Source organism: Rhinolophus ferrumequinum, chromosome 13 (assembly GCF_004115265.2).
Source record: "Rhinolophus ferrumequinum isolate MPI-CBG mRhiFer1 chromosome 13, mRhiFer1_v1.p, whole genome shotgun sequence".
In the NCBI taxonomy this organism is placed as follows: domain Eukaryota; kingdom Metazoa; phylum Chordata; class Mammalia; order Chiroptera; family Rhinolophidae; genus Rhinolophus; species Rhinolophus ferrumequinum.
In genome coordinates this window covers 21,808,200-21,859,202 of record NC_046296.1, presented here as the reverse complement: position 1 = coordinate 21,859,202, position 51,003 = coordinate 21,808,200, and the positions used below count along the sequence as shown (strand labels likewise).

The 51,003-nt window shown below is 41.4% G+C and overlaps 1 protein-coding gene and 1 pseudogene across 1 annotated transcript; both read right to left on the bottom strand.

Moving 5' to 3' along the window:
- Positions 1 to 3,021: 3,021 nt before the first annotated feature.
- On the bottom strand, positions 3,022 to 3,120 carry LOC117033502 (uncharacterized; annotated as a pseudogene).
- A 10,317-nt stretch (positions 3,121 to 13,437) lies between these two features.
- Positions 13,438 to 19,451, bottom strand: BMP10 (bone morphogenetic protein 10). Its single transcript, XM_033125133.1, has 2 exons — positions 18,959 to 19,451; positions 13,438 to 15,309 (listed from the first exon to the last, which is right to left on the bottom strand). The coding sequence occupies exons 1-2, from the start codon at positions 19,290 to 19,292 to the stop codon at positions 14,369 to 14,371; spliced, it is 1,275 nt and encodes a 424-aa protein (XP_032981024.1). The 5' UTR covers positions 19,293 to 19,451; the 3' UTR covers positions 13,438 to 14,368.
- Positions 19,452 to 51,003: the final 31,552 nt, after the last annotated feature.

The window sequence follows — 51,003 nt, the reverse complement described above, 5'->3', positions numbered from 1 at the left end:
ATTGAATCCCATAAGTCTAGGCTGTAGGCAATATCGCCTTCCAAAGGAGTCTCTTGAGGGTCCGGGTGTGTCATAATGACTGAGGGTGGGGTTGCGCTATTTGTATTTAGTGAAGAGCCACGGATATTAAATGTCCTATAGTATGAGGGATAGTCCCTCACAGCAACAATTCTTTCTGCCTTGAACATCAGTGGTGCCCCAGTGATAAACACTAACGAGTTTCAAACTTCCATGTTACAGTTGAGAAACTGAGCAATAGAAAGGTGAGGAAACTTTCTTTCTTTCTTTCTTTCTTTCTTTCTTCCTTCCTTCCTTCCTTCCTTCCTTCCTTCCTTCCTTCCTTCCTTCCTTCCTTCCTTTCTTTCTTTCTTTCTTTCTTTCTTTCTTTCTTTCTTCTTTCTTCTTCTCTCTTCTCTCTTCTCTCTTCTCTCTTCTCTCTTCTCTCTTCTCTCTTCTCTCTCTCTCTCTCTCTCTCTCTCTCTCTCTTTCTTTCTTTTTTTCATGGTTTAAGACAATGAAGATTTATTCTGTCACTGTTCCGGGGACCACAAGTACAAGGTGTTGACAGGGCAATGCCCTCTCCAAAGACTCTGGAGAAGAGTCCATTCAATGTTTCTCTCCTAGCTTCAGGCATTTGCCAGCAATTCCTGGTGTTCCTTGGCTTGGCGATATATCAGTCTAATCTCTGCCTCCATCTTCACATGGCATCCTCCTCTTCATATGGCATTCTCCTCCCTCAAGAAAAATTTCTTAAGGTCACTGAGCTAGTTAGTAGTGCAGCCTGAGGTAGAATCCAGGTCTATGTACCGCGGTTGCCAAAAAAATGTACCCAAGTGGACACTTTGGTCAACGTTGCTCAAGCAGTAGTTCGCCGTAATCAGAAGTGTCTGAATGCTGATGGTAACCACTTTGAGCACCTCTTGTAATTGCAGAAGTCAAACATGACTTGTATTCATCTTTTGTTATCGGTATATATTGAGTATTACAATTTTAATGCGGTTTTCCTTTCTTAAAATGTGTACACATTTTTTGGCACCCTCTGTATTTCTAGGAAAGGACTCTTTCTGCTACACCAGAGGGTCCATTGAGATCAAAGCTATTTTCATAATGATACTACAACATTTGCTTTTATCACTCTCATTCTCTCACAAAGTAGGCAGTGGAGTACTCCAGAAGCTATGTGATATGTGATACTCTATAATGAAGTGTGTCAACATTCAGAAGATCTGTGAACAAATATTTTCTAAATGGCAAATGCATGATATTATAGAATCATTCTTGGATAAAAGATCCATTAAAAGTGCAAGAAGACCAATGGATTTTAACTAAGTACAAAGATTTCATTGATTTGATTTAATATTTCACCATGCACCTAACATTTAAGAAACTATCATTCATTGAGTTTTAGTGTACTAGCTGAGAATATCTACAATGAACAAGCTATTAAAATAGGTCTCCCCTTTCCAATTATAAATTTGAAGGTCACATTTTCTTCATCTAGTATTTCAATCAAAAAAAATTACTGCAGAGGACTGAATGCGGAAGCAGAGAGGAGAATACAGCTGTCTTACATTAAGTCAGACATTGAAGAAATTTGCAAAATTGTAAAGCGATACCAATCTTCTCATGACACCAGTTTTGTTTGGGGAAATATATTTATTATTGACAAAAATATATTATTTATATTAATGTGAAATGAGTTTAATTTTTAAAATAATTGATATATATATGTATTTTTTCAGTTTAAATTTCTAATATAGTAAATGCAAACACATATAACCCATAAAACACAAGCTCTTTGGGGTCTTTAGTAATTTTTAAGGATGCAGAAGGGCCCTGAGACTAAAACATTTGAGAACTGCTACCTGCCATCATACCCTTTTGATTACATCTGATTTTCCTGGGTAAGATCAGGGGCTCTGTTATAAAAATTATTCCTCAGATGATTCTGATGCTCAGACTAGCTTGAGATCATTGACACAGAGTCCTTTTTGATTGAAGAATGTCCCATTCTAATGTTGAACTGGAGGAACAATGCCAGCATCAAGGACAGGCCTGAATCGGCCTGTTGGGCACTTCAAAGATGCTCTTGGCCCTGCATCACCAAGGAGCAGAGGCAAATTCCCCAGAACTGGGGGTGGAGTGAGGAAACACCGAACGCCATTCCTGATCCATCTTGACCAAGAGAAGCAGCTGGGAATCAAACAGAGAGAATGAGCCTCAGGAGGAACACTTCCGGTTCTAGACATAATGGACAGAACTACGGTCCCAATGGGAAAAGTCACAGTACCAGTGAGGAGAAATGTGATTCTCCCAGTGTCCCAACTAACTGCAAGGCCGGAGAAGGCAAAGAAGTAGCTTATAGGCCAAATTGGGGTCCCAGATGTGCATTATTTATATTTTCCAGAATGTAGACACTTTCTGGAATCAGATGGAAAACTTTTTTTTAAGTTTTAAATTCCATAGCCCTAGTTTATCTTAAAAATTGGAAAATCTGATAGAGTGGGCCTAAACTCGACTGTGGCAACAATTCTCTGGAACTGCACAGCTGCTGCTGCCAGCAGTTGGAGCCTGAGCCCACTAGTGATCCAGCCTCCAGGGCGCTTCACTTGTCTATGGCACTTGTCTGGGCTCTGGGTGGTGGGGCAGGGGGATTGCTATCCTGTTCCATCTAGACTGCTCAAAGAGAATGGTGGGATCCTTTGATGCTCTCAGAAGAAGACAGGGACTAGAGCTGTACCCGTAGACAAGATGGCCATCAGAGATGCCACTCAGAGTGGCATGGCAGAGCCTGCAGTCTCTGGGACTCCAGGTTTGTCTAATTTGCCTGAGCAAAAGGGTTAGAGGCCAATAGTTTGATCTTTCTATTATTGATTTTCAGTTGTTGTGTTAGTAATAGCACTAATTTTAGCTCCAAAGGGCTCAAGTTAGCTTTGGGTGATTGATTAACTACATCTTATTGGTGAATATCAGATCTCAGAGGAACCGGTATCCTCCGTGCAGTGTCTTATTTTTGTTAACAGAAATGTGGAATGCTTTATGAATTTGTGTGTCACCTTTGTGCAGGGGATCTTTTCTATATTGTTCCACTTTTAAGATGTGTGCTGCCAAAGTAAGCACCATTTAGTGTCTTTTTGACATTTCTTGTGTGATCATAAAAGGAGTAGTTATAATAAACCCCCTAATACCCTCCATATGGAAATTTCTTGCTGTGTTGCTGAATTTTCATATTCGGTCCTTGTCAAGCCAATTAAGAAAAGCTACTTCCTCAGGTGTCAGCTGTGGATCCTAAAGCATCTACCAAAGATAAGCAGTTGTCATGGCAAAAAACAACAAACCTAAAGGTGATGGATCATGGGACTTGGTTACTGTACTTGCCTTGTGAATCTACACAGCCTTCACTCTTTACTTAACTCCACACGTAGCTTTTCAACACCATGGCCTGGGTTGTCTCAAAAGCACTTTGCTTCTCGCTTTGCAGCTCCTAAAGCCAATGGCATTCAGCCATGTTATGTAGATTCCCTACTTACTAAATAATATTTCTTGGCAGTATTTATTGTTGCAATTTGGCTTTTGTTAAAATGCATTCACGTATGCTTGGAAAATAAAATACATACTCAAGTTGGATCTGAATTTTTTTGTTTTCTGATCATTAAAACAAACAAGTATTGAGGCAAATCTTAGGATGTAACTTCACTAAAAGCATCTCAGTTGCATGAAGTTGAATCCTGTTACAGGACGTTGTGATATCTAGGTAATGTGATTAATTCTTCCACTGACGGATTAGATGATTTTAGTTAAGTTACTTAATTTTTCTCTGATTCCTTTGTCCAAAGAGCATGAATTACGAATAGAACTTTAAATCTAATAAACAAAAAGACTGGGAAGAAGCCCATAGCTCTAGCTTAAACATATTGCTTAATTTGGAGTCACCAAGTTTTAAAATCTTATCATGATTTGACTTAATTAAAAAAGTATTTTCCTATTAAGGAAATATTTTCCATACTTACAATTATTCTTTAAAACTTGACTTAATTTATTTTGAATGTATCCTCATTTACTTCAACTAGCTTTTGTTGTTGGAGTTAAGAGTTGCGGGGAAGGATGCGTGCTCTTCACTTCATGTATAGTAGAATTGCTTCAAATTGTACCCATCAGAGAGTTTGATATGTGTCTCCTGTGTTTGTGGTGAAGGGCATCAAGGACTCAAGTCTGAGCACAACCCAGGAAATCCAAGTTCAAGAGACAAGCTGGTGACCTGATCTGGCGGAGGAGTGAAAAACAGTTACTATTGAGCAGGGATGGGCTTGTTCTCTCAATACCTGTATGATAGGCTTGTTCTCTCAATAGCTGTATGTTCTCTCAATAACCTGTATGTTTCCTGTGGACCTGGAATGGGCCATGAACAGAAGGGGCAGAGAATCAGCTGAGAGATTTTTTAGGTGCTCTCTATGAGGGTTTTAAAAGATGTCTGAAAAATGATCAAACATGGCCTCCCCTTCAGAAGATGGAGTCTAATTCCCATCCTGTCGATTATGAGCTGACTTTAGAGACTCACTCCTGCCAAGCAGAATGTGGCAGAAGTGACGTTGCATGTCTTTCAAGGATAGACAATAAGAGACAGTCAGCTTCTGCCTCACTGTCACTCTTGGGGCACACACTCTGGAAAACATCTGCCACCATTTAAGAAGTCCGATTACCATTCGGTAGCCATGTGGAGAGAAAGCATGAAGAAAGACTCAAGGAGCCCCTGGCCAGATGCCACATGTGTAAATGAGGAAGACTTCAAAATAAGGAAACCACAGCCACCATTTTGTTTTTGTTCCAAGAGCTGTTTGGATATAGTTTGTTACACAGTGATAGATAACAGGGACACCTGTGTCCATTAAGACTGCCTGAAGACATGAAGGAACATTAGTACCGAAGAAACTGAGGTGGACTCTTGGGTCTTTGGGCAGTACAGAAGGAGTAAGCAACCTGCTCTCTGGTCACAGGAACTACAGATTGGGAGACAATTGCAAAATTGGAGGGTTTTGAAGAACTTATAAAATAAAGTGAAGCTTTAAACTTTTTCCGTGCCCAGTGTGAAATTGGCTTATGATGGTCCTAGTCAGGAAAAAAATTTTCCTATTCCCTCTATCTCTTCTCCTTCCTTAGAGTTTTTGATTAGGCCAAGCCAAACATTGCCAAAAAACATTTTAATAATTTTGAGATAGAGAAACGATTTCTAAGCATGACCCACAAAACCAAGAAGCCACAAAGGAAAAGACTGACAGATTTAAGTAAGTAAAAGTGTAAAACTTTTGAACAGCAAAATACCATATTTTTTGAAAAGTTAAAAGGTGAGCAACAAATGGGAAAATTACTGATAGTATGTAACAAAGGATTAATTGCACATAATGTATAGAATTCCAACAAATCAGTTAGAAGAACATAAACAACAAGTAAAAGACAAGAAAAGTCTTGATGGAATAAGGAGAATTAGTCAAGAACTATATGAACATATATTCAAACTCACCAATTATTAATGAAATAAATTTAAATTTATTTAATTAAATTTACTATACTTAGCATTTGTATTAGTTTCCTGGGGCTGCTGTAACAAAGTACCACAAACTGGGTGGCTGAAACAATAGAAATAGATTGACTCACAGTTCTGGAAGCTAGAAGTCCGAGATCAAGGTGTCAGCAGGGTTGGTTCCTCTGAGGGCTGTGAGGGAGAGTCTGTTCCAGGCCTCTCCCCTAGCTTCTGGTGGTGTGCTGGCAATCTTTGGCTGTCTTGGTTTGGAGATGCATCTCCCTGACATCTACCTTCATCTTCACCTGGTGTTCTCCCTGTGTTCATGTTGGTCTCTGTGTCCAAATTTGCTCTTTTTATAAGGACACCAGTCAAACTGGGTTAGGGCCCACCCTGATGACTTCATTTTAACCTGATCATCTCTTTAAAGACCCTGTTTCCAAATAAGGTCACACTCTGAGGTCCTGGGAGTTAAGACTTCAACATATCATTTTTAGGGGACACTTTTCAAGCATAGTAGCCTTTCACTAAGAAAAGTAGTAGTATTGAATATTGGAAGCTGTGTGGAACCAGCACTCCTATATACGGCTGATGGAATGTAATTTTGGTATACATTTTGGAGAAAAACTTGCTAGTATCTCTCAGGATGATATATTCTAAATGTACATATCCTTTACTCCCGTAATTTCACTTTTATGAATATAGCAAAATCTAAACTAGGCAAAGTCAACATGAAAAAGAGAACTTTTGAAGGTACCATGACCAGAGAAATGGGAAAGATGGTGTGTTAGATATGGCTGCTGGTTTAGTATTAGCCGGTATTATGGTCAAGTGGACTTCAACCTCAAATCTCAAAGTTGTTCTTCAACAATGAACACTGACAGACTCGATTTGTAATCCTCTGAATAGCTCATTTGGGAATGGAGGGGATAACTACTTCATTTTTCTCTGGCTCTTTCCATTCACATAACCTTCTGAGCAATATCTGACTAACACTGCCAGATTTAGAAAATCAAAACACAGAACGCCCAATTAAATTTGAATTTCAGATAAACAATAAATTTGTTTTTAGTATAAGTATTTCCCATGCAATATTTGAGACCTACCATACTTTATACTAAACAAATTGTTCATTGTTTATCTTAAATCCAAATTTAACCGGACATCCTGCATTTTATCTGGCAACCTGATACCTGACCCCAAACTCCACACAGCAGGTGGGCGTGGCCCTTGGTGACATGATGTTATGGTGTGATTTCACTGTGTATACTTCATTCAGGCATCTTCTCAATTGTGCTTTTTCAGGAACTTTTAAAACAGCAAAAACAAAAACAGCGAGCAAAACATGTGACAATTGCAGCAAAAGATGTAACAGGAGCTGGTCTCATGTAAATATTATGTTAATTAAAACAGATGAGTCTGGAACATAAACAAAATAACTGCAGGGGGGCTGGTTTTTGTTCTGGCTGACTTTCTTAATATAGTAACTCAGTTCCCATCCTGTTAGCACTCTTCCCTTATCAAACATTGAACTGGGGTATAAGGAAGTTTAACTTACCAGTGATTGGAGATCTGTTTTCTAAACACTTGAAACAGATGGTTTATTGCCTGAAAAGCATGCTTCTTTTCAGGGACTGTAGTGTTGAGCTTGGTTATTTCAGGAAAAGTGTTTTGTTGCAGCTCGTGTATTGACATTAGGTTTGCCACACTGATGAGCAGTTTCCCCTCTCTCTGTTTCTTCCATCGAGTTTGCCTACAGGGCAGAGGTCTTAGTTTTAATGCTGCACGCTTGCTTCTGAGACATTGTATTGGGCAAAAGCCCAATTACTCCTCCCATGCAGCTTCTCACAGCTTCAGAAAAAGAGCAATAACTATGCAGAAGATTTTAAAAAATGCATGTCAGTTCAGAGTTGACAGAGTTAGACACTACCAGCTGAGCAGCAGCGAACTTAAAAAAAAAAAAAAAAAATAGTGTCCTTTTTGCCCATTTTGGGAGGGTCGGGGATCCAAGCCAGGATCACGTGTTACATTTAGTTGTCATGTCTCTTTAGTCTTTTTAAATCTATAACAGTTCCTCAGTCTTTCTTTGCCTTTCATTGATGTTTTTAAAGAGTGCAGTCTGGTTATTTTGTAGAATGTTCTTCAAGTGGGTTCATGTGATATTTCCTCATAATTGGCCAGGACATATTATACGTTTTAGGCAGGAATACTTATAAGGGGTTACAACTGAATTTTCTAACACCATTCTCGTGCTGTGCAAAAAACTTGGCTGTATCCCATGAGTGAAATTTTTCTGCTGAAGCCATGGTATTTCATGCCTCCCACAAAAAAAAAAAAAAAAAAAAAAAAAAAATCTCCATTTTAACTGAGTGGCCTAAATCTTTTATAAGATTCTCAGAATCACATTTAAGTGTAAAAACAAATTTGGATGTCTGTGTGTTTCTGGGCTTTATTCTCAGGACAAGATGAGCACTTTGGATCTGTGTGAATGGTCTGAGGGAGGTTAAGAGAGAACAGGGACTGGTTCCTGTAAACTGACAGTTCGGGAGAGTGAGTCGGAGATAATCGCATAATCCATTTATAACCATCCAAGTTAACAAGCTCTCACCTTCTCCAAATAGGACCCTTCTTCACAAATAGTCACTTCTGCGCAAAAGTGGGCTCTCATCCATGTGACTGCAGTCACATGCAGCCAGTCTCCTGGCATTATTTTCCTGCAACACCACAAACATCAACTCACAGTAGGAGCACTATTAGGAACTGTGACATATTATTCCATGTATAATCTGAGCGTTGAAAATAATTTCCGCTCCCCCCCACCCTCACACCAAAGAACTGGCAGCTGTGTGTGTGCCCAATGCAATCCCAGACGATATCGGTAGACTAGAAACTCCTAGAACAACTGTGGCTGGTTCTGTGCTGCCATGCTCAGGTCAGACCACATATGGAGAATGAGTCCAGGCACCACACTGTGAGAAACATCCATAAATGGGATTATTTACAGAAGAGAATGAATGCATTGCAAAAGAATTCAACATTGAGACTAAGAATGGCTTTTCAGGCCTTTTTAGTTCCGTCTTGGCCTAAACCCCAACTTGGGTTCAGCTCCCTTTCCTCCATGACTAGAATACTTGTCTTGCTCATCTTATCAGTTGTCCTGATAATGAGGGACAAGGGCTGTGCTCCTTGCTGACGCATTTGCCAGATATAGCCTGTCAGCCAGGACATCAGAGGATTCCCCCAAAAGAGGTACAAGATGATTGTCTGATGGAAGGAATTTGAGTCCACCTGGGACTGTATTTATGCCCTTCCATTCCCACATTCTGCCATAAGAATGGACTTCCTTCCAGAACAGGTAGCAGGCTCTGTCTGTCATCCATCAGGCCTGTTACCCAGTCAGGGGCAGGTCTACACCCAGTGCAGGCTTTCCATGTATTTCCCTCTGGCTGACGGAGCTCACTGTGTCTGGCCATGTGTTCAGGCACACACTGTTGCAGGAAATGACTAACAGTGGATCCAGAAGGACAAGAGAGCTATTTGCAAACTGAGACGCTGTCATGAAGATGGATTAGATGTGTATGTGCAGCCTTAAGAGTGATGAACTGGGACATTATGAGGGACACAAAGAGAGACTTCAGTTCCATATAAGGAGAAACTCTCTAACAACTTTCTGCCTACCTCCATCTCTCCTGCAGTGACTTTTGAGCATAAGGAGCTACACTATTTATTAAACTGAGTACAATTGATGCAGAGCCCTTTGAAAATGGAATAGGTGCCCTTAAGAAGGTAGTACGCTCCCTTCTCTTTACTAATATTTACTAATTATTTACAAGAAATGAGAAAGGTTTCGGTGGGCTGCTGGAGAGAGTGGGGCCTGCCACATAACTTTTAAAAATCCCTTCTAAGTCTGAGATTCTATGAGGTTCAATAATCAAATTTCAGTGAAGTTTAGCATGAATATTTTCCCCAAAGTAATTGTTCTTTAACTGCCTCATTCTAAACTCAAAGAAGAAATATTTCCCAGTCATTGAGACAAAAGAACCAATTTCATTTTTGATGTGTGTCTCTGGCATTCATGGGATTTACAGAAAGTTGTGTAGAATGGGAGACCCAAATAACAGAATCTCACTCCGGTGAGATCACTTAGAAGCTAAAACCAACTGATTGTTCCTTAAGGCCATATTCTACTAATATAGCAGGAAGCTTGACTCCATCTGCATATACTGTGAAACGGAAAGAAACAAACATAAAAGCAAAGGAGAAAAGCAAAAAAGATTTCATCTCAAGGAAAAATAAGTTGCAAATGATTATCATCAAAATAATTTTTCCATTTTATTTAACAAGATAACTCTGAATGTACACATTTGATTTATGAACACAGTGTAAAATATTTATTCCCACCTTCCTTTTCATCTGTTCATCCCTACATAAATTTGGACATAGATAACGAACAAGTTTTACACACAAAAATGAATGTCCTTCAGCTGCTTGGTGTGACTGTGGTATTAGATGATTTTCCATGTTTGTGGAGGTTGGTTAGGTGGGCACGAGCATGTCCATATCCTCACTGCAATCAGGCCAGACACTCACAGAACCAGTGCTCGTGTGTGACAGAAGCATGCTGATCACAACAAACCTCATCAGGTCATTCCCTGATGCGGTTATACACTTATGGACATGTTTCCACACCCAGAAACACCCTTTTCTGTGGCGAGGGTACAGCATTATCTACTATCCTTCTATCTAATGTGTGAAATCAAATGTGTTTGTTGAGGGCAAGAAGTCACAGCAGTGTTCCTTTTTCATGACAAAGAATCAAGTACAATCCAGGGTGACTCTTTGAAAAGATCCACAATCCTTAAAAAGGGCAACGTCCTTTCTGTGTTACAGATGAATTATACATGGTTTTGCCACAACACTGCGGGGCTGAACAGGCTGCCGTGAATCCAGTAAGAAGTAATATGTGAAATCCCTTGCTATGAAAATATCTTTTACTTAAAGAATATGGATTCGAAAGAATACCAAAACAATTATTGACAGTTCTGGGAAAAGTATTTACCATTAATGTCCCAGGTCAAAAATTACACACAGGGAAAGAATTGGGCACTTGGACATGGACATTTTTGGGAATGACTATGTGAACAATTTTTTACACTTAGAGAGTCATTGGTCCAATTACAAATGGATTTGTCCAATCAGGTCTCTGAATTGGTGGGCCGGTGAAGGCAATGGATACACTGAGAGGGGCAGCGCCTCGTTTGGAAGTGAAAACCCCCATTAAATGCCAAACAGCAATCACCGTCCCTCACAGCCTGACAACATTTGCCTCTTACGGGAAAATGACAGTGTCAACTCATGAAACCACATGACAAATTATTAGTTAAATATTTTCTGGAACACCTACACTTCAGTTAAAACTGTCCATATTTACAAATTAAAAACTCGCCATATTTACAAATCAGTAAATATGGCAAGGGGCTCACAGCATACTTACAAGATGCAAATATACAAGGTGGTGGTAAGTTTATGGCAAGGCTCCCTAAAAATAACAGGAAATTCTGATGCAGAAAGAGAGAGTGAAAATGCAGGCCATGTATTGTAAAGGAGTCATACGCTGAGGAAGGTACTATTTGAAAAGCACAGAAAACTACTATAGTCAAGAGGGAATCACAAACATAAAAATAAAATATTTGGTATTCTACACTATATTACAAAAATAAATATATCCATCAATAAATAGCAGGACACCTGGAAACTTTTACATGAATATTTTGGTTGTTGGTGGCCCAAATCCCTCTGCTCCAATTTTCTTTGAGAGCCATCTGGGTTTATCAACTTCAGTGATGATAATTAAGCCATAAACGTGTAAAAAAGACTGGTGTGGGATGTAACCAAGGCCTGTGACTAGAGAAGATATTAGTGAGCTCTATTTTTCCAAGGATCTGATAATTTCATGGCTTCGCATTAATGCAGCAATGTTGCAGAGCTGCAGTCATGCTGCAAGAGGCCTGATGGGAGCTGGAAGGACTCTGTTTATAGTTTATGTCTTTTCATTTTTTGATGAGAAGGAAGTAAAAAAAAATGCCACTAGCAATATTTGAATAACCAATATGTGTCTTTCTGCACCCTCTTTCCATAGGGAGGAAGAAATCATAGACATGCATGTTTATACCTGGACTGTGGTAAAAGGAGAAGCATCTGTGGTATGCAGCCAAATCTCAGGCAACCTAGATTTTTACGTCTCCTTAACAAGGAGAGTGATTATAAGTGCCCGAGACAAGGTTTCTCCAAGAACCTGGCCAAGTCGGTAGAGGGCATGAGGAAAACAGGGCCTGTACATCTTATGTTCTAGCATGAGGGTGCTAAGAGCAGCAGGGTGCCAGCACCCGCAAGCATGGCTCCCCGAGAGCTGACTGTCAATTTTCAGGAATTTTGCAAGCCACTTGACGTCACATTGGTAGCTTGAAATAGGCCACGTTGGGAGTATTTATACCACTGAGATGCACACATCAGAGCTTATTTGCTGGCTGTGAAGCATTTACCCGCATACCATATATTTTAGACATAAAGAAAATGTTACTTGATCTTTTTCTAACCAACACTATCTTGTTCAGCCAAGATTTTAATGTATGTCTATTACAGTGTCCTTTAGAAAGGATAAGAAGTACCATAGAGTATATGAGTATACAGTGTGTACCGTGCCTGTAGAAGGTGCACCAATCCCACTGAGGGCTCTAAGCGTGTCCATCCAAAGCCACTTACACACACACACACACACACACACTCACCCCATTATATGTGGAGGCTACTCCATAAATGAATGATTCTGAGTTGCATGGCCAACTCAAATTGTCTCTCACTGTATACTCGCTGATGGTGAGAATATCACTTTTTCGGGACAATGAATTCCCCAGCATCTGCCCTCTGTTTGCTCTCAGAATCTGTATATCCAGATGTATAGAGGTGAGGTCCAAATTGGGCAAAATGTCCTTCAAAATAGCTTCCTTGGCTCTATTTACTAGTACAATATGAGTTTATAACCCCAAGAGTTTTGTGAAGGGGATGCCGATGGTTTCCCAGGGCAAAAAAAAAATTTTTTTAAAAATGCCAGACTTCTTAAGGAAGCATTCAACGGGGTGAGTGGGGGACAATGTACTGGAACTCACATTCCTGATTGTAGCGTGAACCATCTGTGTCATCTGCCTGGAGGTGTCAGAACTGTTGGAGAACTGCTCTGCTCTGGCTCTTCCTGCAGAAAGCCCGTGATCTTGCATGAGTGGGGTACTGGGAGGTTGGGGGGGGCAGCCAAGACCACATCAGAGTCTCAGTGTCCTTCCTACTGGCCAACGACTGGGGACCTACCAGACCGTCCCTATCAGGAACACTTCCCAGGCCCTTAGTTCTGGCTAGTTCCAAAACAGGAAGAGTGCAGAATGGGAAGGCTACAGGGTTTCTACCATGGGGCAAACCTGCTTTCAAACTGCAGGCTTAGCTTTCAAGTCATTTGCTTGTGTGCCTATTTATTAGTTTATTTAGATGGATCCATTTGGATTCTCATTTCCTTTTCCTTAAGTATTCTTCATGAACAAAACTTTATATAAAGGATATTACTAAAAGAAAATCAAATTAAATATCAGGGCTTTAAAAATCTAGAAATGAGAGCACTAACTCCATTCATTTAGAAAGAAATGCTTTCAGGTATCCCCTTCCAGCTCACAGGAGGAACAATGAAGGCCAGTGAAGAGAAGGGACACGGAAATGGGATAAAGAGGAAAGAGGGAAGAGGGAAGGTGGGAAAAGCAAGAGGAGAGGTGCAGAGGCAATGGAGAAATATTAAGAATTGATGAAAAATATTAAGAAGCGAAGATCCAACAGACAGATCCCTTCTGATTTTCCTCCTCTTTGTCTTTGATAATTTTATTTTGTCCAAAAGATTTCATTCTCCAATTAGAATTGCTTATAATTTTACAAAACACATCCTAGGATAGTATTTAGGTCATTTTCCTCTCCTCCCCTATGAGCCGCCTTCCACCTCCTCAACCCTCTGCAGCAATAAAGGTCAACACGCATGGCCTTGCTTTCCTATTTTCTCCGGAACAGATGTCACCCTGAAGTTTTTCTTTCTTGACCAGGCACTGCCCTGTCGAGTACACTGTTGCCCCATGGGTTCATTCTTTGCTATCATACCTGAAGACCACTGCCTCTCAAAGCCATTTGGTTTGTATCAATAACCCATCTCCTCAAACCTGCAGCATCCTTTACCAAGCCCTGCTACTCTGAGCAATGGCAGGAACTCAACTGACAAAAGTCACGCCTACATTCCTAAAATTATTTAGGAAATGTAATACTTCCTAGGATGGTTAAATTCCTGGTGCATATGATCTTGACATGAATCCTACCCAGAGAGGAGGTGACTGAGAACATACCAGTGGCGTTTAATGCACATTTGATTGAGTCATACACGTGTGTGAGTCTAATCCATTTCTATGGAACCAAAAGAGTTTTATAAGTTTATCTATGTACACATATACATACACAAATACCTTATCTTTCTACACCATATTTCTGCATAGGGGTTGTCGTTTTCAAATTGATATAGATGAAAAGTAGTAGGGGCTTGCCACTTGCTGTTGGAGATGGCACTGCCAGGAAATGACAAGTCCAAAGAAAAACAGATTGGAAGGAATGAGACTGTGTAGCAAAATATGCATTTCCTTCTCCAAACTGACCTATCCCTTTCCCTAAGGTAGCAACTGCTATGATCTGTACACCCTTATTAAATAATCTTATTAAATAAGAACACAAAATATACACATTTACAGTTATTAAATAAGCTACACGACTCCTTTTCTATCTACAGCCACACTCAGAGACAGCCATGCCTTCATATTTAAACTTGTAGGTGACAACACCTTTGTCTAAATAGAGGATAGAGATGGGCTCTAGCTTGGTGGGGACGCAGCAAGCTTTGGAAGCCTTCTGGGAATTCTTGAGATGAACCAACGCCTGGATAATTGCATGTTTTGTGGGTGTGAGATGCTCTGCCAGGGGGTAGTTGCAAACACCACGGCATTCATAGGCTTCATATCCAGGTGGGGCGATGATCCAAGAGTCCCAGCCAATCTCCTTGAAATCGATGTAGAGCGGGGTCTTCTTGCAGTAATTTCCTTTGGCATTCCTTCTGATGCGGGCAGTGGAGTCATAGATGATGTTTGACCTCATCTGCAGCAAAGCCTCTTCCCCAGGTCCATTGGAATAACCGTCCAGACCCAGGTTGTCCAGCTCCAGAAGTTGCTCATGGATGATCATTTCACTCAGTTCCTCCTTCCGTTCCTTCTCACTGCTTTGGTCATCAGAAAACACAACAAGCAAAGGGTCATGCTTATTCCGGGCACTGGTGTCTATTTCCAGTTGTCCCCTGGCAGTGTCCTCGGTTCTGTCATGTCTGCTCTCAATGTGGACTTCCAGCTGGTGGGTGGATGAATCTGACTTTTGCCAGCGTCTGATGGCATTGGTGACATCAAAAGTCTCCCACTCGCTGTTGGTTCCATAGATCTCCTCTGACACCAAGACCAGCATGTTTCTTTCACCTTCAATGTCCCTGTTGTCCTCTAGGACTTCAAAAATGGTAATTTTTCGGTCTACTCCTTCATACATCATGCGATCTCTTTGCACCAGTGTGTACAACCTGAGTTCAGCCATGATGACCTCTTCATGGTGAGGGATGGATACATTGAAGAGGAGAGGGTATTTTCGGAGCCCGTGGAAACTGGCTGGTTGGGAAAACAGATCTGGAAAAACACAAGACCAAAATCAGATTTGCAGTATGTCGCAGAGAAAAGCAGATGCTTATTTATGTCGTCAGAGGGCCTGTCCATGAAGGGGGCTTGAGACAACGAGAATGAGGAGATATTGGTGAAAACAAACACAATGTTAGCATTCTTTGAAAATACTGAGAGGTCAATGGTAGAATGCTAAACTGCGTTAAACTGCCATGACTAAAATGGAAAATGGCAGCCTAATGAACAGCAGAAAACTCACCCAGCCTTGCTTGCATAGCCTATCAGCCACAGAATTATAGAACTGGGCAGGGCCTTGGAGACTGTGTGGGCAAGCCCTCAATTTTTCTACCCAGGGAAGAGCTAGCAAATGAAATGTGTGGTGGTTGTTCTTTTCTTGAAGTTTTTCAAGGATGAGGCCTTCATGGCTGGTCATATTTCCATTTGTAACTGGTGGAGATCCCCACATAGTTGTCTGGGCACTGGTCTTCCTGAAGACCTCCATCTAGACCAGGGGATGGTAAACTATAGCCCACGGGCCAACAGCTTTTGGAAATAAAGCATTATTGGAACACAGCCTCACCCATTCGTTTCTGTATTGTCTGTGATGACTGTTGCACTATGATGGCAGAGTTAAATAGTCATAACAGAGAACATATGGCCCATAAAAGCTGGAATATGTACTGTCTGGTCCTTTATAGGAAAAGTTTGCTGACCCCTGATCTAGACACTAAAGCCTGACAAGGTCAAGAAGACAGCCATAAGCCAAGGGGGTCACAGCAGTTGATTTTGAGTGTGCATTATATTGGTCAATGGAATGAGTTTAAACTTTCTAGCATGGCTCCCAGAACCAACTATAACCAGGTCTTAACCTCTTGATCCAGTCATGACTCCCATTCATCATCTTCAGTGCATGGAACATTGCAATTGCTCAATTGGTATTTGTTGAAAGATTAAATACATTGCAAATCCTCCTGTTTAAAGTAGACTGATATCTTTACCACTTGCCAAAACACTCCTTTGCTTTACTGTATATTGCACCTTTGGCTGGGTTCTTCTGATCCTTGGAAAGCCCTATTTCCTCACCTCCACCTACCTAGGTGTGACCCCTCCCTGGGGAACCTTCCCTTCCTCACCTCCCTGGAAGTTCACTTCCCTCTCAGTCACTTGAGTGCTTACTCTCTATCTCTCCTTTGACCTTTGCCTTTTACATCCTTGTATTTCAGTTGTCTTTTCGTGAATGGATGTTCCCAACTAGACTGTCATCCTGCTGGCAGGTACCACAGCTTAAAGTTCCTTGTATGCCTTCAATCTGCCACGATGCCCTAAACAGAGACAGAGCTTTAAACATATTGATTAGTTGTTGATTCTGGGCACCAGACCAAATTGATTGATGGGTACAACGTATGTCTTCATTACATCAAGTCACTTGGGAGTTATGCCCACCCCATTAGAAGAATGGAGGGGACTTGACTCCCCATGGACAAGGAACATTTGAAGACCAAACATAGGGGGGTAGACTGGTTGCTTGACTCATGAGAAAAGTGCAGAATAAAAGCTCACTGTAGTGAGAAGAAGGGATCCCAAAGGAGTATAAGGCAACTTTTGGTGGTGATGAATATGGTCGCCATCCTGATTCTAGTATGGTTTCAGTGGCTGTTTACATATGTCAAAACCTAAATCGCACACTATAAATATGTGCAATTCATTGTATGTCAATTATACTTTGATAAAGCTGTTTAAAATAAGTTCACTGTGCATGTTCAAATGTGGTAGCTAATAGACAGAGGAGATGCATTTCTGAACAACTTTCATGTGCCAGGTGCTCTGCAAACGTTGTTTTATTTAGCTCTTACAATGTCCCTACAATGCAGGTATTGCTACTCTGTTCATTTTACCCCAGAAGAAATTGAACCTCAACGCATAAAATTGACTTCCCCCAGATGACAGCAGAGCAGTGGTAGGAATAGAAGTCATGCTTTTTCCACCTTGGAAGTGGCAAGTGTTTTCCTCTGATTAGCTAGGTTTGGAGGGCTTGGGGGTTTGTTTTGTTTTATTGGTCTGACTCCTAGGAGGCTGCACTGAGCAAACCTAAGAGAGACAATAGTAGCCAACAGTGCAGGATTTGTGTCCTGAGGGGCTGAGCATTTTCACCCATGGGGGAGAGGGGGGCTTGGATTGTCCACAGACAGATGTTACTGCCCTTGCTGATCTCTAGTAACTCTGTAAACCCCACTTTCTGACCTGGAGCATCCAAATCCTCCCAGGGAGAAGTAGGAACTGAAAAACTCCTCTTTTCCAGGGAATGTGAGAATTTTCCCACTCACCTTGAGCCAGGCACTAGGGCTCAGCTCAGCGCTCAGAGTGTTAGGAAGGAAGGGTTCCCACACGGAGGAGGCTGTTCATTTTCTATTCAGACCCACCTCCAAAGGACTCTGTAATGCCAGCTTCCCATTTCCATTATGTTACTAAAGCACATAGCCAATATGTTACTAAATATTAGATATTTTGATTGTCAACTAAATTTTTAAGGCGAATGGTATCTGTAGGACTGAGCGATACCTACTCACCATTTTCTCTAATGCCTACAATGTAGGCAATTCATTAGTAATAACTGATGTTTGTTCCACTTTTCATAGCAAATGGAACGTTTCTTACTCATAACCTCTTTTAAATTGCTCAATTGTGTGTACAGTATATTATCCCCAGTTTACAGATGAGGAAATTGAGGTTCAGAGAAATTACCTGCAACTGCTAAGTCAACCTGCTCTCAAAATTCCAAACCCTGAGCTATTTCTTTGCCACTACCTTACTCGTTTAAGAATATCTGGCCAATATCGATCGAAATCCTTTTTTGTACCTGGTTAATGATTATAAAAGCATAATTGGGAAATAGTTTTTCTGAACCCAAAGCTTTTACCATAGATATTAGATGGGTTTTTGTTGTTGTTTTTAGCCACTGAATAAAGATCTGAGAGGAAAAAAAAACACACTTTTCCCGCTGATATTTAAAGCTTGTGCATTACTCTTCATAAGACACAGAAACAAGCTGGATAATTAACTGGGCCATGTACACTTCCTGGAAACTATAAACAGTGTTTCAAGTCATATCAAATGCAGCAAAACTTTAGGAAGAATCTCTAAAATACAAGTTTCCTTCCTGTTTGAACAGTTCTTAAATAAGGTCACAAAATGGAAACTCATCCAAAGTTTCAGCAGAACACAAATCACAACTTTCTTTTTGTGTGTGTGTGTATTTTCATTTTAAGTAAAAGTTGAAAATTTTTTGTCAATCAAAAGCCACGTGGAAACTGAAAAATATAAAGGTATAGTAGTAGACCAACATTAAGTTTTTTGTATTACTTGCTGTCCAAATTTTAAAAATTTAAAGACTCAGTTACAATGTCAAAATGGTACACACTTCATCATGGCTTTGGATTAAAAGATATCCTTTAATACCTCTTAATACAATTTGGAAAATAAGCATAAAAATGATATAGACCCTAATGTGCATTGTTTTGTGTATCTGTCTACACACACCCTCATATAAATGTATTTACCTTGATGGTCTACATTACTCCCATACATTGTAAATTTACTTATCCCTTCTTGGAAAAAAAAAAAATCCCAGCCAAATTTCACCAGTAAAATGTAAACTTACCTTCATTCTTGAAACTCCTAATGATGTTGGCAGATGGCATAGAGGTCCGGTCTGTTGCAAATTTGTTGTAGAGTTCCAGCATGTACTCTGGTGGGTCCACCTTGGCTGAATCCTGCATAGGGATGTCAGACAGGTTCAATGTCTTGAGAAACTCATCCTTCATGCTCTGCAGCAGTGTGTCAAAGTCAACACCGTCTTGCTCTGAGAAGACATCATCGAAGAGGGGCATATCTTCTTCCAGAGGCGACTGCTCCAGGCTCATGATGGGGCTACCAGAAACAGAGTGAGCCACCAGGCAGAGGAGAGCACACAGCTGCAGGGCCAGAGAACCCATGACTCTGCTCCAGCCCCCAGGCCAACCCAGGAAGGTTTAGCTCTCCAAGGCTCTAAGTGGCAGTTTTATCTTGCAGAGCGTAAATGTCTCCTGTCACTGGAGACAAGTTTGGAAACCCTTCCCCTCTCTCTCCCGCCCCCTACCATTCTTCCTCTTCCCCCAAAAGTCAGGTTGCAGTAATTGGATAACAAAATCCCCTATAGGGGCCTAGCCTTTCTTATCTCTCTAGTGTAAACTTGTGCACTAGATTTTGTTGCTATCTCCGAATCCCTTTTTCTTTTAATGAGCATTTTGTAAACATTTCCACATTCTGACACTGGCTGAGAGATAGGACAATTTTCTCCTTGCAAAGGCTCTGCTTTTCTTCCTTTCAATTCACTTCCTTTTGGCAGGAATGCCTAAATTCTGCTTTTACGCTACTCGGTTTCACACATGCCTATAACAGATATTAAGAATCAACACAATACACATCAATGGCGACACGTATTCATTTGAGTGATGGGGTTCCTTCCTCCCGTACAATTTCTGAAGAAAGATCAAATATCCAACATCTCCAAGTTAAGTTAATGGATATAAATGAATTTACATATTTTTTTACAATCTTACATTTTGTAGCAATAGGAAAGTGTAAACTTCGTGGTCAATAGCCTTTTTTGTAGAGATTTGATTAGGCCGAAATAGCTTTTGAAAAATACGGAGAGTGCTTCATTACAAAAGCAACTAAAATTTATTGGGTGTTTTCCTACAAACAGGCATCGTGCTAAGTGCTTGATATATACTACCTAACGTGTTCCATGTAATAACCTTACTATTAGCCCCACTGCCTATACGGATCACTAAGGTTCAACAGCTTGTCAGAGGTCACAAAGCTACAAAGCGATAGAGCCATCATTTGAACCTAAGCAGTCTGACTTTCATGAACAAGAAAACAATCAGCCTTCTTAACTAGTATTCCCCTAAACTGGGACATGAGCAGTGACGCTGAAAGGCTAACTAAGCCCCAGCCCAGCCTTTCCCCAGGGAGTCCACAGTCAGGAGGCAAGCAACAATTTGCAAGTTCTTCACCCAGGCAATGAATTATTAAGATGATCAAATTCTCTGCCAAATCTATCTTCATAGCTAAATCGAATTGATCATTTCATGGCTCCAGTAAAAGCTTGGAGTACAACATTATGAGGCAAACAAAAAATGCCAGAGGCCTTAGTCTGAAAAACAATGGTAGAATTAACTGTGTGTCTGGTTTAGGAAAAACCATCAAGTTCATCTCACTTTCCACCCCAATTAGTGGTAGTAGCAGCGTGATGCAGTCAGGATGGTCCTGTGGACAACTGGGTTGGGAGAGGGGGGCGGTGCTCTTGCCACTGAGGCAGTGGGACTGGTGTCTCCCTGATGTGCTCAGAGCAGTCCCTGTGTGATGACTCAGGGCCCCCGACACTGTGTGCAGAAGGCTTTACACTTGTACACGAGAATACTCTCTTAGTTTCTGAGTTAAATTTTCTGCATTTACCCCAATACATTAGCTACAGTATCTCCACTTTTTTCTCTAGGCTCCCTAAGGTTTATAGTCGTCTTTGGATTCTTTTTTCTCCCAAAGTGCAAAATTTTACAGCAACATTTTGAATTGCCATAGAAAGATAAAGACTTTGAGGGGGAAAAAATCTGTCCTCGAAATTGTCCATTTGTTTAGTAGTTGTTGGTTTTGATTCAGTGCTCTATTTCGGTTGAAGTTGCTGTTCCTACATTAAAAAGGCAACTATAGACTGAAAATAGATTATACCCAAACAGATCCACAAGTGATTGAGTCCAGGGGCCAGACCGCATCCTGCGGGTGGTACACTTTAACATGAGGTTTCTGACAGCATGCCAGCAGGGCTCCTGTATCACATCCTGCATCAAAACAAGCCCCCATTTATCTTCACACACACACAGATGTCAACGCACACTCCAAATCTGTACATGGCAGGCATGTGCGTGTAACTGCCACAGGACAGCAGAGTAAGTGGCAGCACTTATGACCCAGGCGCACCGGTTTCAAAGGTCAGGAGAGATGGGCATCCCACTTTGCAGAGTTCCAGTTCTTTGCATTTTCAGCGGTAAGACATGCAACTGAGATGTCACTGGCTGCCCTGTACTTGTGTCATAGTAACTATGGGTTAAATATTTGGGTTAGTTTCTCATCAAAAAATGTTTATATTTTTAATTGATTTAAAGATAGAATAGAAAAATGTCTACAACCACATCTCAATGCTTATGGCTTCTTGAAATGCAAGGAGTGTAAGCCCCACACCTCTGCTGGGGTGGATGAGGAAGGACTTTGTGCATGGAAGAAGGGGACATAATCTTCTTCCCTCTTTTAGGCCTGGGATACCTTACATTTTAGCTGTAGCTTCTCTTTGTCCCTGTGATTTTCTTTAGAAGCTTTCCCTGATGACTCTAAAAGGTCTGAACATCTCTACATTCCTTTCTCTATCTTGATTTTTCTGGACACTACCTATTCTATTACTGTGCACTGATCTCATTATTTTGGATGCCACTCATTTGGAATGTGTTACAGTCTGTTTAGACTGGCGATCACTATTTTGCTGAGCTCAAGATATGAAATGTATATCTTGATGTTAAGAGAACCTCCTCATGTGTTCCCGTAAATAGTGCACAGATCCTGGATAAATGTAATCGATAAAGTTCTCCTGACTGACAAGAGGTCACTGAAGTAAGGAAGTCTCTGAACATGACTCCTTCCACTTTAGACCCCACTTCAGAAGCATTACACTACTCTTGCTACCTACTCAGAAATTTTCAGAACTTTGGGGTATACTTTCTCAAACAAAGTGTGATAATAAAAATATTTAGCAAGCTATATAACAGGTCCCAGCCAATCAAAACAGATCCTAGCTGCAGTGCCAGCGCAGCATCCCAGAGAACCAAACTTCACCTCTTGAGCTCTGGATCTTGAGGAGAAATGAGATGCTTGGGGAGGCGCTCAGGCAGCAGCTAGTTACCAACCCATACAGCAATATGTTGATATTTTGGCACTATGTAGTGCTGTTGTACTATGTATAACAGGTGACTATAAGTTCTGCCTAAAATACCTAAGCTGGAGCTCTGCAAACTACATGCTGATGGAATTTGCAAATTCAACGTGAGGACAGATAGCCTGCATTGATTATTTCCTAACCTGTTACTGTGTTTCCCTGAAAATAAGACCTAGCTGGACAATCAGCTTTAATGCGTCTTTTGGAGCAAAAATTAATGTAAGACCCAGTATTATATTATATTATATTATATTATATTATATTATATTATATTATATTATATTATATTATATTGATCCAGTCTTATGTTATAGTAAAATAAGACCGAGTGTTATACTAAATTTTGCTCTAAAAGAAAAGATGCATTAGAGCTGATTGTCCGGCTAGGCCATAGTTTCGGGGAAACACGGTACTAGAATCTGCTCTCTGGCTGCCCTCTCATTCTCCAGTCCAGATCTTGCCCACTTTACCCAAACCTAGGAAAACATTTGGGGTGCCTCTGTCCATAGGATGGATCAAGGACCTCCTCCTTCCCTGCTCTTCTCGGATACCATCTGCCCCAGCACCTTCCTCCAGGATTAGACGTTGCCTTGACAGTTGCATTTCTCATTAACTCCATATTCCAGAGTCCACATTTTTAGTCAGAGAAGTGTTCCCTTGCCTCTAGTGACCCTTCAGCCTTTAGGTTGCTGCTTACTTATCAGTCTGCCAAGTGGTTCTCACACACCAACACACAGAGGCCATCTCCTCATCACCGCTCCTCCAATGACATGGTATAAATAGTCCCTGAGCTCCCTCCTTAAGCAACCTTCCACATGGTCCCTTCAATGTTCACTAAGGCCTGTGATGTGAATTATCATCAATAATTAGGTTAGCAATAAAAAAATGCAGGTCTTTGTAAGAGTCTTTCATTCAACAAGATTTCTTGTGTGTGCTGACTGTGTGTCAGGTACTGTTAAATAAATAAATTAAAAAGCCTGAAGAAAATCGACCAAACCCCTGACCTTTTGGAGTTTACTTTCCCGTTGGAGGAAGAGAGACAATAAACAAATACACAAATAAAATGAAGTATTTGTTGGGTGAAAATGAGTACAGTGGAGAGAACAAAACAAAAAGAGAAGATAGGAAGTGCCAAGTGGAGAGGTTGCTATTTCACTCTCAAGTCCAGAGAAGCCTCCCTGGTGGAGGTGAGGAAGGCCCATGGAGGCCTATGCAGGAAAAGCATCGCAGACAGGGGGAACAGCCTGTGTGAAGACTGAAAATGACCGCATGATTAGGAGGCTTTAAGCATCAGCCAGGCCAGGACGGTTACAGAAAACTGAGCAAGAGGGAGAGTTACAGGAAATGAGGTTCAAGAGTAAGTGGGGGCTGGACCAATTAGGAGGTCATGGATCTTTTTTCTATTTAGTTGTGCTATACAAATACACAACTTTGCCTCTTTCTTCTTTTCCACTGAACAGTCCATGTTAAGGGTATTTTATGTTGCCACATAGTCTTCACAATGGTTAATTATAGTAATTGTCTAATTCCATTGGGTGGATGTCCCATAACCTTGAAAGATAATTTTTAAAGTAGCAAAGAAAAACTTATATTTCTATTGACATGTAAAGACTTTAGATTTTTAGATCTGAAATACAATTGAAAACATATTCTAAGATTGATAGCACTTAATATATTTTCTTATTTGAAATGTGAGTCAGAGAAGAAGAAAATGTGAAATGGCCAAATAATGTTTATTCTTCATAGAATACCACCAGTCTCATAAATAAATGGAAACTAGTCGTCTGTGTCATATCACCTCTTGCCTAGATTGAGGTAACAGGTTACTAACTCGGCCTCCTGCCTCTGCCCCCACCTCCTGACGGTCTATTCCCAACATGGCAGCCAAATCCTGATACAACATCAGATCATTACTCCTTTCCATTCAGAGAAAAAGTCTTGCAGAAGCTTTCATGGCCCTCCGTTACCTCTCTGATGTCATTGCCACTTCTTAACTGCACTCCAGCCCCATGGTCTCCTTACTATTCCTTAAACACCCACCTTAGGCCTTTGCATCAACTGTTCCCTCCACCTGAAACAACATTCTCCCTATAATCCACATGGTCACTCTCTCACCCTCTTCAAGTCTTTGCTCAGAATTAACCTCCTCAATGAAACCTGCCCTGACCACCCTATTCAAACTGACAGTCCATCAAGCAACCCTGAACCCACCTACCCTGCTGTAGTATTTACTTATCACCTCCCAACGTCAGATACAACTTATTAATATAGTATGATCCTTGTTTTCTGTCTGTCTCTCTCCATCACTCCCCTCGCTCCATAACTAGGATATGTATTCCATAAGGCAAGGATTCTAGATTTGTTCACTGCTATATCGTAAGTGCCTAAAGCTTTACTTGGCACAGAGTAGTTAATAAATAGTCATATTATTGAAGGAATAAATGATAACAGACAATCAAAGATTTTCATCCTTAGATTTCTTTTTTTTTATGCTTAGATTTCTTACAGTAATAGCATAAAAGCATAAATGCCACTTAAAATTAAAATATCCATTATTAAAGGATTCAGGTATTTCCTTGAGACCAACTCTATATGTAGATTGGTTAATATATGATTGTACACTATTCATCTAAAAATTTGCAAATAATAAACTTATCATCCTTCTAAAAGTTTATTATTCAATGTACTATATATGCAAAATGCTTATATAAAGTACCTAAAAATGTTTGAAGACAATAATGAAACAGACAAAACCGTGTACCCACTACTCAGTTTAAAAAGTAGAAAAGACATGTATGTAGCCTCTAATGTAACCCTTCCCAGCACATCTCCATCTCCCCAACAGAGATAGCTACTAGAAGGGCTCCTTTCATCCTAAGAACTAATACCGCATATGCCATCTCTAACCTGAGAAGAGAACAATGAGATAAATGATTATCCTATCCCTCTTTGCTCAGAAAAAGGGGAAAGACAGCCCACGTTTAGGAAAAGTATATAAAGTGATATTATCTATCAAATTCCTTAGTAGTAAATTATTATTATTATTATTATTATTATTATTATTATTATTATTATTAGCTTTAGAAAAAGCTTCACCAAGAGTTCCTTGGATTAGTGAGTTCCTAAATTACATTTTAAATGGAGTTTGTTACATTTAGCCTCCTTGTAGAAACACATTTGTTCACAGAGTGCGGTAAGCTTCACGGAAGATTACATTATCAGTATCTTACGTAACATTTTCACAGTTCTTTAAATCTAACACATTATTATTATTCTTTTTTGGCATGTGCTTCTGAAGTAGTAAATGCTAAAACTTAAAGTGCCCTCTGACCTAGGATATCCTAGCAGTGGAATGGACTGTCCATCAACCTGCTCTTAGAATCACAAGAGGTGTTTGACAGCTGTGCTAAGCAACCGTACAGAGTGCAAAGACAAAGACGTAAACCCAGCCAGGGCGCTCTGCCACCACACGCTGAGATAAGTCAAGCCCTTTAACACCAGAGGCTGCTAAGGGTTTATTCCACACTCTCAGCCAGATAAGCTGCCATTCACGCCTCACAAGACACTCAGATCTGGAAAGCAGCTCAGAGGAAAAACTGAGACGTGAATAAGTACAATTATTGCAGTGAAGGGAATTAGTCGATTTAAAGTTGTTTTGACTCTAGTTTCATGAGGAGCCATGAAGAACATGTCTCCTGGGCTTTCCAAGCTTGTTTATGTGGAAAGGGGAGGAACCCCAGGGTCCTACACTGAGTTCCTCGCAGTGTCAGCCATTTTGCACGTAGCCCCCCTCTGTAAGGTGGCATTCTGTTTCCTCATTTTACAGATGAAACTGAGGTTCAAAAGGTGAAATGAATCACCTTGAGGTCACATGCTGGGGAAACTGGATTCAAACTCACCCTCTTGCCGCCGCGCCCTCTGATTTGCCTAAATAGCCTTCATTAGGCAAATAGTCCATATAGTTGGACTCTGAGAAGGTGGACAGGGCATGACATAAAACCTTGACTGTGTGATTATATGCATACTCGTAAATCAGGAGTAGAACTGTGGGCTTCTTTCTACTAGCTGTTAATGTGTTTTCCCTGAAAGCTGAATGAATCATCGAATATTTTTAAATTTCCTAGGATGGTTCCAATTTCAAATGTTCTATCCTATTTCCGCAGAAGGACAGGCAAAACATAAGTGTCCCTTTCTTTTTTTAAGAAAATATGGTCACCTTGTCTGTAGAATTCAGTGCCCATACACTTTGAAGGAGCACACATTCCCTCACTGAGTTATCACCACCAGGACCTTTTCTAGAGCTGCAAGGTCAAGACAAAGCACCTCCATGATATTGTGAAACTTGGAAAGTGACTACTATAAGATGATGAATACCTGGAAGTAAAAGAAACATTGTTTTATTTTAAAAAAAAAAAGAATCATTTCAGCCAAATCAGTCTGTAAATGTCAGTGTCACAGTTTGAGAATATATAACCATATAGAATTTTACAAAAGTAACCCCTTGCTTCCCAGTTTCACAATCCACTGGGGCAAATCCCATCACTTAGAATCGTCGACTCTCAAAGTTGGAAGGAACACCAGAGGTTAGCCCTGCTGGCCTCAGACCATCTGCAAGAAGAGAGAAGGAAAGAGAGAGAAAGAATTGAACCCTGTCTTATCAGTGGGCAGCCAGTTTTCTGACTACTTTCACTTGACAAGTTCAGAAGGTTGCATGTCAGAAGGGCTTCTTGGAGAAGGTCTTCCATATCAGCGCGATAGCCAAAGTGTGTTGTGACAGAATTGTTGCTGAACATCATAGATTTCTTTGTGAAATCAGCGTCTACATGTAACCCATCTTGATTAAATGCCATGCATAGAACAAAGAGAAAAGGAAACCTGAAGCCATGGAAAATCTTTGGTTTTAGATAATATGGGAATGGCAGGTGTATTTACAGAATCAATCTTCTGGCTCCTAAACAGAAAGTGGTGGCCACTTCTGTCTTAAAGGCTCAGTTACTCCAACAAAATCTTTGTTTTTCTTCCCTTCAATGGAAAAAGGTCTGGTTAAAGTCAAGTTTCAATCTCATCATATGATGTCATAAGACAGCAATTCTGCTTATGCAATCCTTACAAAGCAATGTGAATATGTGACTGGAAAATGACACAGTGAATTTTAGATCAGTGCCGTCAGTTAATCTTGTTCTGATGCAATTTACCTTGTGTGGAAGTCCAGGAGACCAAAGCCATTTATATGGTCCGTCACATACCCTCCAAAATTATTGTTAGTGAATTATCTATCAAGGTTTTGTGTTTAGGACTCATTGGTTAATTATCTCTGGGAATTTTGTGCAATTGGGATTGATAACAGAACCCAAAAGGAATTCTAGTGGAGGATAACATTCGAATTCTTTAAATAGCCAACCAGGCAACCAAATAGAGTTTGGATAGCTGAATAATAGAAAAAATGTAAGGCTTGTTTTAAGGAGCTTTCTGCAGTCACCTGATTCTGCCACTCACACCACTCAGCAATCATTAGCTTAGCTAAGATGATATACCCAAGTGAACTCTGTAATAAAGCCAAATGATCAAATTTGTGATTAAAAGAATTCCCAAATATGCATCGCCAAGCTGTTATTCCAGGCACGGGAATGGCCATTCTCTGTTGCATGGTTGACATACTTGTGAGTTGTATCAGCTTCTGTGAGATAAGGTTAGCATGCCTGTGTTCTTCAATACCGTGGACAACTTGAGAGCAGAGGCTGTATACCATTCATTTATCCCTGGAACCTAGGATGAAACTTGGCACATAGTTTATGCTCAATGAATCAAGAAACAAAGGAGCATATTTGTGACAGATGTTATTACATATTTATCTGCTTTGGGTTTTATATAGTACTACACAGAGAATTAAGCATAAAGAATTTACATTTAAATTAAGGATACTGACCTTCCTAAATGTTCCAGTCTTCCTCAGAACTGCTGGTGAATTTTAATACCTAAAAGCACTTACATCTATTGCCTCTTGCCATCTATCCTCTGTACCACTTCACAGCCACCTACTTGCCTTCCTTGGGATTTTCTCTATTTCTCTATGGATTAAGTATTTTGGGAATACTGTCCAGGGCTTATCTCATGAGAACCCTGGTCCTCTAAGTGGTTGATGAGACAAGAAGGGTCTGGGTATCCTTCAATTAGGAGGGCATATCCTTCCTAACCCACCACCCCCGTCCTTAGGCCTTCCAGATGAGGGTCTCTGGACCCATTCTTTTTTTACTTTGTGTCTATAGGGTTGGGGTTGTTTTTCTTCTCAAATGGGTTGAAATGTGGTCCTCAGGAAAAGAGACAAAAAGACTGCTCCTGCTCTTGTGTTCTAAGTTTTGGAACTGCTTATGTCCAGAGGAAAAATATTCTTCTGGTGGGTCCAGTCCATCTCATTAGGTTTGGGGCAAAATCCTCATAGAAACAAAATGATTCTGCCTGGAGCATCCCCCTGCTAGTAAATGTTGCTTTCTGGAACTTGTGGTAGTGATATCAGGCAGCTCTTTGAGGAGTCAGGAATCTTGAGCCCCAGCCAGAGGCAACTTATCATGGCTAGTAATTCATCATTCACCACCACCACTAGAACAAATGTTTATTAAGCACCTACACTGTGTAATGCACAGTGGCACTAGGCTGGCAAAGAAAGGCACGGCTCTGGAAATACTAGCAGACATAACAATAACATAAAAAGCTACTATTTATTCGCGTCTTACTCTGTGCCAGGCCCTGAGCCCCATGATTTCTGGTTATTATCTCACGTAATTGTCCCCCAAACCCTAGGACCTAGATGCTGTCATCATCTCCATTCTACAGATAAGGATGCTGGGCAGAGATACAGGAAGAGGAAGATCCCCTGTTGACACCAGCTCTGTTCAATTCCAAAGTCCAGTCATTCACTTCGACATTACTACATGTTTCCAAGGGGAGTCGATTTAATGGAGTCAGGGGCTGGCAGAGAATCCACAGCTGGGTGGAGAAGGATAAGGCATAGAAAGGGGAAAGCCTTGTCTATAATGGAGGGAGAGAGGAAAAGATGGGTGGAGATACAGCCATATTTAAGGTGGTTGGAGAAGTTGAGGAACTTCATACCTAATATCCTCAATTTCCTCTGGAAGTTAGAGGCAAAATCATCTGACGAGTAAAGTACGTGCAAGGATGGAGCAGGGTAATAATTAATAATAATAATAATGCAGTACTTTATTTAAATGAGTGATCCCTTTTAATTCTCACAATTCCATGAAGTAGGCACTGTTTCGCACTCCAGGAAACTGAAGCTCAAAGAAATGAAATAATATGCCTATTGCAGAACATGTACGAAGTGCCATAGTAGAACCAAAACTTTAATCCAGGAAGTCTGACTCCAGAGCCCAAGCAGCTGAAGAGAAAATGAGAAGACTGCTCAGGGACATAGAAAAAGTGTCTTCTAACTTAGTTTTTCTTTAAAAGATCAAAAATGGGAAATTGGTGGTCTTAGAGGTGGTTTGTGGGGGACATTTTTAGCTTAGCACACTTGAATGGACCAGCAAGGTCAACATGTCAAGGAAGTAGTTGGATACACTTAAACTGATGTTCAAGAGAGAAATTAGGTGTAGGGTTTTAATAGTAGAAATATATCATGTAGGTATGACACATTGTAGGTTCCCAAATTTTGGCTTAGTGAACCATACAACTCAACACATATATAAATCCTGGCATGTATTAATGTCACTAAGACATATTATTTTCCCTCCATCAAATTCAGTGAAATATAACATAATTTTAAGGAATCTCTAAAGAATCTTAACCAGTCAATACACATAGGACTAGAGCCATTTCCATAGTTATAAAAGTCAATTCTACTTTGAATTTCAGCAATATTAAAGCACTATTGTAAACTACAGTACAGAGTCAACTGGGTCTCCAGAACCACGGGGATGACAAACATTGTGGGCTGATCTGAGAGCGTGTATGAGCTGAGCATCCAGGGAAGGGAAATGAATAAATGCTCTGCAGCACCAGGAGCACCCACGATACAGCATGACAAGGTCATGTGTGGTCATAGTGCATTTAACAGTGAGAAGAGGAAGACAGCTGTGAAAGAAGCCGCCAAAGACCAGAGGGAGAGGTCATGGAGAAATAGGGGGTTTTCCAGAGAGAAAATAACGATTGGCTTCTGCTTCATTTCCTTTGTTACTTTGTTACTCTTTTCTTGGTACAGAGGCAAAGAGAAGTTAATTTTTCCATACAAAGAAGTTCCTCTTTCCTTGCTGAATTGCTGTTGAAGATATCAGGTTCCAGTGTCACTCACTGAAGTGCTTTACTAAATGAATGAATGTCCCAAGTAACTTGGTGAAATTCTTTACCACAATCTCAACCCTTTTTTTTTTTTTTAAACCAGTATCACCGACGTTTCTCAAACTTTTTCCATCCGTTCCTTCCCACGACTCTCGGTCAAGTCTTTTCCATTACCCTCAGCCAATCCCACCAACTCTCTTGCTCTATGCACACAGTCCACACTCATTTCCATGCTCCACCGAAGGAAAACTTCTGCAGGAACTTCATCTACAGGGCTTTCAACAAGCAGTCAACCCTTTGGCGTTCTCCTGTACAGCGTCTTCAGTGTTCATCACCCTGCAGCAAAGTGCTACTTCAGTGCTTGTTCCCACTTCAGCTGTGGAATGAACCTGTAGATAAATTCCTATTCTTTTTATTCTAAGGAAATTAAAAGAAAAAACTCTGAATGTTTTATTTTCACTCTCATAGCTTGAAAATATAACTCAAAATGTATTGCCCAGAATCAGACACAGTCTAGACTAGGGTTTCCTGCTGTGTAGAGTGTGACCTGTGGTCAGAGGACTTTGGTCCTTGCTCTGATTAGGCAGCTTTCTTAACCTCTCAAAGCCTTCCTTTTACCATCTACAAAGCAAGGATAATCGTGCTTGACGTAATCAGGGTTTGTTCTAAAAATCGTTATCGTGAATGTAGACATCTATTCAGCTCCAGGCTTTGAAACTATTTATTTTCCCTTTCAAGTAAAGTCTTCACATGAATCGTCAACTTCAGTGTCATCACTTGAGCCATTTTTGAATCATTGAGCTCAGCTTCTAGACCTTATCATCTTCACTTCTAAGACACCTGCAACATCAGCCTTTCACTGGAAAACTGATCCCAAGCAAAAACATGCATTTGGATAACATTAGCTGTTAGTTTTTCAATTGTCCTGAGGTCTATATTTATGACCTGTCCAAAGTAATCATTTATTCTATTGCTTTTAAGCTGATCTTTAAAAGGCTTGTTTTTTTCCTTGTAAAATTCAGTGGTTGCTATTGGGAAGTGTACTTCCAGGAATAATTCCAAAATATTGGTCAAGTTTCTTTGCTTCTTTTTTATTTTGACCTCAGTAGATATTCAACTAAGGTTATTAGGTTGATGTTTTTCCTAAGCAGTACTTCATGAGTCGAAAGAAAGTAATTGAGACAGTAATTCTAGGATGAGACTTTGTAAGGCCTCAACTAAAAGGTGACCTCTTCTCTGAAAGAGAACTTTGGGGCACGTCCTTGCCTTTCCCTTGGGCCTATATAACAACTGGTCTTTGAAGGGCTCTGTGCTGAGACTCTGGGAGATGGTTTTTTCATTTGCTTGTTGATAGTCCAACTTGTGACTTCCCAGGGGCATGGGGCTACCTACAGGCAGCACGGGGAAGGCTGAAGAAGTACAGGTCAAGCTGGAGATCTGTTCTTAGGATGAGGTACCAACCTGCAACTATAGTCTACAGTGTATTTGAGATATCACTTTACAAGGCCAGAAACAAGGCCTTTTGTCAATATATGACCATGGTTCTCTCCCTGGCTGCTTTTCTGGCAGGGTGATGAGAGCCCACAGGGTATCTGTTGGAAATGTTATACATTCATTCATCATCAGAATTTCCGTAGCTTTCTCAGAGCAGTTGACATTTAGACCTCTGAATGGTGATTATTTCAGAATGGACCATGTATGGTGAAAAATGTGGATAATGACAGCCATTCCAGAGAAGGCAGAAATAAGGATCTCAGATTGGAAACTAATTTTAGTTATCCTGCACATGCTCACCCCCTGTCACACTCCTCTATATCTCTTCTCTCACTGAATGGTTCTCTCATGTGGCAGGCTGTGCCTGATAGCATTTATGACCACCGTCGTGATGCTCTTCCCAGAATGCTTTGGAAGAATTTAGCATTGCCCTTTGCTACCAATGACTTATGAGAAGGACTGGTATCATTCCACTGCCCCAAATCATCTATAGATGTCAAGGATTCTGAAATAGCTGCAGAAGCAGTTGCCAGCCTACAGTCTGCAAACAAAACTTATAGAGTGGTGGATTACAACGACGGAATTTTGGGAAAGCATATTCATCACAAGATGGAGTCAAGTGGTTCACACATTGGTGTTTTATCTGTTGTTGATTGTTGTTAGTAAACTCAGAGGTATCCTACCACGCAGCTTGCTTCTTCCCAAAGATTGACTGAATCATAGCGGCAATAGAATTCTGCTAGAATGTATTAGTCGAGACAGGACTCATTTATAGTTCATATACCTCTTCTACCGATGTTTTGCATAACTACTCAATTTTCATATACTGATGAAAATTGAGTAGTTATGTAAAACATCAGTAGAAGAGGTATATGAACTATATACATCAGTGTGTATATATATATATATACACATATATATATACACACACATATATACACATATATATACACACACATATACACACATATACACACACACACACATACACACACACACACACACATATATATATATATATATATATATCTTATCTCTTAACTAGTTTATGGTTGGATAATGGGAGTGTTTGAGGCTTCGCTAGAAAGAGAAGAGCTTAATGTGAAAATGAGATTTTTGTCCAACCTTCTTGGTAGTGATCAGATTACTGACTAAAGGGAAATTGACTGAAGCCTCCATTTTTCAGAACCTCTGGACACAAGACCAGATGGATACGAAACTCAATGGGGCTCTTGTTATAGCTTGAAGGGAGATCGTTCTGTACCCTTTGGAATATAAGAGAAAGATATGAAAATTATCCCACAATTTAGCTTTTTTATTAGCATTAATCATTCCCTTCTCTGGCCTCTAATTTTATTAAGCATGCTCTATATGCTTGGATAAGAACCTTGTCATGGCCATTATTTTATCTCCAACTCCTTTAATGTTTCCTTAATAAAATATTTAAGAGCATCATCTTTTTTGTGTCAAACAGACCTCTTTGTGTATCATACAATAAGACTGCTTATTGACCATATAGAACTTGAGCTGATTACTGAATCTTTCTGATACTGTTTTCTCATCTATTAAATGGTGATCAAAGTACTACCGACATCACGGCGTTTTTGTGAGACTAAATGAGATAATACCTATAAAATATTTTAAACCTAATGCAGGTAAATTTTAAGCATTCAATGTCATTATTTAGTGCAAGTTTGTCTTTCTATTAGATTGAGCCATTTGAAATTGCCATTTTTGTACATCAAAAATGGAAGAAATTGGTAACTTCATATGGTTCAACATCATGTATGCTGTTTTCTAGGCAGGCTTATATTGGTTGCCATCCAACTTATGGAGACTGATCTCCTTAATAGTATAAATAATGAGAGGAACACGGTGTTCAAAGACTGGAGGTGCAGGCTTATAAATTGTAAGTTTATTTAAGTCACGATTATACTTCTCTGTGTAACTGAGCACTTTATTGGGGGCCTCTTCATAGATGATTTTAAAAAAGTAATGAATTCATATATATGAAATATCTGAACTTTAGGAAACAGGCAACTACGTTTTTAAAAATATCATCTTATTTCCCTTGGTTATAAAATTTTATTTCTTATACCTGAGATCAAGTTGACACAATCATTTCAAAAACATGAATAGCAAGTATGTATGACTTGAGTTGGCCTGGTCGAGTTTGGGAACTAGATCTGTCGTATGGAAACAATTTCACATCAAATCAGTAATTCTTGATGAAAAACAAGGCTGTGCAAACCATAGGATGGAAATGGGTGTTAAGGGTAAGGGATTTAGTCATATCTCTGCCCCTTTCCAAAAATGAAGAGACCCCAGATCGGGAATTAAAGGAGCTAGAAGTGAGAAAGCTCTCTCTTTGTCCAGGGATGAGAGCACCATGAAAAGTCAAAGGAAGCGTGGGAACTTCACACCTCACCCCACGTACTCAGCAGCCTTACCGTCCCGTCTACATTCACCCATAGTAATAGATGCAACTTTGGTCCCTGGTTGTGGTCCAGTGGAAACAGTTAAATGATGGTTGTGAAAGTGAAACAAAATTCACTTTTTTCCACTGCTAACTACAGTTAGGGATTAGGAGAACATTATCTGCTAATACAAATAACACTAAGAAGTGAATCGCAGTAGGTTTAATCCTCCCAGGGACATGTATGTTTTAAGAGAAGTCACCAATAATAATACTTTTTGCCTATTTGCAGCCCTAGGCCTTTTATACAGCACTTTCATATTGGTGCTGCCCGATAGCCGGATATTTACTGTACAGATGGAGAATATGAGGCTCAGGGGTGCATCTTCTTTTCTCTGGACAGAAACAGTAGGTGGCAAAGCTGGGCAGACAGGTTGCTCACTTAATCCACTAACAAATGATCCTAATGAATGGATGGGATACCTGTCCAGGTGTTTTGAACAATGTAGGCTTTCCCTTCCTCCTCCAGGAATGTGTCAACCACCTGGCTCTTTGCTTCTGCAAATTTGCTCCCCACCCCATTCCATCCCCACTCGAAACGGAAAAATCTGGGATCTTTTGACAGCTGTCTCAGACTAGATGATAGACTATTTCCTCATTTCCAAAGGGAGGTTGTTCTCCATAAAGTTCATGAATGAGCACAAGAGACGCTGCTAACTTTAAGCGCGTTTAAAGCTCAGTTTTAGGGGAGGCCAGGTGGAAAGATGAAAGGGAAACAGGTATGAAATGTTAAAGAGTTAGATTTTCTATTTCCTTTGAACATTAGGCACAGGGAAGCAAGACCTCCTAATCCTCTCCACATTCTTCCCCTGCGAACCCGTCCTCACTTGCTGCCCACATGAGGATCACGCCCTTTCTATCAGTTCTCATCCACCCTGACACGTCCTGGGCTCTGCTTCTCCTTCCAGCCTTTCAGCGCCAAGTTTTGGACACACATTCCTCCAGAGGCTGCGGCGGCTGCTGCCTCGTGCGACAAGCGGCCGCACATTACAGAGGCACACCACCGGCCACCGAGAGTGGCGGAACGGGTTATCACAGATCAAATTCCTGCGGCAGTCACTTCCTCTCCTTATCGGGGAATCGGAGCTTTTTTCAAGGGCCGGGGTGGAGTGGATGTAGGTCCCCGCAGGGCACCAGCTGTCCTAATAAGCATGACTTCTCGGCAATGCAATCTGGGAGTGAGCACTCAGCTGTGCTAATAGTGGGTGCTTCTAAAGAGGGCCCGGGGCTAACCTGGGGCTATTCGGTCAGGCACGCACTCTCCCAAAAAGGCTGGGCACGGAGGAGATGATGAGTAAAGCCTGGTGCTTGCCCTCGAGGGAGGTGGGAGGACAGTATTACAAATATACAGAAAGCTGTGGGGAGTACTGTGCTGTCTGAGTATAAGACCTGGGGAGCATATCAGGTTTTACCAACAGGAAGACTGACAACTCAGTGGGTTAAGAATCTGTCTCGCAGTCCTCCTCGAATGAGTTGTGCAGCCAAGTTTAGAACCCAGAGCTGACTCTCTGAGCAATACACCCCTCACCGCGCCCCTCACTCTGAAGGACAAACCACAAAGAAATTTCCAAAGGGTCTTTAGTCACCAATTGCTTTTGTCATTTCTGGGTTAGGTCATCACAGCTCATTGAGGCTGTCTTTGAGCAAAGATTATTTACTTGGGAACACCTTTTGTTGTACAACTTTCAGGATCTTAGTTCCAGATTTGTTCCCTTGAAATCTAAGCCAGTTCAAATACTCACCATTAAAACATTCAAGTAATGCGGTGCTATGGTGGAGCAACGTTCCTCTCCCACCTTGCAAAAAAAAATAAATAAAGAAATCGTGCTCTTTCTAGTTTTTTTCCTTCTCTTCCTAAACAATTTAATAACAATTTCTTCCTAAACCCACTAGGTGGGCACAAGAAAGTAGGCATCCGTGCCAGGGAGGATGGGGTGACGGTGGGAAGCATGGTAGCCCAGAGTTTGAGTAAGGTAAGGAAGGTGTCCACGCGGTGGGAGGGGCAGTAGTCAGAGGGGGCAACCCGCATCTAGTAGGGTAAGAAGGGTGTCCACATGAGGGAAGGGGCGCTGGTGGCTCTGGGGGGTTGGACCCTTGCAGGTTTATTGATTAGATAAATAAATATATTGAGGGTAAATATATGAAGGATGATATCTCTGTCAGAGAAGAAGTGTGTACACTCCCTAACTCTGACCCTCAGAGGGCCTGGGAGCAGAGATGCCGCAATAGTTAGGAGCAGCTCATCTCAAGACCAGATCCTGGCTTCTGAGGACCATTCTTCAGTAAAAGCAACCAGAGCTTCTGAAAGAGGTGGCTGATTCCAGGACTGGAGCTGGGAAATTACAAGACGAGCCTGGCACATCTGTTTTGCTCAGTAACACAATAAGGAAGTGCTCAAAGAATAATGGAGCAATCACAAGGAAACAGAAGACAGTGGGAAGCCCTTCCCCTGGCCAAATTGGGGACAATTTGAGCAGCAAATAAATATGATAGTAATGGATGGCAACCCACTAAATAAAATAGGAAAACAAGAGTCATGTGATAAATAAATAAATAGAAAGAAATGGAATATTTACACAGTTCCTAAGTATCTCCCAACAAAATCCTTACCAAGTATAAAGGGAAAAAGAGTAACTACAGTGAAAAGCTCGGCAGAAGCCAACTCAATCAAATGCTCCAAGCCAGCATTATGTTTCCATAAGGAAACATCACACGAACGTAAAATTGAGAGACGTTCTACAAAATAACTGGCCCATAACCTTCAAACGTGTCAAGGTCATTAAAGGGAAGGAAAGACTGAGGAGTGAATGCTCCAAACTGCAGGGAAGTAAAGAGGCAAGACAGGTAAATGGGACTCACGATTCTGAATTGTGTCATTTTTCTATAAAGGACCTTAGTGGGACAGTTAGCAAAACGTGATTGGGGTTTAAGGATTAGAGGATAACAGTGTTCGTTTCCTGATTTTGTTCGTTGTATTGTGGTTAGATAGAAGAATTTTCTGGTTTGTAGGAAAGACAGCTAAGAATTCACAGATAATGGACATCAGGATGGCAATTTACACTCAAATGGGTCAGAAAAATAAAGTTATTTTCTCTTTAATTGCAAGTTTTGTATAACTTTGTAACTGCGTCAAAATAAAAATAAATGATAAATAAATATCATGGAATTGGTGCTCATCTGTTGACAAAATATAGGAGGCGTTCTGCTTTGCCTATTCTTTCTTACTTAGATTGGTATGTGAACACATTGTTCCTACCACAAATGAGACCATCAAAATGGGATGTTAATTTATTTGATCTGTCTTGTGGTGTTACTTTGAACAATAATAGCCCCTAAGTGGTGAGCATTACAGAGTTCACCTTCTTAACAAAGGCGTGAGAGGTAAGGATATTCAGTTGATCAGTATACAGTTTGAGTTTTAAAATTAGATATCCCAACCAAAGCTAACTAGTTTTTGTCTCAAGGCAATGAGTAAATTGGAACAGACCTCTTGGTCTGGATATAATGATGAGAGTAGCATGGCTACAGGCTGAAGCTGTAGCTAGTCTTCTGAAAATCTTTTTCTCTGTGGTAGCTGACATTGAATATCTGTGGGGTGTGTGTGTGTGTGTGTGTGTGTGTGTGTGTGTGTGTGTGTGTAGCATACTGAAAGAGGAGGAAGAGGTGGTGAAGGCCCAACAAAAGGCAGGCACTTGGTAATGCCTTCCAGTTCTCATAGTCTAACATTATCAAATCTATTTCGGATGTGTAGGGTCTAAATTCCCACACACAAGATACAGAGTAGCCATCAGACTCAATTTCTGAGTTTTATTATACAGTGTTATAATTCTGTAATGCTAACGTTTATAATACAACTGCATAGAATGCAATTATGGAATACATGTCAAGCAAGTTATAAAAACTTCTTGAGTCTCAGTTTCCTCATCCATAAATTAATAAATAATAAGACTCATTTCACATGGCTGAGGTGAGAATTAAATGAAAATTAAATGCAAGGTGTTAGTGTAGGGTTGGGCCCATAGGAAACATTGTGAATTGTCACTGTTCGGATTATTATTTGGTTTAAAAGGAGGTACAAAACCAATAGCTGTGTGATCTTCAACATATCATATAACCTGTCTAATTCTTATTTTTCAACATGAAATACATTTTTAAGGTTCTGTGGAAAGCCATTATCCTCTCCTGATGGAGCAAGCTAAACCGAAATCTTTGGTAGCCTGGGGTTGAGGGTGCCATGGCCTGGTCTATTCCCATCATCAGTCTTCTTGGGTTAGTTCCTCAGATGGAGGGAAGTGTTAGAGCCACATGAGACAGGTTACTCAAGTAGATTTGATTAAGTGAATGGACCTGGGCAAAGAGGTATGGATCAGAAGTGCAGTTCAGGTCCTCTTCGATCCTATATTGAGTCTGTGTTTTGGATCACTGCAGCAGTTTGCTGAAGAATGGCATGAAAATTTGGACAAATTATGACCTCTGAGTTTTAATGCATCACAAAGAGCATCCCTCTCACCTGCTACCTGGGCAGGTTCTTCTCTCCTGTGGTCAGAGTCGTAACACTCTCCTTATATCATTTTTGGTTTGCCAGGCTGTGCCAGCTAGTCTTTCTGGAGGAGTCACAGATCCCCTGGGAACACCTTGGTGGATGCATTGATGTTATACGATAAGCTAGGGGAATGGAATCGGACCACATAGCCGCTGTGTTTTGGAGTCTTGAGGGGCGAATAAATAATTCTGAGTCATGAGAGTTAGACACAGAAGCAAAAATATGGAGTCCAAAATTTCATCTTTATCACTAATAAAAGCTGGATTGGTTTAGGTGTTTGCCCACAGGGACTTCTTAATATTTTACCAACTCACTGGCACCACCTCCCTCACACCCCCACAAGGCCTGCCCCTGGGAGCTTTCCCCACAGCCACTTGCAGAAGATGACAGCTTTCTGCAGACAGACAGATCCTGATGGGAGACTAGAAGGAGGGACTGCCATGTGCCACCTCCCTCTCCCACACCAGCAATCAGACAAGGCACATCTCTTTTAGGAAGAGCAGAAGAGGGATAAGTAACAGCTGGAAGTATTTCTACCATATTGTTTCCTTCCTGAAGGATGGAGACATGCCCTCCCTTTTCTGGAAACACAAGGAGTGAGGGTGTAGTGCTTCCACCTGCATGTCATGCTACAGTAATAACCCCGAGAGCTGACGAGAACAAAACTATTTCTTGCTCATAGCACATGTTCATTACATGTTGGCTGCAGATTTACTCCTTGGCATCTTCACTCTGGAACTCAAGGAGACAGAGTAGCCTCTGTTTAGAACACTGTTGTTGCTTTGGGCAGAAGGAAAGGGAATATAATGGAACAAATACTGCTCCTTAAACTTCTACCCAGAATTGACACATCCCACTTTTGTTCACATTTATTGGCCAAAACAATTCACATGGGCAAGTCTGACATCAATGAGGCAGGAGATAAAATGTTTCCCTCCCTCCAAGGGAGGGGCAGTCAACATTTGGAACAAACAATATTTGGAACAAATAGTCTCCTATACCTCCTTACACAGAAAAGGGGGAGATATAGCTGATGAGCACAAGGAGATGACATAAAAAGATTCTGCTGTGGTAAATGGAACAGTGATATGGTAATGAGGAAATAGCTGGTGGTCTGTTGTGAAGGTACGTCTGCTAGCTAATGTACTGTTCCCCTTCATAATTAGTCTATAGGTCACGGGCAGCAAATCGGTAATGATGAAGGGCCTTGAACAGCACTTTCCAAAACCAGGGCACTAACTAGGGACAAAAGTTGGCTATCAGGTAACTTGAGAATCCTAGGGGGCTAAGAACAGAAACATTATCACACTAATGTAGGAGAGGAAAAATAATTTTCCTTCTGCCCTTCTAGGTTCTTCAGGCTGGTCTAATAATCAGATTGACATGAGACAGATTAATAGGAGAAAATAACCAAATGTATCATGTTCTATGGGGGTTCCGTAAGAATATGGGACCTGACGACAAGTCAGGGAATTGAAGACTGCATGCCATCTTGAGCTAAGGAGAGAAGGGGATAGTGGTTTGGACTTCAAAGGGAGGAAGACAAGTCCCATACAGATGGGAAATCAAATGTCTGGTAAATAAATGTTGGCTGGGCCTTCTTTAACAATGGGACACAGAGAGGACTTTGATCAAACAGGCCCTGCGAGGCTCCTCCCTGTCTATCACAGATACTTCGCATTAAACCATCGTTGTCTCGTTATCTGCAATGATAGCTCCCTTCTTGAAGCAGGTCCTCTATCTAAGTTGATTTAGGTACTTAGGTAGAAGATCAAAGGTGTTTTTCCCGACTCTTTGTTTCTTAAAAATAATCAGCTTAAAATAATCAATATCCCAGAAGATACATTTTTGAGTGCCAAACTCTGTGTCCCCTCTCTAACAAGAAGGAGTTGCAGTGGGGGCTTTAGGCAAGTAGATACGCGGGCCTTCTTTATAAGGAGATTATTGGATGTTGGTTGGATATGTTGGATACACGATACGAAGTGAAGCTGTATCAGGAACTTGGAAATGGGCATTCAGCTGTTGTCCAGCATGGCTGGCGGTGACCCTTGACCCTTGCACAGGAACACAGGTGGAGATGTTCTGGCCACAGCCACCAAAAATATCCACAGGCCACCCCTAGTGGTATGAATGGGCAGCAGGGAGGCGACTTGAACGAGAGAAACGTGGTCCCCCCCCAACCTGCCCTAATAGCTCCAAACCTCCTTGTTCTTCTCCAGCAGCCAGACCAGCCCCGATTTACTCAACAAATTATTAAGCACCTACTGTTGCCAGGCCACAGGATAAACTGGAGCCCAAAAGAGAGAGAGAAAAAGGCTTTTTCAATTCTCTTTATTTTCTTCTACTTGCTTAAGGTTCTGCTTGCATTCACTTAAGGTGTAGGGCTGGATTAGAGATAAGAGAGGACGCAAGTGAGGACAATTTTGCTTCTATGATTGTCTCTTAAATGAGGTGTTATACTTTTTAAGGCTGTGGACTCACAATGTTAGCTTAAGACATGTTCACTCTGTGGTTACATCTTTTTAAAATCTAACACAGTTTCTGATTCTCTTCACCAAATTGGCTAAGATTTCCCTGTTTTTCCTGCCCCTGCCCCTTGATGGGCTCTTTGATGTTTTCCTTTTAGAGGTACAGTTCATGTTGACCTTCTTCCTAGACGGTGAGAATAAACACCCCCTAACCCATATTCTTGCAGTAACACATCCAGGTTCTATGAATTTAGAGGAAGAGATTTCACAGAGGACGAAGAGGAGCTATAGGCTTGTCTGTGTGTGTGGTGGGTGAAGGAACATGTCCTCTTTCCCAGACCTCACAGTGAAGCCAGGGCACTGCTCCTGTGTGTGTGTGTGTGTGTGTGTGTGTGTGTGTGTGTAAACGTCTGATCTGTGCTTGCACAGAAACCTTCTCTCCTGGCCACCTGCAGGCCTCCCTGAGTCATAGCCCCGCCTTCCCAAAGAATTGCCCCAATTTACCTTATAAAGCAAAACTGGGGCTTCTAATTTCTCTTCTTAAGGCTATAGGAAGTAGAAACAGCAGGTGTGGACAGTTACATTTCCACAGTGACTCAGTGAGTCTTCTTGGAAAACAGGCCCCCATGAGGGTGCCCATTTTTCAGCAGCCTCTCGGTAATAGGCAATGGAGGGGTTGCCCAGTGCTTCCTGGTGCTTGTCCCAACGTGTGCCTGCTCTGCCCGTCCTCTGGGGTCAACAGACAATATGCCCTGGTCCTTGGAAACACTTCAAGGGGATCCGTGTGGGCAACACAGGAGGAACCAAGAGAGGTGCTACGGGCAGGTCCACAGAGGATATGAATGAAGCACGCAGAGACCAAGGTCAGGACAGGTATGCAGCAGCGAGAAGGTCCAGTAAGGGGTCGTTGGCGGAGCAGAATCAGATGGCAGGGAGGCTGGAGCAAAACACAGATGGAGATCCAGGGTCAGGAAGACCTGCGAGGTTGAGTTAGGACCAGACCTGCATACTCTGCAAGATCCAGAGGCAGGGTCCTGGAGCTGGAAGAACTGGGGGCCTGAGCTCAGGTATAAGACCATTATTGGGCCTGGATCTAAAATAAAGCCCCAGTCATGAGGAATGTGACAAAAGCTCAATAACCAGAACCAGGAAACAGAGTCAAAGCAGCACAGCCCCTGAGCTACGAAGTCCCTGGGTCAAGGTTGCTGGAATTAGCATGGCCCAGAGCATAATTTATTCCAAAACCAGGGCCATGGTTGAGTGCTGTGGCCCTGTTGCTCCACAAGTTATGATCTGATCTCCTAAAAACTCATAGAGTCCACGCCTGCCTAACTTTGGATAGCCGCTCACCCGCCTCCTATTGCTTCTTCTCTCCCCAAGCTCCAGCAAGTAATCAAGTAGAGATGATTACCTGAACCGTGTCTCAGGTCCCCATGCCTCAGCATCTTGTGCGTCAACCCACCCAAATGTTCCTAGAAGGTTCCACCTGATTTGGAAGCCCCACCAACTTCCCATTCAACCCCAGTCACCCCATCCTTGAAACAGTAACCTTGTTTGTTCCCAGTTTCCTCATCTCTGACTAACAAAAATTACTAGCTTGGTGAAGGGGAATTTGAGGGGAAACCTAGGGTTATGGACGCCAGCCAGAAGCAAGATAAAGGTGATGATATTGAGAGAAGAGAAAAGACAGATGTGAGATATGCCCAAAAGGAAAAATGCACAGGCTCAGGGACCTCCTAAATGAGTAAATGGAGGTGATAGAGCCATAGAAGTGATGCCAAGATTTTGAATTTAGGGATGATGTTCCTGCACACATTTTCCTACTGCTGCTTTGAATTTCAGTTTCTACTTATTTTGTATTCCTTTCGGATGGTGTGGAGAAGGGAAATCTGAAATCCGCAGTGGGAGGTAGTGGAAAGAGCATTTGACTTGACATGGGGTGAGGACTTGGGCTCTGCCTCCTCCCATACTGCAAATCCTAGAGAAGTCATTTCATCTCGTTGGGCTTCATTGTTTCATCTCTGTAACGGGGAAAGGTCACCTTTTGTTGCTGATTCCTAGGGAAATAATGCAAATAAATGTTTGTAGGCTATACAAAATAAGTGTAAGGTATTATACGCAGATAATTACACCCTTTTTCTATCTGGCATATTCATGCTTCTCGCTGAGCCTGTCTCACCTTCTTTGCTCTTACACCCACCTTGTGGCTATTTTGTGAATGTCAGGCTACAGTTAAAGGACGGTAAGGTAAGCAGGAGGAAAGGAAAAAAATGACAAATTTACAAATAGAAAATTATTTGTTAATTCTCCCCAAATTAGTTAATACATTCAAAACATTGCCAATCAAAAGCTCTTGATAGGATGATTCTAAATGCACGTGGAAGACTGAATGAACAAGAACAGACCTGATAAATTTGAAAAACAAGATTGAGGGGGTGGCGAGGGGATGAGAGCTGTTATTATAACCTAGTAATATGCCTGTCACAAATCAATATGCAATAAATATTTACAAATGACAAAAAGAATAAAGAAGGAAATATATTAGAAAACTATAGTAATAAAAATTGTGGTATTGTCACAAGAGGAAGCAAATGGATCAATGTAACACAATGGGTAATCTAGAAACATATCTGTACATATAGGAACTTCAAGTCAGTGGGAAAAGAATTCAATAAATGAGATTGGAACAACTGTCCATTAAATCCTAAATTACATATTCATAAAACTAAATTCTAAATGAATTGTTGATATAAACTTAGAAAATGAAACTATATAGTGTTACAAGGAAATATTTTGGGACTAAGAAAGGTTTGTAAACAAAAATTTTTCAAAAGATATGCAAAACTAAGCCTTACACATATGGTAAAATTGATTACATCAAAATAAGAAAATTCTGTACAATAAAAGACCATAAACAAAGTAAAACAGAAAGTCTTAGAGAAGAATTTTGCAATGAAAGAATAGCATATGCAGAAACTCCCATAAATTAATTGTAAGTGATCCTATTGAAAATGAGCAAAGTATAAAAATAATCAATTCACAGAAGAAAATCAAATGGTCCATAAGTCCCTATGAGAAGATATTAATATTCACTAAAGTAATTCAAAGTAGAACAATTATGTCATTTTAATCAATCTAACTGGCAAAAATTGAAAACATTTTCTATACCTGTCAGAGAGACTCTGGGAAAAGGACACTCATCCTCTGCTAGTGAATGGGGGATTATCCAATAAACGATGTCGTATCTGTTGTATGCACACATGCGAAAAGATACAAGATCTCCATGCATGCCATAGTACGATCTCTGGACATATTGAATGAAAATAAACGCATTGAAATAAAATACAGTACGATACTATACATGTGAAAGCAGAAACAGAATGGATTTTCTATGGATGTGGGTAGGCATGTGTGCACGCGCACGTATGTCTGCACGCGCACGTATGTCTGCACAACCGAAAGCTTCCGTTAAATGTCCACCACACAGAATGTGGTGGTCGACTTTGGAGAGGAAATGGGGATTGAGGTGCTGACCAAAATGGGACTTTAGCCTTACCTTTCGTGTCTTTCTTAATAGGGTGCATTATTTGTGTCATTACAGACCTCATTAAAGAAAAGGTATGATTAATATGACAGACGTATTTTCCAAAGATGGCTATAATAGCTCCAATCCCCGCTGCTCTTCGCAATGTGAGCTTGCCACCTCCCATCAGCTTTCAAACGTCAGAGCCAGCATCCAAAGCCAGTCTGATGACATCCAAGCTAAGACTGCAACCACTATCAAACACTGCTCTGATTAACTAATGCTTACAACAATCCTACAAGGTAATACTGCTGATATTTCCATTTTACAGAAGAGGAAGCTGAAGATCACATGGGAATTACAAATAGCAAACACCTAGGGAAAAAAAAAAGGTAAAAGGAAAAACATCTTATGGAAAAATAGTCAAACATCTCATCAATAATCAATAAAATTAAAACAAAGACATAATGTTATGCTTATTAAACCATAAAACTAAAAAAAGGATAATATTTATTGCTGTAAAATTTGTATGCTCTGTGGATTATGAGTGGAAGTGCAAATTAACACGATACATTGGAAAGAAGTTTGGCAGTATGGATCATGACTTATAATGTATTTCAAATGTTTTGATTTTGATCTACTCCTGTGAGATTATCTTATAGAAATAATACAAAAGAATAAAAATGTTTTCACCCAAAGATGTTCATTGCAATATTAAGCATATAATTAGAAAAGAAACTCCTCGTTTAGCCTGGATTTATATATCTTCTACCCCCTCCCTTTGTTAACCTCTTTGCATAATTAACTGAAATATATAATTCTAAAAAATTCAGGACGAGCTTTTATTTATGGAAGTTATGTTAATAGATAAAGTCCCTTGGAAAATATCAGGAGGGATTACATAAGAATAATCATAGCTCTGTGAGAGTGTTAGGGTCAGCTTTATTTTCACGATGCTTAGTAATGTTCTCATCTGTTTAAAAATTTATTTTTAAAAGGACAAAACTGTTTGGATGATGCTTGCCTGTCTGCCAATCTCTTTTCCTAGATCCTAGTTTCTGTCTTAAAGAGCCTGGGCCAGAAACCCCACCGTACAATTTGGCACAGAATAGGTTTCTTCCTGCCCCCTGGAGTATGATGATGGCAGGGCGTACAGCACCCTGGGCCCTCCCAGAGCTATGGGGCACTGCCCCTGTGCCCATGGCGGGGAATCAAGCCTGGAATGTCCACGGTCCCTGCCATGCGACTCTGGTATTCATCACCAAGGCCTGTCTGCTGGCGGCTGAGGTCCTTGACAGTTGGTTAATCGGCAGTTGGGTTTAAAGCCAAAGTCTGCAATTGAATTATTTTGTTATCTAGATTGAGGATTAACACCTCTATTGATTTGATGTAGAAATGGCTCAGAAATCCCCCTTGACAAGCTCTCTCTTTATCAAGAAAGCACTCCGATCTCACCCACTTAGCAATTCACAGTAAGTGCCTGTATTAACTGAAATTAGGTAGGCCCCAATCTGCCCACTGTGTCCAACAAGAGACAAGGTAGCAATAACTCAAGCCTGTCTCCCACCCCCACTCCAAGGGCCTGGAATGAATCTAACTTGATGCTCATAAAACCCAGACCCCCTTTCATAACCGTTATTACCTGGAGATAACAAGTCTCCACATTTCACTCTTACTGGCCTGGCCGCCAGCTCATTCTCCACCTAGATCTAGAAAGGTCCTTTAAAAGACTCTCGGGTGGCCTCCCATGAACAGACAATAGGAAATAACCCCCGGCCCAGCCTGGCCCTGTGGCCTTTCCAGCACAGCATTTACATTTGTCCCAGCCTCTGCTGGGGACACCCTCTTCCCCCTCCTCTAGAGTGACCAACCAGTCCTAGTTTGCCTGGCACTTTTGTTTTAACACTGAGGAAACCCCTTAGCCCTGGGCAAACCAAAACAGTCAATCCAGATCCTTCCCCACCCAACCCACACTCCTAACTGGGTCATACTTCTGGAAGGTCTTAGTCAGATCTCAGAGAGGCCTGATTCCTCCCCTCCTACATCTAAATTGGATCCTCATTACCATTCTCTCTCATGAAACTCTTCTTTTGCTGAGGGCATTTATATGAATGATTTACTGCTTCATTCACAATTTATTGAGTCCCACCTGGGTGTTATGCATTGTGTCATTGTGTCATGGGCTGGGAATACAGCCCTAAACAAAGCAGACAACAGTCCTTAACTTCACAGGGCTTACATCCCAGTGGTCAAACCGGGTCTGTTTATACAGGTAAACTACGTAGTATATTAGGCTGTGATCAATCTATAGAGAAAGATAAAGAAGGAGGGGACAGAGAGTGACAGGGGTGGAAATGCAATGTGCATTTTTAGATAGGGTGCCTAGAGAAGGCCTAACTGAAGTTACATCTTGATTCTAAAAGATGAGGGAGCAACACAAGGACTTCTGGGGGTAAAGTTCCAGGCAGATGGAACAGAACATGCAAAGGCCCTGAGGCAAAGAAGCCAGAGTGGCCACAGCTAAGGGGTCAGAGCAGCAACAGAAAGAGGTGAGGGCGCAGAAGTAATGGAAGGTTGACTCTGTAGGTGCTGGTAGGTCCCTGTCAGTCATATGGGTTTTACACTGAGTGAGAAGGGAAGCCATAACCGGGTTTGATCACAAAATAACAAGATCTGCCTTAGGATTTAACAGGAGAGCTCTGGCAAACACCCATTAGGAGGCTTTCAAAATATTCCAGTGACAGATTTGGGGAGGGAATGGATTAAACAAGGGTAGTAGCAGTAGTAGTAGTAACAGTAGTACTGAGACAGTTTAGTTAGCATGTCCCTAGGTAGACAGGGAGGTCCCTGGTGGAATAAACAGACAGCTATATCCTAAAACGCCAGGTTTTGAAATCACTTCTTCGCTCCAGGACAAAATGTAACAACACCTTAAGGTTAATCATAAAATTCCTGTTGGCCTGACAAATGGAACAGATCTGATAGATAAGAGTGGGTTATTTTGCTAATTCCCTCAGGATGGGCAAGCAGAACAAACCTGGTAGACGAATTTCATTAGAAGGCGCCAGTTCCCTTCTTCAAACAGACAAGGGAAGATATAAAAGTAAGAGCTTTTGCCTCACTCTCTGGGCACCCCCATTCGGGACCCCCTCCCGCTGGGGAGCTCTGGCCCTTTGCTTTCAATAAACTATCCTCTTTTTAAAACTCTTTGCCTCTCCTGGGTCCGTGTTTCCATTCTTTGGTCTCACGAGACACGATCCCGGCACTCACTCACTCCAAAGTCCCCTACATCATCTGGGGACTCACAGAGACATATTCATCCTTCAGTAGTAGCAGAGTTGATGAGACATTATTTTAATCTTGTATATACTTTGAAGGTAGAGCTGAAAAGATTTCCTGATAGATTGGGTGTGGACAGGAAAGAAAGAAGAGTCAAGATGATGCCATTAAACTTTAGTAGGCAGAAGGATGTTGCTTCCATTCACTGAGAAGGACAGGAAAAATTGTGGGCAGCAGGTGTTTAAGGCTTGGAATGAATCTAACTTGATGCTCATAAAATATCAAGTAGAGAAGTAGACCTATGAGTCTGGAGGTTAAGAGAGCGCCTTGGGCTAGACATATAAACTTGAGAGTTGTCAGTATATAGAGTATATTTAAAGCCATAACACAGTGGATGAAATCACGAAATGAGCTAACTGTAGACAGAAAAGAAGAAAGTTCCAAGGATTAAGGTCTAAGAAAATGAAAGAAAGAAGGAATGGCCAGAATGGTGGGAAGAAAGCCAAGCATGCGTTGGTGTCCTGGAGTCCCACTGAAGGGAAAGGGTGCTCAGCTGTGTCAAATGCTGCTGGTTTGGCAAATAAGAGGAGGGCTGAGAATAGCACTTTGCATTCAGTGCTGTGGAGGTCATTAGGCTTGTTAAGGGCAGTTTCAGTGGGGTACTGGGGTTCAACCTGATGATGGGAGTGGACTCCAGAGAGGCAGGGAGGAGAGAGCATGGACCTCTCCTTCAAGGCATTTCGCTCTAAATGGAAGGAGAGAAAAGGAGTAGTACTTAGAGTGGGAAGTGCTGTCAAGAGAGGAATTTCTTTGTTTTATTTCTTTTTCAGGACTTTATTGGGGAACAGTGTGTCATGTGGGGCATCATGCGTGGTCTCTGGTCCAGCTCCCCACATAAGAACGCAGGACATGGTGAGGCCAAAAAGGAACACCCACGGAGCCATAGATATGGGAGTCATACCACTATATTCTCGCTGGCGGCTGGGTTGGAAACACAGGAAGCAGGAGCCACACTAACCGCAACCCACCATCTGCTTCTCTGCCAACCAACCAACTCCACTTGCTAACTGCAATCCACTGTGCCAACTGCAATCCGTGCTTCCTAGCTAAGCCACCATCTTCTTGCTATCCCCCATTTGCTGCTAGCGTAGCCACAGCAGTTATATTAGTGGCCAATGGCTCACTGGTTACAGCTGATGGCCAACTAGCCACAGTTGATGGCCATCCAATCATAACTGATGGCCATTTACTACCTGAGCCAGCATCTTTCTACGTGAGGCCGAGAGCCTGGAAACTGCACTCTTGGCTCTGTCCCCACAAGTATGTACTTCCAGGACTTTTCTAAGTCACGTTTTTGTCCTTTCAGTCTTAGTTGTGGAGGGCGCAACTCAGCTCCAGGTCCAGTTGCCATTGTTAGTTGCAGGGGCACAGCCCACCATCCCTTGCGGGAGTCGAACCAGCAAACTTGTGGTTGAGAGCCTGCACTCCAACCAACTGAGCCATCTCGCCACCCGGGAGCTCAGCTGCTGCTCATTGACTTCATTCTAGTGGCAGAGGGTGCAGCTCGCTGGCCCATGTGGGAATCGAACCGGCAGCCCCGTTGCCCAGAGCTCGCGCTCTAACCAACTGGGCCACCCGTCACCCCATTTTTTTGTTTTATTTCTGTTGTTATTGTTGCTTTATTTTGTTTGAATGTGGTTGATGTGATAGCATGTATTTTTTTGCTTATGGAAATAATTCATAACAGAAGCAAAAATGAATGACACAGGAAAGAGAAATTGATAAGAGATAGAGGAGTTCATGAGTGGGAGGAAAGGAATGAGATCTAGAACTGAAGCAGAGGTGAACCTTACCTGGGAACAGAGAGAACAAATCCTTAGAAATACGAGTGAACTTAGTCTATACACACAGATGCAGGCAGATGGGTAGACATGGTGGTGGGAGCGAATGGAAGTTCTTTTCAGAGAACTTCCATATTCTCAATAAAATAAGGAGCAAGGTCTGTAATCAGTGTCCAATTTGGAAAACAGGGAACATCCTCAAGCAGAGAGAAGTGTAATACGAGGCATTGGTTGCAAAGGGGTTAGACGGGCTGAAGAAGTCAACGAGAGAGGGAGTGTTACCTGTAAGGGGACCACTGACTTCCTGGTGAAGTCACTGCTGATACAGAGAAGGAGCTTCCTTCTCAGTCGCAGGGACCAGAAATGCTGATGTGATTGGAGCTTGCAGGCTGCAGCCTGCAGTTGTCTTTAGACAGCTGTCATTGCAGGAGCCAGAATCAGAATGATTTCTCCCTCCTCCTGCCTTCTCATCTTGGGTCAGTGCCTCCTATTGGCAGAAACTAACCAGAAAGTAACTGACAACAGGGTCTGGGAAATATAGTTTTGAGACTTCCTACCCCTGCAATACTGGAAAGATCTTGTAAGGTCAGTAATGGAGCTACAAACTACACAAGATCATCATCTGAGAGAGAGGGTGGAGGCGAGATATCGGATGTTTATAGAGAGAGAGAAAGGCATGCAATAGTTGCCTAAGACAGTGAGAGTACGATTGGACTTGAGGAATTTGGTACAATTGCTTGTCAGCTTTAAGGACACACGAGAG

Bases quoted from the DNA above. Each gene is read 5' to 3' on its own strand.
- BMP10 (XM_033125133.1), bottom strand. From the start codon at position 19,292: ATGGGTTCTCTGGCCCTGCAGCTGTGTGCTCTCCTCTGCCTGGTGGCT. The intron at 15,310-18,958 runs GTAAGTTTACAT...GTGTTTTTCCAG, and splicing joins TAGGAGTTTCAAGAATGAAG to ATCTGTTTTCCCAACCAGCC.